Genomic DNA, 72089 nt, shown 5'->3' with positions numbered 1-72089 from the left:
ATAGTCATCTGTCTACAGCTGGATTCCACTGTTAGCTTACTTTTGTTTGCACTGTATATATGATGAAGAGTAGACGGTTTAATAATAAATGAATAGCTTTCCAGTGCCCATGTCACTCTTTGATTTCTACCAAAATGATGCAACATGAATTTATCATGGAGTCAACTTAATGTAGTCTCCACATACATCCGGTACAGCTAAGGGGATATATCCCTCCCTTTACAGTTTCAGTTGTTTTTACTCACTATAATCTCTGTAAGCAAGGTCCTATGACTGTGAGTGAGGGAGCAGATGGCGCTGCCTTTTTTTTTATGCCCTTGGTATCACCTGGCAGGTAACAAAGAGGTTGCCCTACCTTGTTCTGTGCTGAGGCCATTGCAGATCATAGGTACTGTACTCTATGTAGTTAATTTGTTTTGTTCCAAATTAAGTTATATACCTTAAATTTAAAATATTGTCTAATAGGAACCACTTCAACCAAAAGCACACATGACCAAGTAATATTTTCCTGTATGCTGTGTTTCCATGTGTGACCTTTCCTACCTTTCCATTTTTTTCTCAAATGTAGCCAGTCTACTACATGCACTTTTTTCCACAATCATTACAAGATGATCATAAGATACTAAATTTAGCGTATGTGAGTTTTAAAAAAGTAATTTTCAGTAAGATCATACGAAAACTAATTCCAACCTGTGTCCTTACAATAGTGGCGGAACCCTTCCCCTTCTATTTTCTTAAACAGATGCTACCTCAAATGAAAAGTAGGATCTGTGTTTCTGTCTGGGTGATGCAGCTATCTACTGATGAGCTGTCATATTATAGAGCTGGGTAACTTTTCATCCTAGTTTAAGGTTCCCTGTGGAGTTATTGACCCCTAGTAGCCCTATGGGTTTTCCGCGCTTTTTTGTCTTGTGCACATGTATAGGGACACACATACACGTTATACACATCCTGCCAATGTTTCCACACTATTCTACTAAATTTTCAGTCTGTGCTGCTTTATACAGAATCGGCAAGGTTTCTTGAATGTCGACCAGTTACAGAAACGTGGTTATAAGAGGAGAGCAGTCTGTTTAGTAAGACAGGTTAATTTGCCCGTGGTTATGAAATCTTTTTCTCAGAATAAAGCTTTTTTTTTTTTTGCTCAGAGTAGAGCTTCTGCCCACACACTGTGCATATTTTTTACCAATCTTCTGTGTTGTGTTAAGTCATTCTACTTATTTTAATAATTTTTTAAAACAAGTAGAACCTGAACCAGAGCCTGCAGCTTTTATGCTCACACTGTACAGATCACCTGAGTGGCTAAAATCTGGCTTAATACAAACAGTTGTCTCTCTGGCTTAACTGTTACTGTAGTGTGATGAGTCAGACTGTGAGATGTGAGACCTAAGAGTTTTAAATGTATTGTTATCTTTATACATTTTTTGTCAAGCACATTATGACCTTGACATTTTCTCTTTTGTGATCTTAACAAAAGTCAAACTGTGTTATTGCGACCATTAGATCCATCCATCCATCCATTTTCTGACACTTATCGAAATTGGGTCGCGGTGCCAGCAGGTTAAGCAAGGCAGCCTAGACGTCCCTCACCCCAGAGACATTTTCCGGCTCCTCCTGAGGGATCCTGAGGCGTTCCCAGGCCAGATGAGATATATAATCTCTCCACCATGTTTGGGGTCAACCCTGGGGTTCCCTACCAGTTGGACGTGCCCCGAAGACCTCCAGTGGAAGGCACCCAGGAGGCAACCTGATCAGATGCCCGAACCACCTAAACTGGCTCCTTTCGATGTGAAAGAGCAGCGGCTCTACTCTAAGCACCCTGCAGATGTCAGAACTCCTTATCCTTTCTCTAAGGCTGAGCCCAGCCACCCTGCGGAGGAAACTCATTTCAGCTGCTCATTCTTTCGGTCATTACCCAAAGTTCATGACCTTAGCTGAGGACTGACTGGTAAATTGAAAGCTTTGCCTTTCGCCTCAGCTCCCTCTTCACCAGAACGGCCCCGTAAAACACCTGCTTTACTGCTGGTGCTGCACCTATCCGCCTGTCAAATCTCCCATTCCATCCTACCCTCATTCCTGAACAAGACTACGAGATACTTAAACTCCCGTTAGATAAACATGCGAATCTAATGCGGATATGATTACACCAATGAGTCTGACTCTGCCAGATATTCATGTTTGATCTAATCTTGCATTATTGTAAACTAACCACCAGAACCATAGATAAACCCTAAACTACTGAAGATATTATTTGGATTTGTTGGATCAGTTTGAGCTACAGTAACCTTTCAAAAATGCATTTGCAGCCTTCTGAATGCGTGTTCTGAGTGAGGTTTATCACTGTAGAAGAAATGTTTCCCACAGCTTTGTGAAGTATTGGACAATGTGTGCCCAGTGTTTGTTAAAAGACAGACCTCAGAGGAAGATCTGAAAGTGTCAGTGTGGGCAACTACTTACTAGAGGGTTCGTTTGTGAAGCTGTATGTACCACTTGGCATTGTGGGCAGTGGAGTTGGTAATGCTTTGGAGTTTTGGTCACTCTGTATCTCATTAGTCATGGGGTTATTGGTGTAGCGGGTGTAGGTAGGTGGATGGTAGGGCCTGTAGCCTCCAGGAGACACTGCAGGTCTCTGTAGAGGAGGCTGCGGGATCACAGAGTGCTGTGGATGGTGAGGATGGCTCCTATCCTGAACCACACCGTGTGAGTACTCTTTCTGCTTACAGTGTTCCTCCAGCTGCACCAGGAGAGCACTCTGGCTGCTTGCGAGGGTCAGCAGATGCTGGTACTTATGTTCCAGGTCGCGATAACGTGCAGCTAGCCTCCCCATTTCGTTTGTGTGGTTTAGCACGCGGGTCTCCAGCTGTGACACCTCCAGAGCATTGTCTCGCTTGCGAATAATCTCATGCAGCAGCTGCATATAGAGTTGTGTAACTCGGGAGTTCATGTTGCGGCTCTCTTTGCGTAATAGCTTGACTTCATTGATCACACCTCCATCGACCTCTACCAACTGCTGCAGCACTTCAATCTGCCGTCTCTGTTTCTGTAGTTCACTGTTGAGGAGTTGCAACTCCTGCTTATTGACCCGATTCTCCAGCAAGGCCTCGGGCTCCTTAGAGTTCACACAGATGGCCCCGTTGTTTTTCTGCTGAGGCACAATAAAGGTGTAAGAGCATTTGTCTGCTTGGGTGATGCTGTAGTCAACCACGGCACGTTTTTGCCTTTTTGGTTCGTAGATAAACTCTCTCCTCAGGATCTTATCACTGTTCCTGCTTTTCTGAGTATCTCCCTGGATAGGGGACACTGGTCCAGAGAGCAAAAGGATCACCAACAAAAACAGTTCGGGAAGAATCATAGCAAAGTCCTGCTGCACCCGAACGAACATGATATCTGGAACAGAGAGGAAAGAAATGATCAGTAAATATTCATTCTCTCACATCATTCATGGTAGTTACACTGACTTTAAACATTTATAATGCCAGTATTACCATAGCATAGTGCATATTTTTTGCATATAATTGGTTGCCATCCCAAATATTGCATTTCAAATAAGGCATTACTAATGTGCATGCTCACAATCTTCAGGTGCTTAAAGCTGGAGCTACTCAACTATCTTTGACTGGGTTTTGACCTCGGTTTTATGAGGAGCCGTTCAGAAATTATAATGTAAGAATTTGCATTTGTTAATACATTTGAGGAGAAGGTATGCTGCTGCATTACAGTAATTATCAACATTCTGTAATGACAAAATATTTATATTGAATGTATCATTGAAAATTCACTGCCAGCATTTTGATTTCCATTTGACTTCCTACAACATCCACTACCAGCTAAAGCATGATTACCATTTTTAGAGTTATATTTAACCAAAGATTCTCACCCTTTGGCCACACATTAGTAGTATGCCACATTTGCTACCGGGTAAAAAACAAACAATCAAGCAAATCAGATATTAATATGATTAATAGGCTATCACAGGCTATTTTTGTGGCAGCTACCATGTACTTCGCGCAGTCTGCCTGTGCTGCATTTCCTCATCACTCCTTGTCAGGTCCCCAACAACGAAACACTGATTTTTAATTAAAGTAGGTCATCAGTGACAGTCCTTCATCACGCACTTATCAGCATTCAGCAGAACATGAATTTTGTGAGACCACTACATGACTGCTACTGAGAGGTCTGTCTATTTTTTTAGTATGTAACTACAACAAATTACAGACCAAATGAAGCTAAGTTTTTTTTTTATGTTATGTTTGATTTTTTCCCTCATCTACTCTCTCTCTCTTGAAAACTCCTGGTTTAGAAAAGTAGCTCCGAAACTTTTTAGACTACGGCAACCCTTCAAAGGGATTTGTTTTAACAGAACCCCAAGCCTCCCAACCCCCAATATAACACATATATGTGCACACAGATGCTTGTCTGTTTTAACATTGTTTAACATTTTACATTATTATGTTATATCATTATTAGTTAAATAAAATAGGCCTGTTCAGTCACTGGTATCCAGCTCAGCCTGGCTACTTCACCAAACAGAAAGATCCTCCAGAAAACAAAACAGACATGGGACTTGGAAAAAAGGTTCTCTACAATCTAAACATTTAAATTCAAAATAAATGCTGAAGTTACATCCATTCCTGACTTTCATTAACATAGTAAAAGATTGTCTTGACTTGTTTTTTCATATTTTAGTTTTCTGCTCAGTGCTTAAAGAGCTGCAGCTTCTGTCATAGTTACAGCATGACAATATGCAAAAGTGGCACACATTGTCGCCATCTGCTGGACTAACACCGGTAGTGGCGCTAATGGTGGTTAATGTTGTGGTAATGGATAGGTGTGTCCTACCAGGCCCCTAGTACTGATAAGACAAATATTAGACCTAATTACATATTTATTACACAAAAAGGGACTGCTCTTGATTGATTACTCAATCTATTAAACATGAATCCTACTGTTTTATTGGTTTTAACACCCATTTACTTGTATTAGGTGGGGGCAGGATCAGGAGGAGGCTGGTGCTGAATTATTGTGTACCGCATGGCTGGGCCGGTACCCGTTAGGAAAGAGAATACAAAATAAATTTTTCTTTTTTAATTTCATATTTATAATTTCATATGAAGTAATATTATAATGCTTAAAAGATAAAAATATTTTTTTTTGCTCATCTCAATTATTTAATAATGATTTATTAAGCTTGCTGACTCTTAATGAAGCTTTGTGCCTGGTGGGGTACTGCACATGCACGTTTTATTGAACTGCCACCACTGTTGCCAGGGGTTTATTAGTCATGTTTTAGCAGCCTTTTTTTGCTGGACTGCATTTCATCCTGATCCGCATCAGTGCTGATATTGACCTAATTAAAGTGATCTTTAAGTATCAGCTAAATCTGGCCAAGCCTAATTAAATACTGATTCTGAGTCACATACTTACTGAATCTTGAGATGCAACAAATGTAACAAAACCATTAAGATTGGTGGAGGGTTACTGTTATTTCCTGTTTGGCAGTTTTACCAAGAATCTTAAATTAATATTGTTTTTACTTTGGAGAAGTGAGTTCACCAGCTTATACAATGGAAAACACAAAGAAATAAGATACAAGTGGAACTAAATTTAACAACAGGAATGAATCAGTGGGCTGTGTAAGGCTTGCCGATTCAGTCATTAAATTACTGATATGTAACACATCTGAAAGACTGATCACCCCTACCTGCAATCTCTGGAATCATTCAACTGAATTTTAATTTGTGATTCCTGATTTTATGAGGTAGTGATTTCAAAATTTACAGCAAGCATAAACCATGGGCAAACCATAGACTTTTGAGCTTGACCAACATGTAGGTGATATTATTTGCTGATTTTTAGGGATGCACAATATATTGGTGGCTGATAAGTAAGAAAATGTAATTAATGTTATTGTTTGATAGAATTTTGGTCAATATTTATAGCAGATAATGTGGAGGACACTGCGGACTATGGACGGTGGGTGCCATGGTATATACCAGGTGTGGACCTCTAAATGTATCAAGTATTGGGTGTTGTGCACTTTCTACAACATAAGAGTGCAGGACAAACTAACATGATATACCAGTGTTGAGTTGAAGTAGAACAATATGCATCATTTCTCTCCCAAAATATGACCCTGCAGGCTACATACAGCTGATAACATAGCTGTGTGTGCTTTTACACTAAATAGTACTCTACCATCTTGTATATATATTTTATCATGACAATAGCTGAAATGAAAGATAACCTGTAGAAGAGATAAGAAGTATTTAAGTCAAAATGTAAAACAATTATTTCCACTAAAAGGCACTTAAAATTGTGTAACTTAAGGCAAATGTAGCAGCAGGTCTCTCCAAAGTCAGTAGGCAGCAGAAATCAGGAATCAGGAGTAATATCCACAGGCTAACAGGTTAACAAGCACTGAGTCTATTGTCTGATCTTGGTACATGAAGGCATTTGGTGAGCCCCGAAGCTCCCAAGCACACCTCTTCAGCATTCTTTTGCATATGGGCTGCAGTGTGACTTGTACGCGAAGTGTCAAGGACAGCTAATTTTTATGAGAGCTGGTATCAGCAGCTGAGTTGATAGTATATTGATTTGTATGGGTTTGTAGTACTAACAGTCATAGCAATGAGTGCACAAAGCTACAGTGAGCCCAGAGGGGAAAGCTTGATTCAGTTAGTCACTACCTGCACTGCTTAAAGCGAAACTATGTCACAAAGTACTCAAGTGAGTTTATAACACTATTTAAGGTTGCAATGCTTTCAGTTATACAGCTTATAGTTTAGTCACATATAAAAGCCGGGTGGGCAGGAGAAGGTGAAAGCTTTTGTCAGTCTTGGACTTAAAGTTCAAGCATATGGCTATTTTCTGGAAGCAATAGGTATCAGTCTAAACTTCTTTTTTATCAAACTTGCAAAAATGCTAATAGAAAGGATTTGAAATTTGCAGAAATGTGACATCTTTGACCATTCTGCCGGAGGCCAACTTGCTGTCCCCTTTTCATCAACTACACCGGTATGTTTTACCGAGACAAACAGAGTTCATTATGCTAGTAGCAAATGAACAAGATGTAAATAAACGCTAATTGTATATAACTGCTGAGCCCAACTCGCCCCTTATCTTTATATTAGATAAACTCTTGAAGACTTTGAGGCTGAGACCAACTGGCCTCCTCTCTAGCAGCAGTACCTGTAGAGCAGAGAGTCTCACATCAGCAACAGAGGACGGACAGAGGACAATGATGGCAAAAGATCATGTTCAAGTTAGATAATCATTAATTACTCCAGAAGTATGTACATTCATGTCAAAAAGGAGATAAGATATGGTATTAATTAATCTGCAAATCAAAACTAGAATTACCCCCTCACAGTTGTATGGCTCTGCCAAGCAGTCAAGTTGCAGTTTACATCCATGTCTGCCCAGACTCATATAATATACAGTATGTAGTGAAGACTGAAGGAATTTAATAATAGGTATTAAGTGTTTGTTTTTTTTTTTTTAAATCATGATTAGCAGTAATCCTAATAAGTAATGAAATTCCCTCACGGTGTTCCTGATGTATCGTGTTCACAACAATGGGACGGACGTGAGGTCACAGTGACTTTGACCTTTGACCTTGAACCACCAAAATCCGGTCGATTCATCCTTGAGTTCCAATGAACACCCTTAAGGTGCTCCTTAGATATCGCGTTCACGAGAATGGGACAGACATACAAACGTACATACTTATGGAAGGACGGACCAACGGACAACCTGAAAACATGCAGTGAAGACTTTGAAGGAATTTAATAAAAGGTATTAAGTGTATTTTGTCATAATTACTGTATGAGTTCTATAAGTCGAAGTGAACTTTTGTGCCAATTTAAAGATATTCTCTGAGGACATTCCTGAGATATTGTGTTCACAAGAATGGGACGGATGTGAAGTCACAGTGATCTTGACCTTTGACCTCCAAAATCTAATTAGTTCATATCAAATCAGACTTTTTTCATATAGCGCCATTCGTGCAAAGTTTCAATACAAGGCTATAAACAATGCAATGTAAATACGAAGATACATAAGGAAATGATACTATACGAAATAGGAGACAAGGTAAAATAGAGAGTCCAGTGAATCATAGTAGAAGAGCAAAGATTGAAATGGAATTAAACAAAATAATTTAATAAAGAGATTAAGAGAATGCTAAGCTAAAAGGGTATGTTTTAAGATTTCTTTGAAAGGTGTTGACAGATTGTGACGCTCTCAGTTCCTGTGGCAGGCTCTACAAGAGGTGAGGACCGCCATATTTCATTGTACTCACCCTGGGAAGAACTAAAAGGCCAGTCAGTACATGTGCTGCTGTATTCTGAATGATCTGTAGCTTGTTTATAGCTTTCTTAGGTAGACCAGAAAAGAGATCATTACAGTAATCAAGCCTACTCGTGCCTAAAAGCATGCATAAATCTCTCAGTATCTAACTGGTGTGCAACGGTTGCACTTTACAAATATTTCCAAGGTGAAAAAAAGGATCTAGAAGCATGTCCAGATTTTTTGCAACATGAATACAGTAATAACACAGGTCCCAGAATGGAGTCTAGAGGAACACGACATGTTATGCTAGTGTAAACCGTGGAGTTGCCAACAAGAGAGAGAGAAAATCTCTGCTGGATAGATAAGTCCTAAACCAATCTAAAGCTGAGCCAGAGAGGTCAGCACAATTCTGTAATCTGTTGATAAGGATGTCATGATTGACCATTTCAAATGCAGCACTTAAGTCTAAAAGTACTAATATTGAGTCATACATGTTCAATCTCAGATCATCTACAACTTTAACTAGCGCTGTCTCAGTGCTATGGTGAGGACGAAAGACGGATTGGAACTTCTGTTTCACAACAGCAGTTTTCAGTGCATACTGGAAAGTACCAGCTAGCAGGGAGTGATTTACAATCACTTACAATAGCACTTCATCCTCTAGACAATTAAACACAGTGTAAAAAACGGTGGTGGGGATGGGGTCAAGTGAACAGGTGGAGGGTTTTCGTTGCATTACTACATTCCTGATCATTTCTTTACCAACAGTGGCAAAATCATTCATAGCAGTCCCAGGCAGAGGGGAAGTGTATATATGAGTATATAAACTTATATACTTATATATAAAATATTAATATTTTCCCCTTCACATTTTGATATTTGTAAGAAGAATTTTATCGGTTATCATATGAGTATCGACCACGACAAACCAATAATTATCAGTTATTTTTATCAGCCCTGAAATTCCGTATCGGTGCATTACTGATTTTATCTTCACAGATATATTGGTATATGCATTTATGTTTGCCGATATGTTAAAAGCAGTTGCAGTACAGAACTGTCAAAAATATGTTTGTGGTCATTTAGAGACAGTTTCTCCGTTACATAATTTATCCAAGAGAAAGCGCTGACAAGTTGATTTTTACTCTATAAAATGTCCTGCTCACTGTGTATCTTATTCACCATTTTTTAATAACCAAACTTAAGGGATATTTAACAAAATGTTTAGTTATCCTAGTTAATAAAAAAAAACATCACCAGGTGGATCATCATCAGACTTTTTAACTTTAGAATATTCCCTTTAATAATATATATATATATATATATATATATATATATATATATAGATCTTATTTTTGGTATTAGTCAGTATTGCACTTCCATAATATTGGGGAACTGGCAAGAGACGTTGAAAAAAAAAAAGAATTATAAATCTCAAAGCAGCAGCAAAGCTGGGTATATTCTTAAATTTCCCAGAATGCAACTTGCTTGCATGTTTGATCACACACTCCCAGCCTGATAAAAGCCCACATCTTTCAAACTCCACACCTTCAGTTTGTAATGCAGGCTTTCTGTCACACATTTGTGGTCTCCAAGTCCAAGCTGAGATAACATTAATAACCTCATCAGGGTTATTTTTTCAGGTTTGATAAAGCTCCTTCGGAGCCACAGAAAACAGTTTTTTTCACAGTAGAACTCCCCATGATGAGTATTTGATCTTAATGTGTAAAATCAGTGAGCTGGTTTATTATGTTTTGAAAGACTTGTTTAAGCCTCAATTAACTGCTTGACATGTTTCAAGGTAGACTGATGATTTAGCCCTTTTATCTCTGCTGCTCTTAGTTTACAGATATTTTCAAAGATTATTTCATCGTTTGAATGACCCCAGTAAACATGTTCATGTATGTTTTTGCTTCATGTAATACCACCACAAAAATTTTTATCAGATGTTGTTTTTAAAAGAGACTGAGTGCAGTGGAAGAGAACTGCAGTATTTTATCTGCCACTGTGCTCTAATGAAGATGAATAGTTCATTTCCTACTCTCTGCTGAACATGACATAAAGTCGTCCAGCCTTGCCCCAGATGAACTGAACAGGAAGACATCACAGTCCAGCAGACACTTTTCAATATTTTAGCTTAATTATTATTATTTTTTTAGTCTGTTTTTTTTGTCCTTCATCTGTCTTACTGTATTCATAAATGCTAAAGGTTAACTTGTCAGTGAAGCCGAAGTCGTCAAACTGTGGTTAAACACACATTTACCATTATTCACTGGCAAATTGTGTGTGTGTGTGTGTGTGTGTGTGTGTGTGTGTGTGTGTGTGTGTGTGTGTGTGTGTGTGCGCGTGTTTGTGTTTGTGTTTGTGTTTGTGTTTGTGTGTCTGTGTCAGTGGTCATTACATGGGTTGAAGTTTAAGACGCCAACAAGCCTTGCAAACCAGTGATTGCACATCTTTGTGGGGATGATAGTGTCTTCTCCATAGCATACAGTGTGTTTGGGTGTCTGTCAGGTCTCTGGTCACTGGGAAATACAGCATGGACCCCATAAAATCAGTCCAAAGCAGTAGATACAGGTCACCATCTGTCAGGCATACTTATAAAAGGTGTCAGCAGACATGTATATGACCACACACAGGAAAAACACAGTTGTAGACATCAGAATCATTCAGCAGCAACAAAAGTAATAAATCAATTTGTCATGCATGCTTTATCCCTCCTTGTCTCCCGCCCTCTCTCTTTCTATCTTTGTCACTTTGTCTGTTTCTGGAATTCACTCATTCTCAGCCACACACGTGGACACACAGCAGGAACAGTAGCGAATGGCTGAGACTCATCTGTGCCACAATGTACGTCAGCGTCTGAACACAAAAGCATTACAAGTCTGTGGAGCTCTTTAAAGCATAGGGGGAGAGAGAGGAGAGAAACACCCATCTCTCCTCATTCAGCAGATTTTAGTTAAGTGCTGGCTGACTAATGAACTTAAAGAAGTGACTACTTAGATAATTGCGGATCATTTTGTTCTGTGTTTAACTGCAATTGAATGAATTGATGCAGGAGAGCTATTATTTTACTAGTCTCAGACTAATATCTTCCTGCTCAGCCTTCACAAGCTGCTCAATGGTAAAGTGGTTACTGAAAAGGTTTATTAAGTCTTTGGTTTGTGGTGTGTTGCACTTTAACCAGACGTTACAACATCGCCATGCTCTACTGACTGTAACACAGTTTAATGGCAAAGTTTAATTCTACACACAATTGCGCCATTACACTGTCAACTTCCTCACTGTGAGAAAAATCCATTTTTATTATTGGAAAAAGGAGCCACTTACCTCCTCATGTCAGCAAACGAGTGGACCAGAGTGGCCTTAGTTTTTGATTTAGGAAATAGACATGGCAGAGTGTGTTACTATTACACTACATATCCCAGAAGATTTGTATAAACAAATGAAGGATCCCTTGAATTTATTTACGTGTGGGTCCTGGTTTTGTTTGTCTAAACAATGATCTCACGAATGACGTAATACACAGTCCTGCCAATAGTTTCATACTGTTCCACTGATCTTCAGGTGGCAGTATCAAGAAACACAGTAATGCACCAACATAAACAGAGAAGAGGACGACTGGTAGCAAGTAAACATGGATGTAAACAATGCAGGATTTAAAATACTTAAAAAACTGGCTTTGTGAATGTTTTACGAGGAACGAAATGAATTCAGCAAATTTGTTAGTCTTCAATGATATACAGTTAGGTCCATAAGTATTTGGAAAGTGAGACAATTTTTGTAATTTTGTACAGGACCACAATGGATTTGAAATGAAGCCATCAAGATGTTATGTGAAACTCTTTGCAAACAAATTCACTGTAAGGATTTGCTAAAAATATGTCAGTTTTGTGTTTTCCGTTTATTCTTCTGCTGTATGTTTACATGTATGTTTACATTCAGTGATTCTCACCGAAACACACTGGATACAGTATACAGTGTGTTTTGGTTTCCCATTTTGGTTACACATTCAGCAGAGCAACTTTAGTATTAATTTAGAACCCTGTTTATGTCCATTTGATGAATGTAAGTCTAATATTTACTCTCTTTTAACTCTCCACCAACTCCTGAGGTAAATATCTGGCTCTTTAGCTTCTAAATGCTCCACTATGTTCACCAGCTTATTCTATTAAGCGTGTCTGCTGTTTGCTGCTGAGCAGGTGGTGTGCAGAGCAGTAGCTTTATCAGAGCTTTTTCAATGAATGACAAGGTTGATGAGAGCCCTATAACTGGACCAAAACAGTAAAGTTGCTGGTAATAAAAACAAAACAATAAGATGAAAGATGCTAAACACTCTGTAGAGCTGAGTGTAACAGTGGAGTTTGTGATTATTATCAGAGTTCATCGCTACATGCCACCCCTTTCCCTTTACACAAAGTAATTTCACCCATTGTTAATATGAAAATACTGACTAGCTTTATAGAACCAAGAGCAGTAGTGAGCAGGACATTTTGCAGTCATATAAGAAGAAGTCATCTTGTCATTGTTCTCTCGTGGACAAATTCCTGTAATGGAAAGACTGTCCAACTGATCTCAAACAGATCTTTGCCATTTATCTACTGTCATTTTTTGTTACTTAATGGCTGACATGTACGCTGGTTTTGATATATATCTGATAAGTAAATGACGTATTGGTGGGGTTCTAGTCGTCAGTTTTCTTCTCAAATAGAGAGTACCATATATATAAAATATATAATATACAGTGCATTCAGAAAGTATTAAGAACCCTTTACTTTCATTATATTTTGTTATGTTGCAGCCTTATGCAAAAATAAAAAAATTTCATCGATCATCAGTCTTCACTCAATACCCCATAATGACAAACAGCGAAAACGGAATTTTAGAAATTTTTGCAAATTTATTAAAAAGGAAAAACTAAAATATCACATTGACGTAAGTATTCAGACCCTTTGCTATGAAACTTGAAATTTAGTTCAGGTGCCTCCCGTCTCTCTTGATCATCTTTGAGATGTTTCTACACCTTGGCCGGAGTCCACCTGTGGTAAATTCAATTGATTGGGCATGATTTGGAAAGGCACACACACCCTGTCTATATAAGGTCTCACAGCTGACAATGCATATCAGAGCAAAAACCCAAGTCATGAACTCGAAGGAACTGCCTGCAGAGCTCAGAGAGAGGATTGTGTTGAGGCACAGATCTGGGGAAGGCTACAAAAAGGAATTCTGCTGCATTGAAGGTTCTCAAGAGCACAGTGGCCTCCACTTCACCAGTAAAGTAGTGTCAAGTCTACCAAATCATTATAGTTTTAGTTGCACTGCAAGTAGCATCAGTCAATACAGGATCCATTAATATAAAATCTTAAGCTGAAGTGTCTTACAAGAAAAGAGTCATGTATAAAAAGACCCAGAACAAGCTTCATCAAGTACTAAGATTTTAAAAAATGACCTTTTTAACCCAAATATATGCATGCTGGGAAGTATGCAGAAAAGCTGACAATGTTCCTGAACAATATAATTTAATGAGGGAAATGAATGATCAGTTGGATGTTTGGGAAAAACCAAAGTAGTAACTCAAGTTTATAAGTTGCCTGACTTGAATCTTGCTAATTAAACAGAGTTAATAATAAAAGATAACTTCATTTAACTGAATTGATCATGAGACTGTACACTGCAGTGTCAAACTGAATGTATTAGAAAAGAATGGCCGTGCCAGTTGAACTGTTCCACACAACAGTCAGAACAGTCACACTGTGCAGCAAAAATTTGTTCAAACCCACAGAAAAGTTCAAGTTTCCAGCGATATAAAATGTCATGCTGAAAAATGATGCATGTAGCTTAAATAAAGAGTTGGAATACAAAATACTTTATATACCATACTGTCCGATAGAGAGGATTAAGGTATTATAACAACCTTAAAGCTACTTAAAGGGGGACAAAAAGAAGTAAAACTGTTCTAAAGGTAAAATCTGGCAACACTTGTGATGGTGCAGTGGGCTCAGAGCACAATCAGTATTCTGTGTGTTGCATATGAAATGAAAATGTCAGGTCAGATAATTTTCTAACTCACCTCCTCGTGTCTGTTTCCTTATATCCCTTGCTTGTCTGACAAGTTTGACTCCAAGTCCTCACCAGTCAGAGTCATTCCACATTTCCTCTGTGTTTGTCAATTATTTTCTCAGTGGAAGTTTTTTATATTATTTCCTTTACCTACTGTCAGAATCAACTCTCCGTAAAGACCATGAGGAAAATTTTCCAGCCGTGTAGATGTCTCTGCAGAGGGAGATTTTTTTTTTTTTAAATTCCCTAAGTGTCTAATCAAGCAGCAGCAACAAACAGTTTGCCTGTTGTAACTTCATCCATCTGTAGCAGAGGACTTTTCCACCTTTGTCAAGTGATGAGTCCTAAGCTGAGAGCTCACGCCTTTTCCCCAGACAGAGTCTGTTTGTCTTCGTCCCAGAGACTCAACCTCCCTTGGTCTTCCTGCCATTACAAGTGAGGTACTTATTGTTGCTTGAAGTAATCAAGATGTGAGCTTAGGCAACTCCCCTTTCCCCTCCCCTTGACAACAGGAAGATCATGGAGGCATAAAACAGGGGCTCTCAGTCCCCCCACCTAAATCCTTGTCCCCTGCAGCCCCCGCCTGAATCCCTGTGAAGGAGACTGGGAAAGCTGACCAGCCGCACATGTCAGCAGCTGCATGTGTTGCAGTGAAGTCACAGGTTTGGAGCATGTGGCAGGGCTCAACATTAAGGCTTGTCTGCTTGTCTGGGAGAAATGAATTTTTTGTAGAGCAAGTGGAAGACAAATTTACTTGTCGCACTGGACAAGTTAAAAGTCATTAAAAAAAAAAACTGTCTTCACGTTATGTGCCACTCATTACTTGGCTTCCATTCAGAATACCACTTTGCGACGAATGCATTTTTCCCCAAGATACATCTAGCTCAGAATGCTTTGACTGACCAATCAGGAGTCGATCAAGTTTTCCGCAGAGTAGGAACCGCTTGCAGTTCAAATAGGCTCTGCAGCCCGGTCAAGTACCAGGGAAAGCACCAAGAAGAAGAGACGTTACAACTGCACTATACAAGTCAAACAGAGAAAAAATTTTTGAACAGTTGAAGATTAATTTGACTGGGTGCGTTATGAGGAAGCAGTAATGTTCTGCAGCGTCTGTTGGAGGCAACCCAACTTGGCTGACAATTAAGAAATGTTAGCTAGTTAGTTTAAACAACTGTTAAATTCCCTGTAACACTATATACTTCACCATACACTTCACTGTTTACTATAACAATAATGTTAGCGGAGCACCAACCCAGAGAATTGTTACTGTTCTCACTGAATCAGTCACATTTCCCCAAAAACACTTTTTGAGATTAGAAACTACAAACAGAGCTAGCTGGAGAGGGGGGAGAGCAAGCTTGCTATCACAGAAGTTCGCTGTCAATTTTGACGTTACCTAAATGCAATGCATTTGGCATTCTTGTGTTGAAAATATTCTTGATTTTTAAAGCTGCATGTAGGCCTGGTTCGCTATTTGCAACCTCAATTACTGTGGAAACAGGTGCACATGCACGACCTGACTGTTACGCATGAATGTGGCTATTTATAGTGCCTCTACCACCATCGCAGTAATATCTGTCATAATTATCCTTAAATGTCAGAAGGATGATCAGTAATTCATCTATAGAACTCATATTGAAACAGACTTCATAAAGTGCTTCACAATTCAGGATCAAATGAAAAGATCATTAACGAAATTAATGGCTCAAATGTAGATAAAAAGAATGAACTCGTAAAAACTTTAAAAATTAAGTTGTGCCTCTGAGTCACATTTTCCAGAATGCTGTGTAGACTGCAAAATAACAACACAATCAATAAAACTGGCAAACAACCTAAACAATGTTTTACTACAAGGTTAAATCTCTCACCTTATGTTCGATGACCACCTCATAATTTCACCCGCATCTATCTCTTCAAAACCTCGTGTATGCCTAGTTTGAAGAATGCTTGCGGTGTGCACATTCTCACGGCACATTCTTATTTTATAAATACAATCTATACATCTGGGCCCTGGTGTGCCACAGAATTTTCTCCATAAAAGTCCTATTCAACTTTTTCACATCTGAATTCTGCATTCGCAAACAAAGTGAAAAAAAATAATTTTTGTCACTTTTACCTGGAAAGGTGACTTTTGTGCCTGACTTTTTGCGCTTGTCCAAAGGACAAGTGCCTAAAAACGACTCCTGTAATCCTGGAATTTAATAGGAACAGAAAAATATAGTTCCCCAGCTTGAACTAGGTATTTTCAGTTCCTTTGTTTCCTGCCTCTAAGGCAACTCTTACATAGACTCTGTAAGCTGAAATCTGTGTTTATCTGTGAAACCAGGCAGAGACTGTCCATTCTGACAGTTTGCCAAAAGCAGAGGTGGAGGAGTTTGGATACAGTTTGTTACGTTGTCATAGTAATTACGGGTTACATAACACCTGACAAACACAATATTCAGTGACTCATTGTATTTGTTTTTAATTGCATGAGATGTGCTCAAACTGGTTATGTATGATAGGCTTTTATCCATGGATGAAAAAAAAAAAAACTGCACTTTGTCTCAGAGAGGTCAGATGGGTGAGGAAGATGGTTATCCTTTCAGACATTTGGTGAAACTACACTGTGGGAAGAGAAGTTTGTGTTGATTGGCTCTTTTATTTTAGTTTTAAAATCTTTTATAGGGAAATTTTCAGATGGTTTATTGTAACTCTTGTATCTTTAAATGAGCTGTATTCATATCGGAAAGTGGCAGATCTTTTTGAAATATTGTGGAGTAGGGGGAACTGGAGAAATTGTATATAAAAGCAAGAAGTCAGTGGAAGATCCAGCACTAGTCTTTATGTTGAAGAGTATCATTCACACATTTCTCATTACAACTCAAATGTCAACATATTTGAAAAAAAAAAAAAAAAAAACCATCAACAAAGGAACTTAGAGGCACTACAGTGCAATAGCAGCATTATTGCCTATTGAAATCCCTAAAGGAAATATAATGATACTCATTTAGGTGCGTTCATGCAAAGTTGAAACATGGCTCTAAGCACATCCAGATGCAGCAGAGCATAAAACCAGAACCATGATTTTTCTTTTCTTTGGTATGATCCTTCCTGTATAAGTGTTATAACAAATAGACATTCTTGAGACTTGTTGTAATGCCTTGTGTATGTAATGCGATCTCCTGCCTTTTGCCTTCCTGTGCTTTATAAAGGAGGATATGCCCCAGCCAGTAATTATTAATTCATACCGCATATAAGGTGTTCCACTGCAAATATTTTAATTGCCAAGTACTTTGTGACAAATAAATAACTGAACAATATACAGCTCTATCTCTGTGTTTGCTGTCCATCTCACCTGTTGCTTCTGCCCTAGCTGGGTCTCCCACAGCAGCATGTTGACTGCTGTCCTCCTCCTCCTCAGCTACATCTCTCTTTTCATTAGCTATAGCTACAGTATGCCCCTTTTACAAGCATTTGGTGTTTACTAGCAGCTATGCTAGCTGTTTTCTCTACGGGAAAAAAACAATGACAATCCTTCCTCCCGCGTATGATCATGGTTGGATTCAGAGTTTGCAGGGATTGGAGGGGCTATTCATAGACAAGTGCACTGCCAATGTGTTTGTGTGTGTGTGTGTGTGTGTGAGAGAGAGAGAGAGAGAGAGCGAGAGCGAGAGAGCGGGGCGAGGAGGGGCTGAGCAATAAATGTGCTGTTCACTGCTCTACAATGAAATAAGATTTTACCCATTTGAAAAAGTAAAAAAGAAAATAGAAAATCAATATGTCGCAGTCAATGTTGATATGGCGGGCCGCCACAAATACATCTCTGTGTGGAAACCACTGAATTTTATAATAATTCAGAAAACAACATATTATTAAACATATATTCATATATGAGCGAGACAGTATATGTTTTTTAGAGACGGGAGCAAAAATAGGGACAGACAAATATCAGTAAGTATGCAAGACAACAGAAGTGTGATTGTTGTGCAACAGCAATTAATTTAGATCTGTCACATTAAGAAAATAAGTAAACGTTTTTCAGACTCCAGTCTTTTATAGCTCATCATCTGTGACAGATATATTTTATTTCTGCAGTAAAGATGTCAGGAGATGCTAAGAACTAATTTTTACTCATCATGAATTTATTTTCTCTGTGGCAGCAGAACATGTTACACCAGCCTTCAGAAACTCCTGCAGGTTAAACTGAACCAACAAAACACTTTTAAGGCTGATTAACTCTGAAAGACTACCAATAGTCGGACTCAAAATCACTCACTAGCCTAGCAAAATATTAAGGCTACAGATAACCCATAATGCAACACTGTGTAAAAGGCCAGAGTTACATGGAACACGTGAATGTCTAGTCCTGGAATATAGGACAACCCCCACTTTTTTAAAACTAAGTTTCAGAAAGAAAATACTGTCTTATATTAAACCCAATATGTTATATTTTCTCTCCAGAGTTGAAAAGAACTCTCAGCATAGTTTTTTTCTATTCATTTGGTTTAGGCACTGCGCAAAAATGTAAGTATAAGTCTTATAATGGCAGGGAAAACCCTGGTAAACTCAACATCTTTGGGTTTTTCACTGTTGGTCAGACAACAAAAGCAAGTTGAATAAGTTAGGTCAGGGCCCCTTGGGCAGTTGCCCACTTGGCCCGGTTGGTAATCCAGACCTGACTGTGTTAGCAGAATGACTGTCTGAATGATATAATGAGTTTGTTAGACACCTTGTGACTGGGCTTTGCTTTGTGTGAGAAAAGCAGTGAGACAGGAAGCTAAGCTGTGCGGCACTGTAGACAGAGCACAGCTGAAACACATTACACCCCATACACGTGTCTGTCAGGATGACATAATCATTAAATGTTTGTTAAGCAGTTTGTGTTGTTTTATGCAGATGTAATATTTAGGTTGGAGCTGCCACCACAGCTGATATCATGGAAAGCAAGCATATCGCAAATGGATTTGAGTGTAGCCTGGAGAAAAATGTAACACACAGTGGAAATATTTTCAGCCTAGAGTTAGGAAAGGAGTTGTAGTTCCTGGAGTTTCAAGCATTACATTTTCTGCTTCTGTACATGGACTTCCATTTTTCTTCTTGCTGTCATTGATAGAAATACAGTTATTTTTGCCCTGTCAGCAACATATCTTAACAGCTAGATATAAAAGAAGCAACATTTTCAGTACAGTTCAGTTGTTTATTCCATCCAACACTTTGATTTTTTCAGGTGTAATGAACATTGCGGTCAGGCTAAGCACGCCAGTAGTGAGGCTTCAGACTTGGAGTCTTGTTTCTTTTATTATTACACGCTCAACTGAAATGCTGAGCTTTCAGACACTGCCAAACAATGACTGAAGTGCTACCCAGTATTTCCACAACTGCTTTCCAGCTTACCCAACCCTCATCAGTTGAGCCTTTACACTTTTACACTACTGGCAATAACGAAGTCTGCACAAATCTTGTAAACTTGGTGTGTAACCATTAATGATGAAGGCTCTTTCTGCTGTTTTTCCCCACTTCACCTCAACTTTTGTTCTTTAAATGTTCAAAGATGAAATCATAACTTTCCACGTTGTTGATGAGATGTAATTTTTCATACATTGTCTCATGACTTTGTTGTGCGTAAACAGTTGTCTAGCTAGCTGAATGAAAATTTCCTGAAATTGGGTAACAGCTTTGATAATTAGCTAAAGTAATGAAATTACAAACGGGTAGCAAGGGATGATGTTGAATTTGCAATATGAAAGTAACTTCACACTTACTTTTCTGGGCGAGGGATCCCTCAAAGCAGTCTGTTCTGAACCAGCCACAGGTAATACACTATGTAAAGGTGTGTACTATATGTTTGCTGTGTGTCATTTGCATACATCCGACAGCTGTCTTTTTTTGCATTCAGTGTGGGGTTTTTTTTAACCCCACAGAGCCAATGTACAACTGTACAGACACAGTGTTGCTTGGTGCTGAAAACCAATAAGCTGGACAAAGACTCTATATCAATATAGAATAACCATTTTCAGGAAAATCTATCGGTAAAGCCAGAACTGAGTTTGCATCCACGAGTTCACCAAATTCACTGCAACGGGCTCAGACAGACAATTCTGTATGCAGGCCACAGGACACACTATCGACCCGGTGTGCACACAGGTATAACATTAACTGTATGTTCTATAAACCAAACAAAACTTGAGGAAAACATTTAAAAAAAAACTTGACATTTAAATTGAACAAAACTTATGAAGTACTGTCATAAAGGTGTGACTGTTGACAGCAGACTGAGATGTGATAGGATCATTTTCAGTAGATCTAGGTCAGTTTTCCACACATCACTGACAAAAATTATTGTACATTTAGAACTATTGATTGTACATTGTACAATCAAATTATCATTCACCTGGCAACTCCGTACAGATGTAAACTGTAGCTAACTAGGTGTGGAGAGACTTACCCAAGAATACTCAAAGCACTGAATTAAGGTTCTGAATATTTTTGTAAATGAGAGATTTCTCTTTTTTATTTTTAATAAATTTGAAAATTTTCTAAAAACATTTTCACTTTGTCATAATGGGTTATTGAGTGTCGACTGAAGGGCAAAATAAATATCCATAAATATCCATTTAAAATTAAATCTACAACACAATAACGTGTGCAAAAAATGAAGGGGTCTGAATACTTTCTGAAGCCACTGTACGTAAAACATACACATACATATGTATGTACGTATACACATTTATGCCCACAGAGATGACATATACTTACACACACATACACTAATGTGACCGAGTTAAATCAGATTATGTGATAAGTGGACAAGGCTAAAAAATCATAAAGGCAAAAATATCATCAATGTGTCAAGGTCTGGGTCGCATCAAGACAGGACTGCTGGGCATAGAACCAGCACATGGGTGGCAGGAAGGCAAACAGCCACCACATTGGCCTATCCCTGGCCCATACTCCACCAAACCATTGACACCATAACAAAGCATATTAATTATGCTGTGAGTTTATACCTGCGCACACCCCTGTAACCTGTGTAGATATTTATGAAGATGTTTTATTACAAACAGGATTACAGTATTACTGATTTCTGATTTGCTATTACTTAATTCTACTAAAAGGATAGTTTCTACAATTGTTGTATAATTTATTATAATTCACTTTACACTTTTGAACTTGATCCCAAAGTAAGGCTATAACTGGATAGTACCACAGCAAATGCAAGACTGATTCCTCATAAGTGTTGCAAAATCTACATAAGCTGATTTGTTCGAAGGCACCAAATTTGCAGCGTCTTCTAGACGTTTAAGAATTTATACATTATTTGTATTTGTTTTATATGTATCGGCACATTTCAGGTTGAATAATGGATAAAATGATAAACAGGAGTTTGTTTTTTTTAAGTAAGCATTGACAAAAACAGATAAATGATGAATCACTACAACTACTAAACACGAATAAAGGCTGAACTAGAGGTGCTGAACTTTTCTAAATGGCTGTGACTCCGAGGCTGTGTTCTAGTCTCCACCATGATCAGAACTGAAGACAAAAAAAAAACAGCCCTGCAGCAGTAACTTTTGACTTGAAGATAAAACATGACAGCTTCACATGTCCAACTTCAGGAATAGACCGAACCAACACAAACACTAATGGCCACTGCTTCGGGCTAGCTGTCTGTGCTGCAGAGTTCTGAAAAGGCTAACCTTCAGCTCTCTATTGTAATACAGCTGTTTTGTGGACAAAAGACACAAAGAGATGTCGATGCAAATGAAGGAGGCTATTATTAGGATGAAAAAACAAAACAAACCTCTCAGACAGATAGAAGTAACTTTAGTGGTTGCCAAATCAACAATTTGGTACTTTCTTAAAAAGAAAGATTGTACTGGTGAGCTCAGCAACACCAAAAGGCCTGGAAGACCACAGAAGCTAACTAAAGTTGATGATCTCAGAATTCTTTCCTTGGTGAAGAAAAACCCCTTCACAAGGAGACAGGCATATCATTGTTAAAATGTACAATCAAGAGAGGCCTTCATGAATGTAAATACAGAGGGTTTACCACAAGGTGAAAACCACTGGTAACACTCAAGAACAGAAAGGCCAGATTACACTTTGAAGAAACAGAAACAGAAACATCTAAATAAAATCTGCCCAGTTCTGGATCCAGATTGTTTGGACAGATGAAACCAAGATTAACTTGTACCAGAATGATGGGAAGAGAACAGTATGGAGAAGGAAAGGAACGGCTCATGATCCAAAGCCACCACATCATCTGTCAAACATGGTGGAGGCAGTGCATGGCCATGTATGGCTGCCAATTAATGATGGATTATTAATGATGTTACTGCTGATAGAAGTAGCAGGATGAATTCTGAAGTGTGTAGGGGTATACTATCTGCTTAGATTAAGCCAAATGCTACACAACTGATAGGACGGTGCTTCACAGTACAGATGGACAATGACCCAAAACATACTGCAAGAGCAAGCCAAGAGCTTCTCAAGGCAAAGAAATGGAATAATCTTCAATGGTCAAGTCAGTCCCTGACCTCAGCCCAACTGAACCTGCTTTTCATTTCCTGAAGACAAAACTGTGGACAGAAAGACCCATAAACAAGCAGCAACTGCAGTAAAGGCCTGGCAGAGCATCTTAAGGGAGGAAACTCAGCATTTGGTGATGTCCATGGGTTCCAGACTTCAGGAAGTTATTTACCGCAAAGGATTTTCATCCAAATATTAAATATAATCTTTAAATGCATAACCATGTTGGTTTATTCAATTACTTTTTAGCCTGCTATGTATGAAAATGGTTGTAATACCTAAACTGTTAGTGCAATATTTTTGCGAAACCGTGCAAAAAGTCTGTACTTCAATCACATCTTGATGGTAAATGGACTGCACTTTTATAGCGCTTATCGTCCACTTAAAGCACTTTACACTAAATACAGCGCTTTTTTTATACATACAGCACTTTTTTTGTACATATAGACACACTCCACCACCAACCTTCTGATTTGTGAACGACCCGCTCTACCTCCTGAGCCACAGTCGACCCCTACCGTTTCAAATCCATTTTAGTGGTGTACCGAGGCAAAATTACGAAACTTGTCACTGTCCAAATACTTATGTCCCTAATTGTATATCAGCCACTTTCACCACTAAGTATTGATACATTTAGAAAATTTTCTGTTATTACTGCATAAAAATGTATCCGTCTACCTTCTTGTCTGTGAAGAACTGATCCTCCTCAAGGTCCGTACTGCAGAGACGTGACGTGGTACATAGGGTCCAGTTCTGAAAAATTGAATTGTTTGTTTATTTATTTAAGAAGCGACAATGCAAATGAATTAATACGAGCAATTTGGTCCATCATGTAAATGTGCCAGATTTAGCCATACAGGCTAATTTTTATTTCCAGTCACTGGCAGGTTCATGGCTTATAAAAAACATTATAAAAAAACATACAAAAGCACAAAGGCACAGAATTAGTAGGCAACAAGCATACCTTTAGCAAATAAGAGAACATTAAGGCAGAAATAAAGACCCTGGCACCCAGCAATACAACATTCATAGCATAGGGGAAATCATGTAGCAGAGCAACACAAAAAGCATAGCATTAACATGTAAGTGGTGTCACACACCTCAATATCAGATTACTTATAGCTATATATAAAGCGACTGACAAAATATTAAGAAAGAAGTTATATCAAATACTCAATATGACAACACAATAAAGTAACACACTATGATGAACGCTTGACATCACAATGACATAACCACTAGCTACCCCTGATTATGAGAGCATACTTGATTGTCCAGTAATCACAATATTTGGGTCATAAAAAAAGACACATCCAAAAAGACCTATAGCCTACTATCTGTCTGCCAGTGCCACTTGTTAACTGAGGATCTGTTCACAAATTTAGTAAACTTACCGCTTTATGTTATTCCTACCCAGCCAGTGTAATTTGAAGTCTACACTGCATAGCTACATGAACAACGGGCTGTACAACACCACGTTAACGACTTAAGTGGGCGAGTGTTACATACAACTTTTTGATGTGTTTCATTTAAGAGTTATAGTAGGTATTCAGAACTCCCCAATGACAGTGTAGAAAGTTAGTATTACTGTTTTAACAAAATTTAAGTTACCTTAAAGTTATGTTAACCCAAAGTAACAAGACATCCTGATGGACAGTTTTATTAACTTAAATTAATGCAGTGCATTACACTTAAAAAATACACTTAAACCTGGCCACAAGTTCCAACTGAATGCTGAACAAGAAATTTTGCGTTTCTTCATATGTGTCTGTTCATCTAAGTGTCTGTGTGCTTATGTGTGTTTACAGTCTAATCAGCTGATCTGTATCAGCTGTTTGTGCCCACCTGCAGTTAATGGTTTCCATAGTGATTGTAATTCCTTTGTTACAGACGGTTGAAACAGGGATTAGGCAGGCAGATACCTCTCAAACTCTGTTTTATCACTAAAGGCCACAATTCCTATCACCTAAAGTTTTATATAGCATGAGAGAGGAAAAATTATGTGTGAACAGAGAAATTTGTGGCTGAAATGTCGTGTTAAACATACATTTTTCAGAAGAGTTGAACACCTCCCACACTGTTTGTGATGTCACCCACTCTAGCCTGTGAACATTCAGCCCCATAGACACCAGTGTAAAAATCTGGAAAGGTCAGAGAAGTTCATGAAACTTTAACTGTGACTGTGTAAAAAGTGTGAAGGGCATAAAAAAGTTGAGTTGATAAGTACCATTGTTAAGGAACATTTTAAAGTTTGTATGAAATTTCTAAGTGAATGTATGAATGAGTAGGAAGAGGTTGAAGATGAGTGGGTTTGAAGGTTTCTCTCATTCATTCCCATTATAACTAAGGTTAAGACAAAGCTGAATATTTTCAAAAGTATGAATGAGATATTAAAGTTGAATACAACCAAAAATGTAAAAAGATTTCTGAACATTTTCATCTTAAGGAGTTGAAAAATGCATAGAAAATTGTGAAAAACAATTCTTAACATTCTGTCCATTTATTTCTATGGGAATAAAAGGGTGGAATTATAATAATAATAAGAAGAAGAATAAAGAATTTTGGAGCCTGATACAAACATATAATGGGATTGCTTGTGCAGCAATCCCACCAATTAACCTTCAGGAACTGAAAACACTCAATGAAAGGTCAAAGCTCTAAGATGAAAACACAACACCCAAAAATAAGTTCACAGCTGTTTAAATGGACATAATGCCATTGATACACATTGCTCTATCCTGATTGGCAGGTTGCCATGTGTGGTAGCAACTTGTCAATCACAAGGGAGACACGCCATTAAAAATATATTTATCGTGTATTTTACTCTAAATGGGACTATAATTTACATAATGCACATCATGCTGTATTGAGCACTTGAAACTAGCGATTGAGACCATAAACCCATTAAGAAAATGTTTCCTCAGGTAATAAATCAAGTGAGAAGTAGGGTCATTTTCTCATAGACTATACAATCAGACTTCTTTTTGCAACCTGTGGAGTCAACCCCTGCTAGCCACTAGAGAGAATGCAGGTTTAAAGCACTTCAGCATTTGTTTCACTTTGCAGACTCGGACTCTACGTCCATTTTTATATATAGTCAATGAGCTTCACTAAGTGATTTGAAATCTTGTGTTGTCTCATCTAGGGATCTACCTGTTGGACATGATCTACATCGACTCAGCCTATCCTGCATCAGACAGTATCATAGAGACAGAGCAGCGGACCAATCAGATGAACAACCTTCTGAGGGTCATCTCTGACCTGCAGATGTCATGTAACTATGGTAAGAAACAAACAATAACATCTACATTATCCAGTAGAAACAGTATACTACATGCTTGGTAGTAGTGTTGCTATATTAAATTCCATTATATTGAGAGGTATTTCTAATATTTTGTCTGACTCATGTATGGAAATGTATCAAACCTACCACTAATTACAGACACAGGCAGGTTGCCATGTGTGGTAGAAGGTGGTTCTTTAAAAATTCAAAATCAGTTTTTCTGGTAGAGGATGAAGTTGTTTATTAAGAACTGGCTACACACTGTAGATTTTGTAAAAGCAGCATCACTTTAATCCTAATTGTTTCCCCCAAAGTGGACTGTTTATTGGTGGCTCCAGATATTCTAATATGTTTATTTATTTATTTATTCAGAGTTAAAAATGCTCCTGTACTGGTTTGCCCCTTCACCGATATTTGTTTATACTAGATCTAAATATTAAACCCAAATGCTTTTGAATGCCTTATCGAAACTTACTGGGTTTATCTTTCAGCATTTGCAAAGGCTAAAATATCTCCAGCTCAAAGATGTCTAATCAGCTTCTGTTGACTGAGAAGGCAGAAACACTACAGTTATTAGTGACAGTCTAATTAATGTTCACAACCTGTAGCTACAACCTGAAAATGAGATGAGCAGCAGAAGATATTAAATGTTCATTAGATGTATTTGATACATTCTGTTAGTTAGCTGTAACCTCCTGTACTTCACCAGCTAGTGACTCCAACTATTGGAGCTCCTGATGCACAACTATGAAGTTAATCAGATTTAAATGATGATATGATTAGGGCTTAGATGTCAGATGTCAATAATTCGAATCATTAATTGAGCCACATCTTATTTTGTTAGTCCAATCTCTACAATTCTCTAGCTTCGTCATTGGACACAAAGTAATGCAGAATAACTGCATGGCAGGCTATAAACTTGACAAACCAAATCTTGTCTCAAAATGACATAGCTGCAGAAATAACCAGAAAATGCGCTCAGTAGAGCGCATTTTCCAAGGACGTCCAAGGCCAATGCCAAGCGACATACACCAGACTTCAGAAGAAAAATTAAAATTCATAGTAAATGATCCGGATCTGCCACAAAATGTAATAAGGCCATTTCCCTGGGCCATTTCCTATCCGTCGATCAGGTTCGGTGCAAATCCATTCAGTAGATTTTGCGTAATCCTGCTGACAAATAAACAAACAGACAATGCAACAAACCAACAAACAAACAGACATGGGTGATCACGTAACCTCTTTGGCGTAGGTAATAACTATAATAGAAATAGAGAATGGTGATGAAAACGCAGGGCAGCGTGACTTGTTCCTGTTTGCTGCTCTGACGCTCTTAACTCTGGTGCTGATTGCCAATGATGTCAGCTAAACTACATTTGAATCTGAAGCTGGTGCAACCTCCTCTACTGTTGTGAAGTCTGTTTGACTGGGCACACAGAGCTGTCAGCAGCCAATCAGGAGAAACACTCTATGGCACTCTAGGATTTTATAACTGAAATATGACAAGGATGCAAACTTTTTATTTATCTGACTTTAGAAAATGTGATGTTTTCACATCGCAGATGCTGAACAAAGGTATTGAAATGAGAGTCTTACAGGTAAAACATAAGACTCATGTAGCTGTTAAGGAGTGTAGTGTTAGTGTAGCTGCTCTGCAGGTGAGCTGGACTGTACTGTGACTGAGTGCAGGAGTGAATAATATATATTATATATATTTCTCACGATTGCAGGTAAGGTGTATTGAAAAAAGCATGAGTAATAATATTTCATTTAAATATAAGTTTTTAAGTATCAATAGATTAGAAAAACCAGGAACCACAAGCACATAACAAATTAAATTACAAATGTCACCACCTGCTTGCTGCCATCTGTTGGTTACTTGTATGTTTTCCATTACTCTTTGCTGATTAAAAGGAATGGAACCAGCTATCTGATCCTGTCCCTAGAAACAAAGTGAGGTATTTCTTCTCGAACAAATTAGAAAACTTTAAAAGATATATTATTATTGAAAAAGTTTCATTCACTTAGCTATGCAGGTGTTATCATGTGACGCAAGTACAGGACTTTGGTCACGTCCTAAGAGGTGGCCATATATTTAAAAAATAGTGTTTTCATTGTGAAAGAATAAGTTGCTGAACTTGTTTACTGGGAGAGCGAAGATTTTAATTTTTGGGCCCAAGATAAAAAAGTTTAAGACCCCCGCCTTAATGACACTAATGTAGGAGTACTGTCATCGAGTATTGTCCACAATATTTCCATAACAAGAAGACAAGATCAGTAGATTGATACTATTGATCTCCTATGTGTGCCCAGTTTCCAAAAATGTATAAAAATGTATATATTTTTATATTATTTGCATTTGTATTACACTTTTTTTTCTTTTTTTTTTTTTTGCACTGCACTTTCCTGGACTTTTCTGATATCGGTGGTATAGTCATTTATAGTCAATACGTCTGTTTGTTATACTCCACTGTGCTTAACATTGAGACATCATATTAAAAGAGCATCCTGATAGATCTGGGTGTGCACACTCTCCTGTTTTGTACTTGCTGAAATTTGAAGTACACTACCTTTCTTTCATGTAAGTGGACATTCTGAGCTATCATCAGTGAGTCAAGGTCTTAAAGCATAAATTCTTTTTTTTTTTTATTTCTGTGTTTCTTTTATCCAAAATCATTGAAAGCAAATATGAACATATAGTATAGTGTCAGGTGTTTTATCTTAAGTGACTTCCTGCAACCTTTCTCTTTCAGATCACCTTGTGACCCTACCACATGTCCAGAAGTATCTGTTGTCAGTTCGCTACATAGAGGAACTCCAGAAGTTTGTAGAAGATGACAACTTCAAGTAAGTTTTATCTCAGTGAATGGCAGGAGCAGTAGTAAAAATTCAGTCAAGAAATCTTCTGTGGTTATTCAAGCTCCCCGGAGGAAGAACCCTTTTTATCGTGGACAGCTTTTCTCAAGTACATGGAAACGTCGAAGTGGGCATGAAATTGACTGGGGTCAATGCAATGGAAGCGGGATGTAAAACGACAGGCAGCTGGTTCTATCTTTCTTTACAGGGAGTTCATTCATTCATCCACCAGGCACTGATGACTCTCTCAGGCAGCGTCTCAGATCCTCTCATCAGAATTAGGTTTGGCTGTATGGTTATTTCATAGGTTCACTTTTGTCAGACTGCAGTTTTTAGAAGGGAGTATGCTCAAATGATACATCAGGCTTATAAATGAGTCATAATTAAGAGATCTTCATTTATATAATAAATGTAATTATGAATTCATTGAAAGGTTAGGTCTGTATTGGCAGACTTGAAGGAAGATTATGTAACTTTTGCAAAAAGAAATGAGACACTCTTCTCTCAAAATGAAAGGTGAATTCATAAGTAACAAATCACACCCTTACTAAGTTTAGTACACTTAGTACACTTTTACTACTACAGCCTCACTCAGTGTTGAATGACTAGTTGTAGAATTATTTTTAGTTCATACTGATTCATTATTTATTTCATGTTTATTTGTATAAGGACAAGTATATAACATGAATCAGTGCCACATACCACAACATTTATGGCCCAAGCTAATTTGCAATGCCTGTCCCCAAATAAAACACATAAAGCTCAACAATAAAATACAAAAGGAAAGTACACACATTCAGTATATAGATACAAGACACATACAATTTACAATGATACACAATAGAAGTACTGTAAAATGACAATCACCAGATCATTCATGACTACATGACTGATCGCTCTTGACAGGAAAAGCTGTCTGTCTAAAAGACAGTTTACTTTGCTAGATGCTGCCAAATGCTCCACTATGTTTTTCCATCTAATTACTAACTTTTTCTGTCTAAAAACAACTGTCTGCTGTGGCTGTGGGTAAATGGGAGTAGAGTTTGTGGGCCATTAAACCAAAACAGTGAGCTAAAAGACGCTGGGCATTTTCAGGTGTATGACTTAACAAGTTATACACTTGAGGAACCATAGGAGCACAGCACCACAAGAGACAAGCTTTCAGTCTTAGGAATGTAAGAGCCCTAAAAAATATGCATTCTGCTCTTGGTGTCCTTTGCTTTATAGTTCTATACTGCAAAATCCCTTCCATTCACCTGATCCTGATGTTCTTTCCATGCCTTACATTACTCATTCCATTAAGCTTCAGTGGGGTACAGCAATTTACGTGCCCAAGTTTTGTGTTCATTTGACCGACCATTGCCAAGTCTTAACATCACTTCTTGTTACTCAGAGGAAGATATTCCTTCAAAACTTTTGCATTTTGTGGACTTTGAAAATTCTTTTAATAACTTTTAATCATGAGTGTCCTTAGATTTTATCTGCAACAATTTATACAGATTGGACTTCACTGTGGCACAGCAAACTACTGGCCCAAGTTTTGTGTTAATACACTTCCTGTTTTGACAGCAACCTATACGAAGTTGTTCCTTTATAACTTGCGCATTTTTTGGATTATCAAAATTCTGTTAATAACTTTTGATCATGAAAGTCCATAGATTCTATCTGCAAAGTTTTGGGCAGATCTAACACACAGCCTATGAGGAGTTCGAAAGAGTAGGCTGCTTTGCATACGTGGTCCCCGGCCCCCTCGGCTTTGGACCCTTAATTACCAGAGGGCTTGCTGGGATAAGTCTGTTCTCACAAGGATGACAACGGACACCAATTTACCAGCGGGTCTTCACATCTCCGAAAACATTACAGCAAATTTCCAAGCAGGCATTATATTTAATAGATCGATCACTGTTTCGAAATCTAATTGGTTGAAAAATATCAAAACTTAGTAAAGTGTCATAATAACAGTTGTAAGACAAAAATTGAATCAGCTGTGATCCTGGCTCTTTGCCATTCCCACTGGATGGTGCGAAATGCATGGTGGGATACTTGGCTAGTCCAATTCCACACACACGATTTGTCTAATTTGTGAAAAGGTGTGGTCTGAAAAATAACTTATTTTACCTTATGACCAGTAAAGTGATACACATACCAGCCACATCATGGAGCACCAAATGTGGCTGTGTGTTTTTCACTTTATGATGGCTTTACTGGACATTTCATGCAGACAGAAGAAGTAGTTTTGGTATAGAAGTATGTTAGGTTCTTTAGATTTATGATTTTTATTTCCTACATGGTTCCAAGATGTTAAAAGGCACGCACAAAACATCACAGGAAATGTGACCAATTTCTGCTATTCGGAGAACTGACACCCATTGACACTGGAAAACAGGATAGTGAGGTATCCTGCTGTAATGTTGTACATCAAGTTTAAATGATGCACAACAAGATGCCACTGGTGTGGAGGCTACAGAGAAAACGGTTTGTGCAGGTGTTTTGATGTGCATCATTAACATCACCAGTGTTTGTCTTTGAACATGTAATAGTGTATCTGAAGGTTCCACAAAGCTAATTGTGGAACACAACACCTTTTTACTGCAAATTCAATTACCCACAAAGACAAATTAAGGCAGAAACAGCCTTTGTCTAAGAAGTTTAGTAGAAGTTATATCTATATAATGTTCAATATTCAAGTTTAAATGATAACCATATACTGTATGTGTACAGCCATGTACACAGCCATATGTTTATGGTCAACCATCAGGGCCACCACAAATCCCAGTGTAGAAATGTGTAGATTTCTGATATCTAAATAATATTCCATGATCTAGAGCCAATAATTAGACAGGCATTCAGAGTGACCTGTGACACAATAACTTCTCTTATCACATATACCATGTCTACACAGACTGCAGCTTCAGTGCTCCGTCAGTGGTCTACACAGGATGTGTTCAGTCACAGTACTGAGAGTAGGTCAGCCACATTCCGGCAGCACTCAAGAGTCCAACACACAATAATTGTAGTTACATGAGTAAAATGGAAGAAAATGGACTTGAAGTGTAAATTTACGCTTCAGATAACAGTAAGTCATATATAGCGCGAGTGAAACACGAGCTATTACATGGCATGCCATCAGATGCCATTGAGATGGACAAGTTAATAGCACAGCTGAATCACTTCCTGTGTATACAGGACATTAGAAAAGCGATTTTTATGCAGATCCAGTCAAGGTTCATTGCAGCCTAAAAACTGGCAGCTGTACTGTCTTGACTGGCTTAAAGCAAGAACTAAACCAGTGAATCCTCTGTTTCAATTACAGCCTTGACGCAAACCTGCTTCATAGCTGTGTATCTTATAGATCAAAGTGAGAGAGTCCTGAGACAGTGTGAAACCTCATTGCTCAGTTGAGTAATGCTCAATTAGATTCACTATTGGCTGGTTCTGATTTTTCTTTAATTGCTTGGGGTAAATAAATTGAAGCTGCAGTAATTGGCTTTTTCAGCAGTTCAAAGACAAAGTTACGAAGTTGAACCCATACTTACTGCATAATTTTCTGGCTAGTTAACTCTGTAAATAAACTGATGGACTTCATATCGCAGTGAATGTGTTGTGTATTTCTGTCTGGACAGTAGTAACTATCAGAGTTCAGAGACGAGCATTGGGCTGGTGTGTCTGATGAAAACATTTGTGTTGCAGGCTGTCTCTGAAGATTGAACCTGGCAACAGTTCCCCTCGCATCATTTCTTCTAAAGAAGACCTGACAGGTAAGACACGTGGTAGAGTTCCACAGATTCAGTGGTTTGCCCTTCATCGGATACCAGATGTTTATTTAGTTTTGTATTAGGATCATTAGATTCAATTTAATTTTAATAACATCTTATTAGGTTTTATTTTCATTTTTCAGAACAACAAAATGAACTATTTCCATCATCATCACACCATTATCACAATCACTGAAAAATCAGGGACAGTAACTCTTTATGTAAATTCACATAATCATAAGTATAGTTATGTACCCATGAACTGTAGCATTCAATAGAAAATATGTTAGGTAGAGGAGGCAAACCAACTGTAGTTTTCATGTAGTTTCAATTTTTTAATGCCTATGTGATACATTCGGTTTATCTTTTCATTAGAGGCAGAGGGTCTTGGTGCTAATCTTACGAAAATCCTAACCTGATAATCAGATATAGGTGCTGATTTGTTTTCACGTCATTATTCAGTATGACATGGAGTCAGGTGTTTTCCCATGGACATAATTGTCAGTCAACATGGAAGCTTTAGGTCACTGCTACCAGGAGCACATCACATTTCTTGTGTCAAAATAGAATAGTTGAGAAATGAGAAATATGCTTATTTAATTTCTTGCAGAGGGTCAATAAGATTATACTACTTCTCTGTCTTTGTACTAAATATAAAGCCTGGACGTAGCAGGTGATTAGCTTAGCACAAAAACATACTAATGCATTGTGCATTTTTTGTTTAACTCATACAAAAACTGAAGTGAAAAAAGGAAAAGTTATTTTCTTACAGGTAGTTACATGCTGAAACTGTGCAGTGACCTCATGATGACAACATGAAGTTACTGTGCTTGACCAAAGTCCTTATAGGCAAGTCTCTCCACTTGGCAGCCATCTTGGCAACAACCCCGGACAGTTATTTCAGGCTAAAACTCTAAATGAATGGGGAGAATGCCAAAACTTCCCTTTCAATTATCACTGGGACATAAAAACTGCATGCATAGAATCACCAGTCAAATCTGATAAAAACTGCTTAAAAAGTTTGGTGACTTTGCCCCAAAATAAGGTTTAAAACGCTTTTATTCCACGGGTTATACTTTTACTACGCACGCACAAGGTTTCACTTGCATCAGTGCAAAAACACAATTGGCTTCTTATCGGCTGTGATAAAGCAGGCGATTGGCTATTTCAGGAGAGGGGTCAGACATGTGTCACACAACTGCCATCTTTGGTATTACAGAGGATTCTATTCAGGATTCTTTAAGTGATTTGTTTCCTCTCGTATAGCATCTCTGGCTTGACTCAGAAATAGACCAGAACGTATCCCCCCAAAAAAACTTTTACAGATACATAAAGTTGCATGTCATCTTTATAGCAGTAAAAGTTATGATTACGTACTAAACAGCATGTAGCATGAAGCATGTAGATAAAAAATAAAACGAATAGTCACCCACAGCTTTTTTCAGGTTTCTGCATTGACAGCTGATTGGTTATATTTTGATTGGGTTGGAGAAGAAAACAGCAAAGCGCTGGCTGGCTGTCTTGAATGGACTACACAAACGACCAAACTTGTCTCCTCTGTCAGTGTCATTTCCATCATTTCCTCCTTATCTTCCATTCTCCCTCATCTCTCTGTGTTCTCTGAAGACATCATGGAGGTGATGAGACTGCAGTGAATATGCTCTGAAAGCTGCAGACAAATGGCTTTCCTCCTGCATTTTTAACTGTGACAAAATGTAATCTCAGTGACTTTGAAGGCTGGCTAGAATGTTTCTGAAACTACTGATCTCATGGGATTTTCACACACAACAGTCTCTAGAGTTTTTACTCAGAATGCTGCAAAAAAAAAAACATCCAGTGAGCATCAGTTCTGTGGATGGAAACACCTTGTCTTGAGAGAGGTCAGAGGAGAATGGCCAGACTGGTTGGAGCTGACAGAAAGGCCACAGTAACTCAGATAACCACTCTTTAAAACTGTGGTGAGCAAAAAAGCATCTCAGAATGAACAACACCACCAACCATGAAGTGGATGAGCTACAACAGCAGAAGAACACGTCAGGTTCCAGTCTTGTCAGCCAAGAACAGAAATCTGAGGCTGCAGTGGGCGCAGGCTCACCAACATAAGAAAATTGTAGAATGGTCTGATGAATCTGGATTTCTGCTGAGGCACACTGATGGTAGGGTCAGAATTTGGCATCAACAGCATTAATCCATGGACCCGACCTGCCTTGTGTCAACACTCCAGGCTGGTGGTCAGGATTGCAAGCTTGTTTTCTGTCTTCAGAAATGTGATGATGTCTGCATTGCATAGGGGGAAAATATGTGCAAGGTTCAACATTGTTGTGGTTGTTTTGTTTTTGTTTGTTCGTAGCAGTCTAACAGCAGAATCATGTCAGCCATTCCACTGCAGCGTCCTCTGGGACTGAACACATTGATCTTTTTCCATCGATTCATGTCTCAAAGGCTGGCCAGCCACATGGTTTGATTTGTTTGTAATGGTTACCATATTTACTGATATTCTGTCTCCCTCTCTCTCTTACATTTAGGTAAATGACTATTTGGACAGTAACACAATTTTAGTAATTTTGCCTCTGTACACCACCACAGTGGATTTGAAATGAAGCCATTAAGATGCGATTGAAGTGTAGATTTTAAGATTTAATTTAAGGGGTTTAGGGATTACAGCCATTTTTATACATAGTCCCTCTTTTCCAGAGGCTTAAAAGTAATTGAACAATTGACTGACGATCAGTCTCATGCCCAGATGTGGCCTGTTCCCTCGTTATTTCATGACAAATTATGCAGAAAAAAGGTCTGGAGTTGATTCTAAGTGCGGTCCAAAGAAGTGTCAATGCAAATGAATGAGGCCATCATTAGGCTGAAAAAACAAAACTAACCTCTCAGACAGATAGCAGGAACTCTAGGTGTGGCCAAATCAATGATATGGTACATTCTAAAAAAGAAAGAATGCACTGGTGAGCTCAGCAACATCAAAAGGCCTGGAAGACCATGGAAGACAACTAAAGTTGATGATGGCAAAATTCTGTCCTTGATGAAGAAAAAACCCCTCACAACATCTAGCCAGGTCAAGAACACTCTTGAGAAGGTAGGTGTATAATCGTCAGAGTCTATAATCAAGAGACCCTTTCATTAATATAAATACAGAGGTTTTAACACAAGGTGCAAACCATTTGTAAAAATGAAGAACAGAAAGGCTTTGCCAGAAAACATTTTTAAAAAGGCTGCCCAGTTCTAGAACAAGATTATTTGGACAGATGAAACCAAAATTAATTTGTAACAGAATGATGGTAAGAGAAGAGTATGGAGAAGGAAAGGAACATGATCCAAAGCCACCACATCATCTGTCAAACATGGTGGAGGCAGTGTCATGGCATGGGCATGTATGGCTGCCAATGGAACTGGGTCACTGGTGTTTATTGATGATGTGACTGCTGATAGAAGTAGCAGGATGAATTTTGAAGTGTATAGGGCTATACTATCTGCTCAGATTCAGCCGAAGGCTGCAAAACTGATAGGACGGGGCTTCACAGTAGAGATGGTTAATGAAAATGGTCAAAACATACTGCGAAAGCAACCCAAGAGCTTCTCAAGGCAAAGAAATGGAATAATCTTCAATGGTCAAGTGAGTCACCTGACCTCGACGCCATTGAGCATGCTTTTCACTTCCTGAAGACAAAACTGAGGGCAGAAATAACCACAAACAAGCGGCAACTGAAGGCAGCTGCAGTAAAGGCCTGACAAATCATCTGAAGGGAGGAAACTCAGCATTTGGTAATGTCCATGGTTACCAGACTTCAGGCAGTCATTGACTGCAAAGGATTTTCATCCTAAATAATCCTCATATTTATAATTATGTTGGTATGTCCAATTACTTTTGAGCCTCTTGAAATGAAGGACTGTGTATAAAAATGGCTGTAATTCCTAAATGGTTAGTGTGATATTTTTGATAAAACCCCTTGAATTAAACCTGAAAGTCTACACTTCAATCACATCTTGATGGCTTTGGTTCAAATCCACTGTGGCAGTGTACAGAGGCAAAATTCTAAAAATTGTGTTTCCGTCCAAATACTTATGTACCTAACTGTATCTCACAATTTAGTATAATTATAATTCAGACAATTTGGTGATATTAATCTTTATAGAGTGACAGAGTCATTATGTGCTTCTCACTGGACTGACCGGAGGGGACTGTGCAGTAAAGGAACGTAAGGTTTCAATTTCAGTGCATGTTAATTACAAAAGCATCTTGTTGTGCCAAGAGTGTAAAGTGCTGCAGTTAGTGTAATACACAGGACATCAGTGAATCATTTAGGAAGGAAGCATGTGTCTGAGCTATTACATAGAAACGTTTGACTGGAAACAGCATGTTGCCTCAGAGTGAAGGTTTGGTTTCCGTCACCATGAAAAAAAAATCTGTTATTCGTTATCATTACAAGATACTTCTTCCTTATAAAGACATATGTTTCTCATCTTTATGACCATGAGCCATGTTATTTTTTAATAAACATTTTCCATTAGTTATTTTATGAAAGTTATCAGAATGTTTGATATTTTATAGAGAAGAGTTATGGACAGTTTTGAAATGGCCTTGGTGGGAGGCACACTTCTTCAGTTTTCAACATGCTTTTTTTCATCTGTTTCACACATCCCACAACTTTTTGGAAGCATAATACTAAATCACCGGAGTAACCCTTAAAAGTCTTAAATATAGTTTTAGCACTCACCAGTAGAGCACTGTTCTTTAATGCCTTGCCTTTAATGTATGTTCAGTTCTGTTGTCTATTTCAGTGTGATTACAAAGTGTGACCTGTTAAATTAATAATTTTTATGTAGAAACATTGAATGTATGTAAATACAATGGAGAGAAATACAGTATAGTGGCACTTTGTTTTTTTAACCACATTCAGTGTGGGCTGGATTTCTGCTGAGTTCGAGCAAATGCCACTAATCAGATGCTTCTATTTGGTGATTAATGTAAAGGCCAATCTACAGACGCATGACAAATTAAAAGAAAAACCAACATAAAGTGTCTTAGTAAGGTGTCGGACCACCACTTGCCAACAGAACAGCTTCAGTGTGCCTTGGCACTGATTCTACATGTCTCTGAAACTCTACTGGAGGGATGGAACAGCAGTGTTCAGTTGGGTTGAAATCTGGTGACTGTGAAGGCCATAGGATATGATTCACATCATTGTCATGCTCATCAAACCACCAGTGACCCCTCATGCCCTATGGAAGGGGGCATTGATATCCTGGAAGATACCACTCCCATCATGATAGAAATGTTTCACCACAGGATAAAGGGGATGGCTCAGAACAACTTTGTATTGATTTGCAGTGACCCTTCCCTCTAAGGGGACAAGTGGACCCAAACCATTCCATCCAAATGCCCCCAACAGCATAACAGAGCCACTGGATCCCCTCACTGTAGGGGTCAAGCAGTCGGGCCTGTACCTTTCTCTTGGTGTATGCTACACATGCACTCACCCACTTGTTGAGAATATGGTGAAGGATGACTCATCTGATAATATCATTTTTTTCCATGTATCTGTAGACCTGTAGTGCCTATGGTTTTTGCACCACTGAACTCTCAAATGTGCATTCTTGTTTGTAATGAGGGCTTTATGCACTGCAACCCTACTATAATATCCTTTTCTATGTAATTTTTGACGGACAGTTCTTCTGTAGACACAGTCTGATTAATTCCTGCATTGACATTCTCAGTCACCTGAGGAAGAGCTGCTCCTCTGATTTTCCTTACATATCGCACTAATGCCCACGCATCACGGTCATCAAATGTGTGCTGACCCTATTTACTATTGTCTTTCCCATTGATCTAAATGCAGATCTCACTTTAGTCACTGTCCCTATTGAAACACTAGCCAGTTGAGCAGTCTTTGTGATTGAAGCTCCCGCCATCTGTGCCCCAACAATGAAACCTCTTCGAAAGTCATTTAGATCCTTTCCTCTTGCCATCTCGATACAAAATCCAAATGAAATGGACCTGCTCAGCATTTTTATACATGGTACAGAGCATGATTGGAAGTTAATTGCTTAATTGCACCATGCAGTGCACCTGTGTCGAAGCATCTGCAATTTGTTTCTCCACTCATTTATTCACGTTTTTCCTTTAATCTGTTGCCTGTCTGTTTAGAAAGCGTTTATAGAAGCATTTTTGACATCAGATATGCTTCTATTTTATTAAATGTATCAATCAACACAGACTCTGAGACGTGTGTGTGAGACGCACAACACCACAGGACCTTCTGTGTGTTTTTTTGCTCACAGTCTTTTCTTTTTTTCTCTGGGGCGCTTAGTGAAGCGTAATATCCACAGACAGTTGTCAGATCACCCACATTACACACTGTTTACACCAGTTACTGGTTTTAATGTTGTGGCTGATCGATGTATATGTTATAAACTTATTCACTGTATCTGCAATGATTGATAAGGCCTCCCATTGTCGCTTTGATCATTGCCAATTTCACTATCTATCATAGCAGGCAAGGGAATGAAATTAATGAATCAATAAATAAAAAATGCTGATTGCTGACTTTGCTGATTTCGTCTTGCGGACCCTACATGAAAACTATTTTTATGTGAATTTCTACTGTCAATCTGCCTGGTGAAGACAGTTTTTTCTGCTGCTGTGTACTCAGCTCTACGTAGGTGGCTGTTGACAGACAGATGGCTCTGAGGACAGAGACGGATGAATGTTGGAGGTTGGAATCGGTGTGAATTGAACAGATAGAATGCTACAATGTTTTAGTATGTCTGCCTATGCCAGATAAAATGGTGGGATTTGTATGTGGACTGAGAGACAGAACTCAAGGAATTAGGTGACAGTCAAAGTTGAGTGTAACCTTTTTAGTAAGAAAATAGTAATTCATACAAACTTCTACTTTAAAAATTGAGTAAGCACTGATGGAGCAAGCACTCAAAAAATTTGCTAAACAAAATAAGCATTGCTACAATTTAAAAATACTTAGGTAAAGGTACAGGTACAGTAGTAGCAAAAGGTACTGAAGTATAAAAAGTTAAAGTAGTTATTATAGGAGAGAGAGAGAGCCAGGACTGCCTTAATACTAAGCAGCTGCTAGGGCAGAAGCGCAGTGGCCGTCTTGCCTGCTCCAAGGAGGAGATGAACCACTTCCTGCAAAACACTTTGAGCTCCAAGCCACCATCAAGGAGCTTGCTCACCACGGTAAACAAGTCTGGCTTACCCAGTAGTTTATAGGATTGGATCTACCAACATGGTATCCTACACTGTCAACAGTTGAGACCCTGAAGAGGAAGATCAGCAGCTACCCCAACAGATGGCTGGGTCTGCCACATAGCTTGAGTAGTGCAGCACTGTACGGGAGGACCAATAAGCTCCAGCTCCCAAACAGTAGCCTCGACGAGGAGTTCAGGGTTTCCCGCACGAGAGAGGCACTGCTTTATTGGGAATCCAGGGACTCAAGAGTGTCTTCAGCAGGCATTTTTGTGTGAACAGGCAGGAAGTGGAGAGCTGAGGAAGTCCTGAAGATTGCTGAGTCTCAGCTGAGACACAGGGCTTTGGTGGGCACAGTGGCAACAGGACAGGCAGGGATGGGAGCCATCCCACAACCTAGCTATGACAAGGACCATGGCAAGGACAGACACCATCCGGTCCAGGAGGAGGTGCGGCAATGAGTGAAGGAGGAACGGACCAGCAGCATGGTGGGCATACAGCAGCAGGAGCAGTGGCAAGGTTGAGGGTGTGCTGGAGCGGAAGATAACCTGATCTGACGTCAGGCAGGTGGAACCCCAGTGAATCAAGTTCATGGTCCAAGCCGTGTATGATGTCCTACCCACCCCAGCAAATCTCCACATCTGGGGCAAGTGTGATACTCCAGCATGACCTCGGTGCACTGGAAAAGGTTCCCTTGAGCACATCCACAGCCCCCCCCCCCCCCAACAGCCCAGCAGTATGCTTGAAACATGACCGGGTGCTGAAGCCAGTTGTAGATCCATCTCAAAAGCTGTGGCTAACATCAAGCACGTGCGCAGCCAGAGGAACATCGCCTTTGTGGGGACTGGGGAGCAGCCCGGGGCACAGCCCAGTTCAGCAGCCGTCTGCTCACCTCTGCATTGGACTGGGAGCTGCGAGTGGACTTAGGGAGGCAGCTCAAGTTCCCAGGCCACATTATAACAACTTCGTTGAGGCCAGACGTTGTGCTAACATCAGTCTCTACAAAGCATTTGCTCTTAATAGAGCTGACAGTTCCCTGGGAGGACCGATTAGAGGAGGCAAATGAGCGGAAGCGGTCCAAGTACCAGGAGCCGGCGGAGCAGTGCCGGTTGAGAGGTAGGAAGGCTCGCTGTGAGCCGGCGAAGTGGGATGTAGTGGCTTTGTTGGTCATTCACTCAGTAAAGTCTTCACCCTACTTGGCATCACTGGAACTGCAAAGAGGAAGGCCAAAGTCCACCATGGAAGCTGCAGAGAGGGCCCCCCAGATGGCTTTGGATTAGGAGGAGCGATCTGTTGGCTAATGCTGCACAGATACAAGCCAGGGTCTGATCAGCCCTGGCTGGGTCGCCTGAGCGAGGTTGTATGATGTTGAAAGACCCGAAACACCCGATGACCTCAGGAAACATCACTTATGTTGTATTCCAGCGTATCCTAGGATGTATCTTTCAACCGCAGAAAAATAAAAACTGAGATTGTTTACATTACCGATACCTTAATGTGTCAGTAGCATTTTACTGTGATAAACTTTTGGGAAGTTGGATCACTAAGAATTCATCAGCATGTGGGCTATTATTTGCCTCTGAAATTGGAGAAAAAGTATACGGTGGTAAACAAAGGAAACACATTGTACAAGTGCCCATGAATTGTACGTAAGTACAGCACTTGAGTAAATGTACTGAGTTACTTTCCACCACTAGGGGCCAGAAAAAAGTAGAAATGTAGCAAACACATTGCCTTGTACACAATAACCACAAAGAAACACTAGTTTTTACCCGGTGGACTGAAAATGTAGTTTACCTTCTGCAGATGTGAACATGACTGATGAAAATGTGCATTATTAGTTGTCTCCCTTATGCCTTTTATTTACTAATCAGTGTCTAGATACCAAATGAAAGTTGCTTTTCTGAATGAACTTGTACAGATAGGTGTCCTGACTTGAGAGAAAGATGACTGTCAGTGATCAGGAGTGTCTCATCAGTGTGTAATGACTACTGATCGTGTTCTCCTCATGGTCAGATGATCATTTGAATTTATATAACATGGCAGAAGAAGGCTGCTCTGGCTGCGTCCAATGCCTTGTTGGCTCATTCAGCATAAACATGTCTCATGCACCTCAAACACTGCCAAAAAGAAACATCTGGTGTACTCAATCTCTCCATGTACAAAAAGATGCCTTGGTGAACTGAGCAGAACATGTGCAACAACAAAAAATGGAAATCTGACATGACATGATGCTTTCATCCACTTCACACATCACTCCAGCCATCTGTATATAAACAGGGAGAAACCCCTCAGATGGTGGTGCTGTATGTGACTTGAAGGGGCCATATGTAAGTATTTTATTTTAAAACCATAAATTAACAGATTTGACGTTTTGTCAAAGAGACGTCTATGTATTTTGTTGCAGAAATATCTACTAAAGTTAGCATGCTAACCAGCTAGCCCCAGCCCATCCCGTCTCATAATATCACTTTGTACCTCAAGAGGTGATAGTGAGTCACTGTAGCATCCAGTCTATAAGTCCACATTAGTCCCATTAGTCCCATTAGTCCACATGAGAGGATGAAGAAGTAGTAACTGTGAGTAGGCTATAAACCTGTGTTGCAGCCTTCCTCTCTCAGCGACTTCCCTCCATTCTTTCCTAAAGCTCAGCTATTGATGCTGCTGCTCTGAATGCTCTCCCTCTCCCTCACGTTCCTGAACCTCTCATGGCTTGTCCTCTACTCCTGCCAGCATTATTTTTTTTCCCACCTGAGGGGGGCGAAGACCAACCTCTACCCTCCACCTGATTGGCTCTGACCCTGAAATTTTCTTCTAACCCTAATCACCTCACCACTCCTCAAGCCTAAACCTAACCAAACAAGCCAATCAGAGGCATAGTAGGGTGGGTCGTTGTCCACCATCGGGCGGGGAAGTTATTGCGCCTCCTGCCACCACTACATCTTCCCTGTCTCTCTGACTCGGCAGACTGCGTGTGAAATGTAAGTTGTAATGTTGTTGTAAGTCTAACAATAACCAAATAAAACAACGTACCAGTTACATAATCAGATTGCAAGGTAAACCTTTGTGGAAAACATTAATCCCCAATCCATGCATGTATGGCAACATGTCAACATCTGCCCTATGCTGAGGTTAGATTTATTCAAACGGGAGTTTTCAGCAGTTGGACAATACTTACACATTGCCCCTTTAAGCTGTGACCATCAATCTTAAATCATCTGTTTTGGGAAGCTTGTGATTGAGCTCGTCATGACTGAAATTTCAGACCACAATCTGGCTATTCATCCAAGCTGTTTTGTAATGTGTTAGCAGCAGTTCAAGTAAGTGAGTAAGCACACACGTCCTTACTAATGAGGTAAGAACTAACATCAATCTCCTGGAATATAACTTTTTTTTGGACATGTCCAGTTCCTGTTGTGAGATCACGCCTCTACTGTTTTTCCCTGCTGTTTTGAACCTGCCAGTTCTTCTATGTGTGCATTTCAGCCTTAAGCAAAAACTAACAAATTAATAGTCACCTAAAATAAAATAAAGTGAAAACCATCTGTAAGTAAGGTGTTGCGGATCCTCTACAACAGTTTCAGTGCTTCTTGTCATAGATTTTCCATGTGTGCGGAACTCTACAAGAGGGATGAAAACATTTTTTCAAAGAATATTCCAATATGTGGTGTTTTGATGATGATTCTGGTGGAGAACCCTGGCAAAGACTTCACTTCAAATTCTTCCATAATTGTTGAGTTGGGTTAAGATGTAGTGACTGAGAAGGTCATAGCATATGATTCAAACTATTCCCTGATCCCTTACTGTATATGAAGCATCTGCAGTTGTTACTCTCGTCTACACTCTTAGAATTTCACATGTCTGTATGGTTGGAGTTTGATGGTATCATATCAAATCCACTTATTGAATCTGAATCCTTTCACATCTCTTATTGCATCTAATTACTATTAGCTTTAACATTTGCAATAGAAGGTTATCAATAACTAAAACTGAAAGATTCAATACAGCCCTGTAATCACTTTAGTTGGCTTGAAGGTAGAAAAACTGGCAGCCTAATTAATGTTCTCAACTTGTGGCTAATAAGAAATGTACACTAAAAATTGAAATACTGATTTTAAGTATCTGAAACATTAGCATAACAGCTGTAGCCTACTTACTTTGCATATCTTAGTTTTCACAGCCTACTTGATCAATATACTGGAGGTCCTTGATTCAGAACTTCATTAAATAATAATAATGATATGCATAAAAGGTTCTGACATCTGAAATTAACATGACACAATTAGCTAGACTGTTTTACCAGAGATGAGTCATCACTCCGGTTGTCCCGCAAAAATGCACAGTCTACTTGTGACTGTACAGCATTGTTGGAAAGATGCTTCTTTCAAAATTCAGTATTCATAGGTTTTATTTGTCACATATCGTAACAATATAGTAAAATGCAATGCAAACAAACTGGAATCTAATAAACAACATTAGAACAAGAGTAAAAATAAGTTATAAAATAAGGCTAAGAGTCTACAGCCATGCTAGAAGCTCTGTGAGGCTGTGCTCAGGCACAGTGGTGCTTTGAGCTAAATGCTTGCTATTTTAGCATGTTCACATTTGCTAAATAACATTTGCTTAAATAGCTGTAATTTTTCAGTTATTTAGTTGTCAATCGAAGCATTGGACAAATTGAAATTTTGATCCTATACTGACGCTAGATGAAAAGTCAGAGGATCACCAAAGTTATTACAGTTCATCTTGAGGGGAACATGGATGTGAATACCAAACTTCATGGCAATCCACCCAACAGTTACTGAGACATTTCACTCAAAACCACAAATGTCCTGTCCTTAGGGTGGCGCTACAGGAGAAGTCAGGGGTTCACCAAAGTCATTGGGATTCATCCTCTGGGTACCATGGACATCTGTATCAAATTCCATCTTAATCAATCCAATAGTTATTAATAGTTATAGTAATTCAGTTTGGACCAAAGTGGTGGTCAAACTGACAAACATTGCCATCCATACAGCCATGCCACTAGTACTGTATAGGTAAAAAATATTCAATAACAGATGCATTAGCCTTGGAATTTAGCAAATCCAGGTAATCTGCTAACTGTTAACTGGATTCAAAATGGAATTTCTGTAACCCCTTTCTACTCTGTAAATTAAACTGGACTGGGAAAGTTATATAATTTTCCACATGGTGTCTTATTCGTTACACAGCTTTTAGCTCAACTTTTTTTAAAGTTTGAAGAATTCTGCACTGTTACCACCGAATGAGGTTTTTACCTCTTGACCTAATGGTCTCATTGGTAAAAAAATCCCAAGAAGTGTTACTCTCACTCCCCAAAAAAATCAGTGTTAAATGTTTTGATTCATTAATATTTGTCCAGAGATTAAAATATTAACTAAAATTGTTAGCTAAATGGTCTTGGTGAATTAATTACTATGTGTAAAGGAAGAATAACTTTTCTATAGTTTTAGTGAGTTTTCCTGCAGTTTTCTCCATACAGCAAGCTGCAGTTCCCCAGACCAGCATATGATTTTACGAGCTAATAGTAAAGTAATTAAGGCACATTAAAGCAGTCTCTGTCCCATAGGGAGCACATTATCCTTACGCATTACATAAATTACTTCAATTCTTACTTTACGAATGTTATTATTCATGATTATAGAATTGCAAATATCTTGTTGGTAATAATATTTCTAATTTGAACAAATTCCGAAGTACATCATCTGTGGAAACAGTATATCAGTGTTTCAGAACAGGTACAATCACGCTGGTGCTGAACTGGTCACATACAGCTGAATGAATGGCCCCATTGGGTCTCCGGTGGGAGGGAACAGAGTGACTCAGAGATTCCACAGGCACATAATGCAGCATATAATGGTAAAACTTCATCAATTCAGCATTCTAACACAGTCCTGCCAGAGGGCAGAGCTGTAGTCAGACTAATGATAGGATTATATGGGCAGACCTATTACACAAATGGCTGAAAAAAGCACATGTAAATAGAGTCACTACATCAGATGAAGGCATTGGTTCCTGATCTAATAATGGTTTTCATGCAGAGACTCAGTCTTTGCTTCACTGGCTTCATCTAGTGGATTTGATTGAAAGCATTTTAAAAGAAGAGCTGAGTTCAAACTTACTGTATTTTCCCCATCACAAGGAATCTCAAACACTAACAAAAGGCTATAATTACCAACAAAGCAAAGCAGGGAATTTTCACAGAGGACCCAGATCCCTAGGGGTCACAAAAATCCCCAGGTTTCCCTCCCCAGGTGGCAATTACTTCCAAATTTGTTTGGGAATTTGCAGCACGAAAGGACAGTGTCAACAATGTGGATCCTGTATTATTCCATAGTATTGTAGCCCTGTCTTGTAGAGGGACCATGTGTTAAAGCTGAGTTTTCTGACCAAAATTGTTTTAGTTAATTTTGCTCTCACATAGCATATTTTCCAAAGTAAAGTTATGTTTAATTATAATTTACCATATTTATTTAGTTATTTCCTTTACTTATACGTTTAATTCATAATTAATTTATTTCATTCATTTAACTTAGCCAATAACAAATCTATCCATAATACAAGTTTTATAACAAACTTAGACAGGCTACACCAATCAGCCACAACAGCCACAACATTAAAACCAGTAACTGGTTTTAATGTTGTGGCCCAAAAACCTTCAGCAGTTTGGTAGGTGTTGTGACTTTATTTTCATGAAACTGATGTTTATTTTATAAGGGTTGTTAATAGGTTAACAATCCACGTATAACAGTTAATGCATGAAATACTGAGTTAAAAGAGGACTCTACATTTCATTTGAATATTTCGTTTGTGAGGTAAGATCATTTAGAGGCCTAATGCCTCAACTTTTATATTTAAATGGACTTTATTATCCATTAAAAAAGCTATGTTTAAGACACTAGTTAGTTCTTGTAGTTGGAACAGTAGGACTGCCCATTTGTCGCCTGAGATAGAAAATACAGGGCAAAAAAAACTCTGTTAAGAACTCGCTGCTCCACTCTTGGTGTTTATTGTGCATGGTAATAATTGAAAGCAGTCAAATGATATTAGCAGCATATTTATCAATTCCGCTCTTCTCTCATCTGGACTCTGGTGTTTGGACAGTAAGAACACACTGTTCAGAGAAAAGGGACATAAATAGGATTTTGGAAAGTGGAATGCCCTCTGCCCCCCCATCCACAGTGGAAATTACAACCTAATTGTCTGATATACTCTCTTAGCACATATATTAAAGGACCATTGTGTAGGATTTAGGGGGATCTTTTGTCAGAAATGGAATATAATATTCAGAATGATGTTTTCGTTAGTGTATAATCACCTGAAACTAAGAATCGTTGTGTTTTCATTAGCCTCCTCTTCCGCGGAGCCTGCCATGTTGCACCACCTTGTTTCTACAGTAGCCCAAAATGGACAAAACCAAACACTGGCTCTAGAGAGGGCCTTCTGCATTTTTACTTTACCTGATGGCCACCATATGTTCTCCTACACGCTTGGAAAGCGAAGGGTGAGAGGAATGGTATTTAGTTGGTTGCAGTCTGCAACCTCATCAGTAGATGCCACAAAATCTTGCACACAGGTTCTTTAAAACATTTAAATGCTGTTCCTGAGGGTGAGGGCCTGGTGAAAAAAGTGTCCTAAGATTTAGGTCAGCAGTATTAGAACACCAACACAAATGTTAACACTGATTCTATCTCTCCCTCTAACAATTACAGACTTGACACCAAAGAGAAACCTTTACTTGCCACCTTGTCCATATCTAGAGATTCTTCTATATTTTTTTTAATCCACTTCATGATCAATAATAGGAAATCTCTGTTGTAATTACAAATAGAAGCTAAAAGGGAATAGCAGCATTGTAGCAGGTAGCAGTAATGATGTATTTACTATTTACTTTCAGGTCTGTCTGAGGTATCTGCCTCTCTGAGGTATAACCGACGGCCTACCTGCCCTGATGCCTCTGTGGGGGTTCATATCCCCACCCCTCCTCCCTCCCACCACAGGAAGAGCCATAGTCTGGGAAACAAGTGAGTACAACAAGGCCTTTCCCAAAGGTAGATTCATGCTTTGATTCATACAACAAATAAAATCTATCTAAAACTACGTAAAAGCCCAACCTGCAAACTCTAATTTTAAAAGTGTTCAGTAAGATATTGCTCTTGTAGTGGCAGTCATGGAAACTACAACAAAACTAGTAAACTTTTGGGTTCCTAATCAACTCCCAATGTTTGTAGTTGTTAAAAAAAATATCGTTTATGTGTTGACATTCCATATTTAAATTTCAGGCTTAGTATCAATTAATTAGTGATACAGAACAAAGAAAAGCAGAGAAAATACCTGAAGCTGCGTGTGTATGTGTTTGTTTGCTATACCTACTCAACATTTCTAAATTTTACAAGTATGCACACCTTCACCACCAAGAGCTCACTGACTCAGGTGAAGTAAAGTAACTAGAACCACACTGTAGCAGTGTGGTTCTAGTTATTTTACTGTTTCATGGTTTCATCACGAATAATGCATACTATTCTATAAAACGAGCATACATTGTGTAAAATCTTTCATTTCAAAGAGAACGCTTATGAAACAACATTTCTGTAAATGTGCCAGTGTTAGCAAGCTGCAGTCCTTTGGTGAGGTGTTCTGACACCAATGAAGTGATGAAGTTTGAAATTATGGACAGAAGACAACAAGATGTCATAAAGACAGCAATGGCAACAAAATAAGCATTATCAAGACACTGATAATTCGGCACATGTAGCTATGCAAGCAATATTAAGCAATAAAACATAGCTAAGCAATACTGATTATACAAATTTTTTGAGACATGCAGACATGTAAGCAACAAGACAAAAAATAAGATAAGATAATCATAATGTTGATCTTGATAAAATGTTTAAAGATGCAATTACAAGTTAGTATTATGGTAATATCATACACCAAACATGTAAGCAAGGCACGAAGAGTTGTTAAACACAACGACAGAAGTTCATACGACAGTGTTAATGACATACTAGTAAATACACCATATATATCCAAGCCATGCAAACGACACGGGACAAGTTAGCAGCAAGTTAGCCCATTATAAGAATAACAAGAAAAATAACAATAAGAATAATGTCGAAGTCCATGCACACCCGTAGTTCACACAGATACAGTAGTAGTTTTCACACATGTTGCCTGATTAGACTACATTTCAGGACTGTGAGGATGTGTACAAACTCTGCTTGAGTGACAGATAAGTAAAGTGATCATACTTCAAAATTTTACTATAGTGTAGTACTTGTGTAAATGTACTAAGTTAAATTCCAAATTTTCAGAGATTGAAGTTCCATTCACCTTACTCCTACATTTCCTGTAGCTATCACTCCTAATGTGCTGAATAGTTGTGAGCATAAAGAGTTCATCAAAGGTTAAAAACCTGTCTGAGCACTTTTTTTGCTTGCCATAATGGGCACCACTGTGTCTTTGTAAAATTTTTGCAGTATGTTCTCAGCTATCAGGCATGAAATTATCATTACATTTATCTGAGCTTTATTGAAAAAGTGTGAAATGCATCATATCTATAACCAGCATCTGTATGTTTTCGTTTTGGTTGATCTTTGTCCACAGTATGATGTGTCAGTATGGCATGTCAGAGAGCAGGAGTGCCACCTTTCCCATTGAGAAGGCAAGACACCTGCTGGATGACAGCTTCTTAGAGTCTCAGAGTCCTGTCAGAAATGATCCCCACAGTACATCTGTGTCCAATGGCCTGTCATTAGGTATATATATACTTCATGGTACAATCATTTATCTGTTGAAGACCATAACATGTAGTAACATTCTGTTCATGACAAATACGATTAAACTGCTGATCCATTAACCAGTTTTTTTCTGATACCCGAGTAGCCTAATTAGCTTTTCTCATATACTTGAGACCAAAGAATAAACCCTCCTTTGTTATTTTTGGCTGGACCGCAACAGCGAGGCCAGCCCTAGAAACGAGAATATCCGTGACTGACTGACTTACTCAGTGATAAAGTTACACCATTGGTCAGTTGAATGCCATGTGACTTAGTACTGAAGTTACACCACTGGTTGTTTCTATTGAGTCATCAGGGGGGCATTAACAGGCAGTGTTGCCAACTTAGCACCTTTGTCACTAGATTTACCAACTTTTCACACCCTTTTAGCTACTTTTCTTCACAAAAGCACCTAGCAACAAATCTAGCGACTTTTTGGACAACCCTTTCTAGCCACTTTCCGTAAAAGAGAGTCGCAAGTACTGCCCCACGAGCACAAGGTCAGGTTTTTCCCTCCACAGGCACACATCTCTATTTGTCTGATTCAGTTGACCACACGGCAGCTGACAAGGACATGAGAGAACTTCTAAGTAAATATAGCTGAAATCCCAGCACAGCTGTTGTCTATAACTTATATGTATGGTGATTCATTCAGACGGCATCGTGGTTATAAAGTCAGGATCTTAGCAGTGCAGAGCAGCAGCTTGGAAATGACTTGGAAGTGACTGCTGGTTAACATGTCGTCTTAATGGGCCGTGTTTCAGTCACCATTTCGTACTTGTTCCAATGTCTGATAACAGAAACAGAAAAACATTTAAATGAGAACAGCTTTATTTGGAATTCAGCTGTAAATTACCGTATATGTGAACACAGAGAGTAGGAGAAGCAAACAGATAAAGGGGGGTCCAGCCATATACTAGGTTTTGACCTAGTCTTGTTATTTTTTTCTAATAGGCAGCAGTGAAAGCTCTTTTGGGGAGGAACTGTCACCTGGAATGGAGAGGTGAGAGCCACCCATCACATATAACCCTTAATTAATCTTTAAGGGTTTTAAAAACTTTGAATGAAAAATTTAGTATGCCGACAGCATTAAAGTAATTAATTTAAGGAAATTTAACGAAAGACAAGTTGAGGACAGGAAAAACTGCTCCCTCATACTTTTGTTCCAGTAAATTCAATAAATTTCAAATAAATAAATAAAGTGATTATGAACCAATACAATAAGGTTCTGTTTATTAAAGAGGCTGGTGCTATACTATATTTTTCTATTTGTTATCAAATCCCATGAAAAGACCAACACCAACAATTTGTTAGTTCATCTCTCAAGACGTTTGGACTTTCCTACTGAGGATGTAATCTTTAAAAACTGGTCAAAAATATATAATTTCGCTTTTAAAAAAAGGCTATAATTTCCTGAAAAGGCTGGCTACTGTAGTTATAATCAAATTTTACTCAAACAGGATGAAGTGATGCAGTAGTTGCAGACTATTTGTAATCTGCTTCTGGTGCTCTACTGAGTAATTTTGGCAGAAGGGCCCAATGTGTGATTGAGAGAAATAATTGTAAACAATAGTAGTGTGTTCATGGTAATGAAGGAACATGTCACCCAGTGCAACAGTGTTGCTCATTGATATTTTTAATAGTTGTTGGCAAACAATAGAGGTCTGTGGCACAGAGGAATAAGATATATCAGGCTTTGTATACACACACAATACTTATTAGTGGGATACATTCATTGTTGGTTTGGGTCTGCACACTGATTTTTTGACAGTAACAAAGTATAGAAAATCATCAGATTTGTCTCTTAAACATTATTTGAATTTGCCTTAGAACCTCTGTGTCATCAATTTGTATCTGAGTCTGCAGCATACTGTATTCATTATGCATATGATGGCAATATATTTGAATGTTGCTAACATCCTACATCAGATAAATCATACTTTATATTTACATGTTTGTCACAGCAAGAAGATTTTTTAAAAATCTCATTCATATCTATGAGTGGCAGATTAAAATCAGGCAATGATTGTAAATGTAAATAGTTTGAATTGGCCTTGGTTTACACCAGTGACGTGTGGTGACTTTTACAAATGGGCAAGCAGAGCCAGAGAACCAGCTGCACAGTCTGAACAAGTATTGGGATTATTCCTTTGAATTTACAGTACATTTATCAAATGTGCAGAAATATCTAAAAGATCACTTTTATGGTAATCTTCCTAAAATATTCACCATTAACTGACAATGGCACACTCAATGCAGAATCCTGTATTTTCTTGCCTCAATATGCTATCTCAAACTTCTCAAATGTACCACAGATTTTGCATAGAGAACCTTAGAGCTTGATTAACAGAGAGGAAAAGATATTAATATGATAACTACAGAGCAGAACAGAATTAAAAGGCTTGGGTATAATGTTACATGGTTAACTGTCAATATGTAAATTGGGTAAATATGTGAAAGCTTTTCTTGTAAAAGTACTTATTAAAAGCTACTCCACGATACACCCTAAATCTTGTCATCACATGTTGACCAAGTTGATTAGTAGACAGACGACTTGCATTTATCAGCACCAACATTAAAACCAGGAAACCAGTCACCAATTTTTATACACACACAGTTAAGTATTTGAATAATGACACAATTTTTGTAATTTTGCCTCTGAAAACCACCACAAAGGATCCGAGACGAAGCCATCAAGATGTGAGTGAAGTGTAGACTTCAAAATTGTAGCTTTAATTCAACTGGGTTTAGCAAAAATATTGCATTTACAGTTTAGGAATTACATTCATTTATATATCTATATGCATATACACCATTCAGCCACATTAAAGCCAGTAACTAGTTTAAATGTTGTAGCTGATCAGTGTACCGATTTGAGATCACAGTTTAAATCACAGTGGTTTACTTGCTACTGCAGCGCTTAGGAAGAATAGACTGTTTAAGTAATTTTCGAATGCTCACATACAGTTTCCACACACATCTATGCATGTGTACAATAATGTGTGCATGTCATAATTGATATCAGAATGGTGCAAGCTGAGTCAAGGGCAGCTTGACAAGCACACTTGTCTGTAGCTACCTATAGCCAGTCACCCGTCAAAGATCCCAGGATTATCCACAATGTGCATGTGCAAGCGTCCAAATAATGCTGCTTCCACCTCTGCTTGACAAGCCCCAGCCTTTGTCAACAGGACACGGTCACACCCACGAAAATGACAGCAACGATATTCTGTAAGTGCTATGCAAAGTCACCTGGACTTGCCTAAAGTTTTTGAAGACGTTTCGCCTCTCAACCAAAAGGCAAAACGTCTTCAAGAACTTCAAGCAAGTCCAGTTGACTTTGCATAGCACTTACAGAATACCATGACCTGGATGACTGAGAATTTTCACTGACTACAGAAATGATAGATGCATCAGCTGGTAGTCAACCTAGCTTCCAGAGACAATTGCTTACTGCAGCCACAAGAGGACAGTAAATTACAAGATGAATGCAAACAGGCAATATGAGGTCATTCATGGGACAGAATACTGTTCTGAGACATAAGGAGAGATATCACTTCCACTTAGGTATCGTTTTAATTGATGTCTATTTTTACATTTAACTGGTCAGGCACTGCTTGCCTTGCTTGTCCTGACAGCACGCCACTGATTTACAAACTTCCCCTAACCACAAGACCAATGCTATGAGCCTCTCAGACTGACTGTGACATTGTGTGACAAACAGGGGCCGCATGTACGCAACACTGGGCCCCAACTGGAGGGTCCCACTTCGCAACTCCCCCCGGAGCCGCAGCTATGTTTACAGGTACAGTGAATTGGGACTTTAAATAGGAATGAATTCATCATTACTGGGGAATAGAAGTTAGATCCACTCTAATTATCTCACCTCATCCCCTCACTGCATGCTGCTGGAGGTCAGGTATCATTTTTAGCTTTGCTTTCATAAATTAAATTGGGTTTTGGGCTTTACATTCCACTTACTTAAAAATTAAACTTTTATGGCAACAGGTAAATTGGCTGCATTATGTAATATACCTGTAGTAGTCTTTTAAGTCTCTAAAGAGAGAGTTCACCAAATTACCAAAAAACTCAAATAAAATCCAAAGCAGATGTTTGCAGCAGATAATTTGACCAAAACTGTTGACAGAACACACTGTTAAAAGGCTTTAATTGGAGCTATTCCTTCAGGAGAAAGTACTTCAGGATGCTGGACGATGAATGGACGCTGTTAGCAGTGTGTTCTATAGATTGTTTAGATTAACAGGGTCACTGATGATGGAATGCGATGTTGATGTTGATTTTTTTAAAGAACTGTAAAAAAAAATTGCTGTGAGCAGTGAACCATTGTTTTTGAGGCAGAAGTCTGATACACCTACAGGGCTGTGTTCTGTTTGAAATATTTAGATCCTTGTGCCAATAGGATACCAGAGTTCCAGTGCTGATGCCTAAATTGATCTGACTTTTGATGCCAGTTGTCAGCATTAAAAATATTTTGATACATAATGCTACAGTACTGTGTAGTCTATACCAAAAAAGTTGTGTTGTATTGTCAACACTCAACCCTAGGCACAGATTTATCAAAAATTGGACAAATAAAACATAAATTGTCTACATGGCTGAGAAAATAGGAGAGAAATTAGAATACATGTTATTTTTTTGCAATACGGGTGAACCCTTTAATTACAGTTACAGTCTGAAGCTTGCCAGGGTACATTTAAGAAAAAAAACAGGACTGCTTGATTTTTAAGGGAACAATCTGACATTTTGGCTTTTCTTATACATCGGCTTTCCCAGAACTTTATAATATATACTTTATAATAAGATATTCAATTTCAGTTTCAACCCTTTGCATGCAATACAGAGTCACTGTAGCTACACAATGTGTTTAGCCAAGCTTAGCACAGAGACTGGAAGCAAACTGTAACTTCAACCGATTTTGCAAGTTTTTTAGCCTATCATTACCCCATCAACTGTTCTGATCACTATATTCACTACAGAGACTCAAATAAGGTTAAACCTGGCATTTGAATCTGAAGGCTGATATTTCACCCAGCAAATGTCTTAATGTGATGATGATTTGTATTTGCATAGATCCATTATTAATTTATCTTCCATCTTTGGTCATAGCCTTGGCCAATGTCTGTGCTAACAAAGATAAGCAGGTTCAGGGTCAGTTTGAACTTTCTGTGCAATGTGGGTCCACACAGCATACCACATACATCATCACACATTGATCACCAGGAAAAAACACAAACACACACACACACATCACAGAGAAAACAGTGAAGATGGTAAGGGCTGTTTTTCTGCTATAATATGAACATGGCTTAAGGTCAAAGATTAGCAAAATGTCTTTTTTTTAAATGACAGTTAATCCCAGTTAGTGGGGGTACTGACAACAGGTGACTTTGATCAGGTCAGATCATGTCTTCCCTGCTAAAGTCTCTGACAGTCACTGAAGTGGCAGTGTGCTTTATGATTATCTTGTGTCTGTCTTATTCATCCAACTATAATATAAAAGCTAACTTTGGGAAGCATAATGTCAGTGTTGGTCTCTCCCATGCTGTCTCTATAACATGATTCACTATTACTGTCACACACTGTGGTGTGAACATACTATAATGTATCCATTTCAAAATCTTTATGGACTGACATGAAGTCAAATATCACATCATCACAGAGACAGTAGTAGCAGAGTGTACAGTCTTGTGACTGTATTGAATTCTAGTGGATTGAGGCTACAGACAACAGACATTTAGTCTCTCTTTCTGTTGTTCAGTATATTTCTACACATATTGTTGAACATAGTAAATACATTTTCTACATCCAAACTCTATAGTACCTCACGCAGATAAGAAAAATATACATCACCCAAGTTGCCCAGAAAAACACTGTGTCAGTAACTTCTTTTTAATAGTATTTAATCATTATAGGGTGTGATTTTAATAAACACGCACTTAAAAGACCAGTTCCTCTTCTATACTAATCAGTGAAATTAGTTTGGTTGAAATGAGAACCTGTATACTGTAGAACCACTCACTGTCCTCAAAGTGCACCATATTGTGTCAAACAGTGAATTATACACACTGATCTCTGAATACTGAGCATAAATCTGTTTCAGTTGCTCATAATGTTTTATGTGTAAATCTGATATTTGCAACACCCTTAGCTCGTCTGCTGCCAACTCCTGCTATGGATGCAGTGAGGTCGGTAGTGTGACCATTGAAGGACCCCTGCGAAGGAAAACACTGCTGAAGGAGGGACGGAAACCCAAGGTACGATCATCTTTGATTTCAATGTGGTTTAAGCTTTTCTTTGTTCCTCAAATTGGAAAGGCATTATCTGATGAGATTGAGTGAGATGTTTTTGGCATATCCATTATTTGCTGTCTTGCAGTTGTCATCATGGACCAGATTTTGGATCACTCTGACTGGATCAACACTGACATTCTATGGGGCAAAATCACTGAGGGCTTCTGAGAGGAAACATGTTAGTTTGAAGCTTAAAGAACTCTAGACTATTTAGGCTTTGTAATTTGAACAGAAGATTTTAACTGTGTATCGTATAAGATGACAGCTTGATTGATTTCCATTGTTCTAAAATCCTGGTTTAGTGTTCTTAACCTCTGTGCAGTGGTTTGGCATCTGATAAACCTACAAACTCATGGATCCGTTACTCAAACCATATTTCCTGTTTGATATGGGGTTGGGGGGTGGGGGGGTCTAACAGACTGCAAGCCCAAAACAATGGGAAAAAATAAAAAGCATTAAAACCACCTACTGCCCACATGATCTTGCTCAACACCCGCTGCTTAAATTATGAAAAATTATCATTTCTATTATTATATTTATTAGTTTTATTATTAGTCTCATTATTATTATACATCTTTATGTTGTACCTGTACTGTGCTATGTTCTCTTTCCTCCCTCCGCCCTCTCTCTCTCTCTCTCTCTCTCTCTCTCTCTCTCTCTCTCTTTCAACCCAGCCGGTCGAGGCAGACAGCCACCCACCATGAGCCGGGTTGTGTCCAAGGTTTCTACCTGTTAAAAGGGAGTTTTTCCTTGCCACTGCCACCAAGTGCTTTCTCATGGGGGAATGTTGGGTCTCTGTAAATATAACTATAAAGAGTACAGTCTAGACCTGCTCTGTATGAAAAGTGCCCTGATATAACCTCTGTTATGTTTTGGCAATATATAAATAAAACTGACTTGAAACTGACCTGAATGAAGAAGAAGAAGAATTGTCTGTGAAGATTCTCAGTCATCCAGGTCATGGTATTCTGTAAGTGCTATGCAAAGGCAACTGGACTTGCTTGAAGTTCTTGAAGATGTTTGCCTCTCATCTGAAAGGCTTCTTCAGTTCTAATTGACCAGTGGCGAGTTCCAGGTAAATATCCACTGGTGAGATCAGCAACAAAAGTGGGTCGTTGAGGTCACATGAGTCGTTAAACTTTCTGGTCATGATGTGAGTTGTAAGGCTCACATGGGGCAAGGTGTGGATGGGTGCTAACACCTTGAGGCGGTTGTTTAGTTAAACAACCGCTACATAAGCACATGGCACAACACAGGAGAGCCAGTTCCTCAGGTCAGGACTCAGCAATCCACCTGCAACTTAAGGAAAAAGGACACTCTTTTCAGGACACTGATGTACACATTTTGGCCAGAGAAGACCGATGGGTTGAAAGAAGAGTGAAATTAGCCATTTTTGTCAATCTGGAACAACCGTCACTAAACAGAGGAGGCTGTCTGAGACACCACCTGTCTCCCACTACTCAGTTAGAACTGAAAAAGCCTTTCGGATGAAAGGTGAAACGTCTTCAAGAACTTCAAGCAAGTCCATTTGCCTTCGCATAGCACTTACAGAAGAAGAAGAAGAATTACCCACAACCTAATCATAGACATTTGGCAATATTCAGTACTTACAAAAAACACTATATAAATGATGCTCATAAATAATGCACTGCAGACAGGATTTTTTCCAGTCATTCATAACAAAGTACTTGACCGTCAGGTAGCAGATCCGCTCTGGTTTCCGGTCTGGCGTAATCCCTAGTTAAAGGTATCTGTAGAATTTTTGTGTCGGCAAATCAGATTTTTCTCTCAGATTTTTTAAACTCTCCAGCTCTCCTTATTTTTCCAAAACTCCCCAAGCTGTAATTCCTTTTGCCGCCGATTGCTTAAATTCTAATAATAATGATGAGCGTAGCTGGTTTGAAATTACTAGCGTAAACTGCTCATGTCATTACTCTCCATCAGAAACTTGATGAAAAAAGCACAAGCAGCCCAAGAATCACAGTTCTTGTTGACTACATGTGATATCTCCATATTGGCTAGCTCCGATATCTAGTAACATTTTTAAAAAGGTTAAAGCCTAACTACTGCATCTATGTCCATAGGCTCCATTGCTATGCCATAACCCCATACAGAAGTATATAATGAATTAAGGTTCCTGTCCTGGTAAATAAAGTCCAAAATGCAATGAAAACAAGAGGAGAAAAAAAAATTACACCTCTGTTTTATTGTGATTATGACAGCTTCACTGTGTTTAGTTTTCACATCTTTGCTTTGAATGTAAACCCTCTGTAATCCTGTGTATGCCACAGTATAAATCCAACCCCTGTAAGAAGGTGTGTGTGACTGGATGGATGGCGGTGCTGCCAGATGACCCAGCCAGACCCAACATCTTCCAGCTCAATGACCCAGACAAAGGTCAGCTTCACACCAGCAACAGAGCTCCTGTTGTTTTCTTTTTCCTTAATTTCAATTCAGATAATCACACAGAGTAATTTCTGTCATTTCAAAGGTAATGTTTACAAGTTCCAGACAGGATCCAGGTTTTCAGCCATCATCTGGCACAAAAACCTGGAGGAGGCTTGTAGGAGCAGTAGACCTCAGGTATGTTCAGCACACACATTCATCTGTTTGGATCATGGGTCAGTTTTGGTCTGATGAAAAAAAACACCTTTTTTCCTAAAGAGACAGATGAATAGAAATAGTTATATACAGTATACTGTATAATATATGGCCAGCAAAGTTGTAACCATAATTAGTTGAATCATCAGAAGAAATAGGGAGACATGAACAGAGTTTCTGTGCTTCACCACTGTGTACCATTATAAATGGATTAATTAGACTTTTATTTAAATTCATTACTAAGCTCTAAGAACAAAGATCAGTAAATTTGGCCATTCTATTTCCCTTTTGCTGCCGCCAAATAATGAATTAGTACCTGAATTTTACTGGCAGCCATACCTCCCAGTGCCATAACACTGCCTCCACCATGTTTGACAGATGATGTGGTGGCTTTGGATCATGAGCCGTTCCTTTTCTTTTCCATACTCTTCTCTCCCCATCATTCTGGTACAAGTTAATCTTGATTTCATCTGTCCAAAGAATCTTGTTCCAGAACTGGGCAGGCTTTTTAGATGTTTTCTGCAAAGTCTAATCTGATCTTTCTGTTCTTGACGTATCAGTGGTTTGCACCTTGTGGTAAACTCTGTATTCACATTCATGGAGGCGTCTCTTGATTGTAGACTTCGACAATAATACAACTACCTTCTCGCGAGTGTTCTTGACCTGGCTAGATGTTGTAAAGGGTTTTTCTTTACAAAGGAAATAATTCTGCAATCACCCACTTTAGTTGTCTTCCGTGCATCCCAGGCCTTACGGTGTTGAGCTCACTAGTGCATTCATTCTTTTTAAGAATGTACCGAATTGTTGATTTGGCCCATCCTAAAGTTTAGCCTACTGATGGCTTCCTTAACTCGCATCGACACCTCTTTGGACAGGTCACACCTGGCCATGAAACTGATGAAAACTGATTGTCACTCAGTTGTCCAATTACTTTTGAGCCTCTCCAAATGAGGGACTATGTATAAATATGGCTGTAATTCCTAAACGGTTAATGTGATATTTTGCCAGCCACAACATTAAAACCAGTAACTGGTTTCACTGTTGAGACTGATTGTTGTAAATGCAATACACACAGCAGCCACATTGCACAATTTCTTGTCATTGAACGCACATCAATTGACATTCATAGCACATACTGGGTGTATCATACAGACAAATAGACAGAACATAATATTGCCATCATGCCTCGAAGGTGTATTGGTACAAAAAAAAGAACAGAATAATGAGCTCAACAAGAAGTGTGTCACACAGGTCAAGATTTTATTTGTTTTGGTGTAAAGCCCAAAATCTAAAAGCAGACACATTAGTTCTTAAATACTGTATATCTCGTTGCACTTTGTAATTTTGGTGAGATGCTTAACTGCATTTCAGTGTGCTGGTACATATGTGCAATGAAATCAAAGTTAAATTTTAATTTAATGCAAAACAGAATTTCATTCCCAACCTTAACTTTGATCAGGCAAATTTTTTTCTGTTCTTTCATTTTCAATCACTCTGCACATCACACTTCTGAATGGAACAAATAAAGACAAAAGTGCATTGATATTATTGTTTAGACAGCATATGGGTGGACATACATATAAATATATTAGTATTGAATACAAGAGTGTATTGTAAAAAAAAAAAAATTACCATTCTAAAATCTGGCCCTAGGAACCATACTTCTCCTAAATTACAATTTATATTTTTTACATTTCTTTTTGGGTATGTTTTAAAGCTAGACTTATCAATATTTTTATATTAACAAAGGGTCTGATGAATATATATAATGTGTCAGGACTTAGTAATTGTGACAAAGCCACAGAAAATTATCAAACCAATCTGCATTTCCTTTCAGCTCTGCACCATGTTTTAGTGTTTTTAAGCTCATTGTTTTGTTTTTACGGTTTGTACCTTTGCTGTTTTGTTTCAGTCTCAGCACTCTCATCAGCCTGGTTTGGCAGCAGCAGAAGGCAGCTTTTTACAGTGAAAAAAGTCTGATAACGCCACTGTTCACTGCCTGCTCTGCAGCAAAGACCAGCTGGTGAACGTAGTAGAGCATTTAGCAGCTTAAGAGCCAGATATTTCCCTCAGGAGTTGCTGGAGACCAAAAACAGAGCTAAAAGAGAGGGAATATTAACCATGTCACCAGATACATGACTCCAAGTTGGATGCTAATAAAACTGCTGTACGCAGACGCAGAGCAGCCTCTAAATTAGACCTGCGAGTGGCTTGGTGTATTTTTTTTTTTTCACTCACAGATCTAGCATCTTTACCTGTTTCTAATATTTGTGCTGTTATAGATATCTCTTCTATTCTCTCAACAGATACCAGCAAACCTCATGTCATTTGAATGAGAGCAGACCTTACCTGGGGGGGACATTATTGTGCCAAACCCATTTGTTTGGGAAGTACAGACTACAGTTGATTGGTATCTAATGTAATGGGAGAGTCAAGAAGCATCTGAAGAAGCTCTTTGATACTGGATGTGTGACTCCATATGCCAATACACCTCCTTACTTCTTCACCATGACTAAGTGTAAAGTAAATTTTGGAAAAAACCCAGTCAGTGGAAGACTGGTGAGGCTGTCCCCTTGTTTCTTTCTCTAAGCTTCCTTGTTCACTGTCATTTGTTACGCTGCTATAAACGTGAGCAAGCACATAGTTTTTTTGGCCCATGTTGGGTTTCTGCTTGGGTGAAAAGATGCATCATTGCACAAATGTGGGCGACAGTGTTAGCTGAATGATGTTGATCTTCGGTTTGCAGACTAGTATTATATGACCTTCAATTGGGGCTCAGGTTTTCCATAAGAAAAGTGGAAAAAGACACCCCTCTTGTTCAAGTGGTTAAATCCATGAAAATACTATTGCAAGGCAACTAAGAAAAACATCGATGCGTACTTGTTTTGTTGTCAAATAGGGTAAAAGATTTCATTTTTTCTGCATTTCAATATCATATGAGGGAGAGGAGTAATAACAAGACACATCCCAAATTGTGATCTTGGATCAATCAGAAAAGCTGTGCATTTGTGAGCATGAAAAACATGAACCAGTTTGAAGGCCTCATTACTACCATGTAAGATCAGCATTGCAGCGAAAAGAACAGACGATGACTCTTATCACCTTCAGCACTGCGACAGCTGGACTGAATTTGTTCCAAAAGAAGATCATTTGTAGTCATACAAAAACAATATAGAGCAATGATTTTCTTTTAGAGCTGGTTTTCAATTGGTAAAATAAGGACGCAGCCCTCAATCAGTTCACCTGTTCACCCCTTGCTACCTCAGTTGGTAGTCCTCCTGTATAAGGTGTTTGCTGATGTACATAGCAAGGTTATTTAAAATTAATGTTTTCTACTGAACAAATCAAAATTTGTCAAACACCAGGAAAATGGTACTGAAAAAGGTGGTAACTATAATAAATTATGCAGAGAACAGCCAGCCGTTGTCCATACTAGTATGCCAAGGCAGCTGGCCGAGTGAATTTAAAGCAATTTACAATGAAGTACCAAGCTTTCAACAATCATATGTGTGATGTGTGTGTAAATACTGTATTTATTTGTAAAAGAGTTTATTTTTGACAATTGGAAAAACAATAGGAAATGGTACGATGGATTATCTTGGATTCACCACCTGCTGAGGGAAGCTGCTCCTCAGATACTGTTGGTGGGAAGCTAGGCTAGTACTTTGTTAGGCTCCTGATCTCACACTGAAGGACACTGGGCTAAGGGAAGACTCCATCAGCATTGGTACTGTTAAATAACCTGCTTCAAAAGTACAATGTTATGCTGAATTAAAACAATTCTGCTTTATTACAACTTGTATTGTATTTTCATAGGTTTGGCAATCCACTTATCAGTAATAATATTGTTCTACAAGGCAATTTCTGGGATTTTTAAACACAACAAGTGAAAGGAGGTTAAATATCTTGGAGTCTTGTTCACTAGTGAAGGAAAGATGAAGTGCAAGATCAACAGGTGGTTTAGCACCACATCTGTGGTAATGTGGGTATTATGACAGTGGTGAAGCGACAGTGGTGAGCCTGAAGTCAAGGCTCTCGATAATTGTTTAATTATCTGTCATTTTCAGACAGTTTCTCTGAGAAGACATTTATAGCGTTGACCTCGGTTGTTCAAATGAAAAGTGACAGAAGTAGTTGTTTAACAAATACAAAAGAAAAGACCTAGAGAGGGAAGTTCAAACCCTGATGATGTTCTTACCGCCACACAGCTGGTCAATCGCAGTGTCAAGTGGCTGTGAATGTTAGATTGTTGGTTTTGGAAAGTTACAGAAATCGTTGGACAAAGCCTCCCATTTCCAACACTGGAAAGGTGTGGGAGAGGAGGTTTTCAGAGCTGTTTGGCCATCCAACAAGCACTAACGATGGAGTATACTCGAACCTTTATCATTGTCACATAGTTGAACAAAGTCTGACACACCTCCCTCCACACCTTTCCGAAGTTGAAATTGAGAGGCTTTCCGAAACCAACAATCCAATATTTTTTAAGCACTTTAAGCAGTAATTAACCAGGTGTGTGGAGGTTAGAAAGTAGATAATATAAAGAGCTTCTCTCTCTAGCTCTAGTTACACAATCACTTATGTCTCCTTTTTCTTGGATGTACAAATGGGTGCAAAAGAAGATTGTTGAAAAGTGTTTAATGTTATACCCATTTGTACAATTTATCTTGGACAACCAGCCCCCCCCCCAGCGTGGCCATTTAGAACACTTATAAACACTTGTTCCCTCAGACAGGGCGCGATAACATTTTGTATGGACTAGCTTATTTAAAGCATTCCCAGGCCTTGAGAGGGTTAGACATCAGGAAGGAGATTGAAATAGAGCTACATGCTCTTTCACATTGAAAGCAGTCAGCTGAGGTGGTTCGGTATTATAATGCCTCCTTAATGCCTTTCTGTCAAGATTTTTATCCAACCAGGGGAAGGTCTGACCCAGAATATGCTGGAGCGATTGTCCTGAAATTGCCTATCCAGACCTGAAGGGTGTGGTTGGGAGAAAGATCTATGGGCTACTTTGTTAAGCCTGCTGCCACCACAACTCAGGACAACATCACAAAAATGTCTGACAGATCAGAAACACAAGCAGTCGGACATGTTGGACGAAAATCTCCAGATTATTAAAATTTATTAGAAAGATAAAACAAAGGCAAAATTATTACCAAACAGTGCATTGTAAACATCCATCGCAGTTAACAGATCCATATCTTGCTTCACCTTAGACCTACTATACTTCTTGTAGTTATGTACAGACATATTTCAAGTGCACTCACTTTCAGTTTGACCTCTAAATAAAGGGGTTTAAATAATCTGAATAAACTTCTGGTTTCTTGCCCCATTAGATTTTGCAATAGAGATCTATTGATGCCATGTTTGCAGATCTTTGTTACTTTAGGGACGGTGTTATAACTGATGGAAACAATGGTAAAAGCTATAAAAATAAGATCCAAGTTATAATAAACCAGAATTAGTAAAACTCTAAATTGTAAACGAAATGTTAAAAATTTAGTAATATATGTCATAATTCTAATTTTTCCCTGTTGTAAATCATGGTAACTGTTAGTCATTTATGATTTCAACCACAACGGTGATAAAAAATACTGAAAAACAATAACAAAATCATCACTTAGGTAACCATGTTGTTAAAAATCTAACATGTTTAATATTCTTTGTTCTCATTCATGTATTGTCCTTGACCAAAATTTGTGTGGACGAATAGTCAGGATTTCCTCAACTAATCGATTGATTCTCCACTACTCCACTTGTCCATTTGTAGATGAATGCAGTCATGAGGGCTCTCTTAAATAATAGGGGACCATAGTGGTGTTAATGCCGTTTTAAGCTTATCTACTATGGGATGATAACTTAGAAACACTCTTATGGTCCATTAATAAAAGGCAAAAACACATTTCTTCATATTGTAATGCTAGAGATATAGCTGTAATTTTCCTCTAACCACTGGTAAATAAAACGTCATTCCTCATAAATAAACCATAAAATGTCCACTCTTACCACACTTCACCTGTAAATGACTGAGCCTTTGTTCGTCTTTAGTATTTAGTATTCTTTTATTATTGCAGTACAGGTGAACAAGGTTTTCTGCAGTGATTAAATATTAATCGATGCATCACATTTTTGATTCGGAGTGGATCCAAATATTTTGCTTTCATGTCACTCTGCTTTTGATGTACAGTGTATTCAACTTTATTTTACATTATTTATTTGAAGGATAAAAGTTCAGTAAAGGAACAGAATTAAAGAAAGATGTTGAAAATGTTCAGGTAATAGCATATCTTTGTTTAATATCTTGACCAGGGTCAGATATACTGTAAAATTCAGTATTCATTTCATCTATACTGGACATTAGCAGTCAGAAGGTATTAACACAGTGATATTTTTTTGTCGTACTGGTTTTGCTTTCTACCACAACTAAATTTAACCATGACCATGAGGTTAAACTCGGGACTTCCGATTTTAATTCTAATGTGTATGCATCATCAGTTGAACTGTGTATGATAAATATATGTAGCGCTTTTTGAACATAATCGCCAATTTTAGGTGACAGAAAGTAAATAGACAACCTAGGGGGATTTTTGCTTGAAGTCTGGTCTTCAGCAAATGAAACACATGATCAGTTGGATGATTGTTATGCCATAAAAAAGTGGTTACTTAGTTACTTAGGATCAATGTACTCAATTGTATTAAAATTGGGACAGTCTGTATAAAAATCCTATACTGTTCCCCTATTACAGATATGATATACACCCTCACACATCTTAAAAGCAGATAGTTAGTGCTTTGATCTCATAGTCAGTGCTCATTATTCCATTATACTCGAGTTCAACCAATACAATAAAAAGCAATGTCACTATCCAAAATCCTTTCGGATTGCCCTGTAGGTCCAGGATGTGTTAGTCTAGCTACAGCACAAAGACTGTAAGCAGGGGGAGAGAGCTTGCCTACCTTTGTCAGTGGGGCCTTCTAGCAGCTTCAGAGCTTTTTCATTTACATGTGATCTTCAAGCTAGTCACCATTTCATCGAAGAGTCACTTTGATTATGCTCAGAGTTACTATTGTTCAAACCTGGCAACCCCACTATGAGGACAGGAACTCTAAATGCTGTGAGGAGGGCTGGGTATCAAAGCTCAATTCTCTCAGTATCGACTAAAATGTTTCTGTATCACTTAGAATCAAAAACTGATAATTACCAGAAGCTGGCATTGAATGTCTGTTTAGATTTATAATCTTGCTGATTTATTCTTTGATCATTGGAAAGTTTAGGACTCTTGAAAAAATAAAAAATAAAGTGTTGAAAAATTAAAAGTATGATTATATTTATGAAAGTGAGCTATCAGAAAAAATATCCTTTTGCTATTGGTACCGAAACGTGGGTATCATAGTGGAACAATTGAAAAATTTCAAATGGTAGCTGCATGACATTACACTGCCCAGGGCTTTATTCACTTCTGATGTAGCTAGACTAGCAGTTTCTTCCTGCTTCCGGGCGTTGTGCTCCAGCTTGGATAAACACCCAACCAAGGTGACCTGGATGTACAAACATGAAACTGATGTTGATCTTCTCATTTGAATTTCAAAAAAGCTTTTAATAGGCATGTGTTTTTATCAACTTTTGCTGTGCGTTTACAAGGAATAGGGGTGGATAATTTGTAAAATAACAAGATAAAATGATCTGTTGTCATACCCAAAAAAAAAATGTTCTGTTAAAACAGAATAATTTGATATATAACAAGAATTTGGGAATAACTAAGAAAATGTGTCATTATATCTTGTTATGACTCAAAAGGAATCTCAAAACAAGAAACCTTTATAGTATCTATAATAAAAAAAATATCTAATATTTTTTGTCATGGTGGCAGCAATACACCGCAGTTTTTGGTTACCTGACAAATCAACTATTCATACAAAAATCCAATACTGTCATATAGCAATCCTGCTTAGTGATGTGCAACATTTGCAATACTGTGGCCACAATAACCATTACTACCAGAGATTTTAAAGGGAGAGCTACCAATGGTTGGGCAAAATTTTAGGCAGCTGACAAATTTATATCACATAATTTGTTTTATAATTTTTTATTGTCATATCACCCAAACCTAACCTGAAGTATTAAAAAGTATATCTGCTAGGGGGCAACTGATGAAAGCTTTCTGCCATTTTGTTGTTTGTTCAGTGTACTGCTGACCTGACTTCATTTCATAGTATCTGACATACTGTTCAAGTGCCTAATGGCATCTTGCTTGTTGGATAACATTATACAGGTATGTAGGAATATAGGTAGTAGCCATCATGCACACACAAATGGTTAATTAAAAGCAAGTATATCACGAGCCAAAGCGGAACATTCTCCAAAATGTCAAACAAATACTTTGCCATGATTTTGCTTGGATTGTTAAATAATTGTTTTCCATCATAGTGTTTATGACCTTATCTCTATAAAGTTGTTATACTTAATGTAATTTTTTATAACCAATGCTGATGGATCTTTGAGTGACTAATCAAAACATCAGGACTAAAGTTTAGCCTGTTACTCAAGTGAACCGCAGTTAATCAGTTTAAAAATGTTTGTTTTTATATTTGTTCTCCAAATACTTATTAACATCCCACTATCATGTCAGTATTTGCCAGTGAGTTTTTCAAAATGCAGCCATTGTTAGTTTAGATGCAGACTGACCCAAGATTTATCTCACAAATTTTGACTCAAGCAGCTGTCTGGCAGTGCTTTTTTTTTTTTTTATAACTGATTATCCAAATACATTTATCCAAATGTAGTGTATTTTAGCATCAGTTTTTATATGATTACATCATACCACTACAGTTTGTTTTTATTAAGTATTTCAACCATTATTACTTTACTCCTTTCTTTCAATTGTTTTGATACCTGTATATGTCAGATCTGAACATATTTCTGTTTTTAACCAGTTCCACAGAGGAATAACTGATTGTGTTTTATGCGACATTGCATGTTTTGTGTACACAATTTCTAGTGTTGTGACTGTGAAAAAGGTAACTACTGGGTTGTGATAATCAGTCTGTGATTATTTTTGCTAAGTTATTTCTTACCATGGCATTGCAATATGTTGCTGTGTTTTTCAGCTTCAGACCCTGAATTGAGAATAAAATTTATGTACAGAAACTCGTTGACTGTATGTTGCTTATGTGGTGCATCTGTACTCCTTTCTTTGTGAACATTAAGATTGTGCAACAGCCCGTCAAAATCTCGCCACCCCTGGGCAAACTGCAGGTGCTGTTAATTTTCTAAGCAAAAAGAAGTTCTTGTGCATGAAACAACCTAAAAACTGATATACTATATTTGATGACAAACAGAGAAAAACATCTAATTGCAAAATCCAGCCTGGGTGAGCTGAGAGCGTAGCTGAATTAACCTACTAAATGAGAGGTGTGGGTCCCCTGTTGGCTCCCATTCTTGCCACTCTGTGCAGTGTGTACAGTTTTCCTATGCTACAATGCTACCTGGCCCCAGAAATACTGTATAGTAATTTCATCCAAGACATTAATTTAGGGATATGCAACATATACAGTAAACAGAGAATTTAAAAAAAATAATAATTTTGACACAGGAACCTACTTCAAGACAAGCCATGGAGACTAGGTGATTAAGCAACACCAACATTAAGGCCCATATCGTGTCAGTTTATATGGTGATCTGTGCTGTATATTGCCAAACATATTTTCAATCAAATTTGCACAGATCAGTTGAAACACTCTAAGCCTGGAGCTTTCAGGCCCCTGGAGTTCTGGGTCTTCAGGTCCGTTGCCCGCTTTGCCTTGTAAGTGAATCATCTAATTTTAATTTTAGTATCCATACCATAGATGGATCCGAAAAATATTTTTACAAAGAATTAAAAACAAATTTCCTACAACATTGTTTTGTAGGAACATCACCCTGCCAGTAAAATAGTTTTCTCAGCAGTCAGCCACACATCCAGATTGTGTTAATGTCCTGTTTCCCAGGTTTTTTTTTTTTGGTGACCCTGGATCAGGGCATGGTACAATGGAACTGGATTTTTCGGAACCAGTTCAACTAGTCTACATTTATATCTGGTCCTTAGGTGTACAATATATGTCAATATTAAAAGGGGAAACAGCCGTTCCCAAAATTACTTTACCATTGTGTATATGCAAGAACAGTCCTCTCTGTCACTCTAATCTGTTTCCGCTGATTGCTTTCTCTACTGCTCACAGCCTGAGAATAAATATGATACTTTCTGTACATACATGAAGATGCATGTCCCTGCCCCTGGGACTTTGTCGCATGTCATTCCCCATCTCTGTCTCCGCTTGTTTCCTGTCATCTCTCTTCTTTTTATTATACAATAAAGGTTAGGGGAGATATGTTAAATTTCCATGTTGTCCAGCAGAGGGCGGCATAGACCTGCCAAAACTGAATGCAAAGCACTATCATTAACTTTCATGGGGATGTGAGAGGGAGCTTTTTCTTTTTAAGAGGAAGCTGCATCATTGATGCCAAACATCAACTGTCCAATCACAGCTTTAGGGGCAGGAACATAGGCAGAGCTGATGGCAGCCATGACAGCCATGACTGTTTGACCACACTGCGCGTGTGTGTGTGTGTGTGTGTGTGTGTGTGTGTGTGTGTGTGTGTGTGTGTGTGTGTGTGTGTGTGTGTGTATCACCATTACAGAATTGTTAGACACAAATAAAAAGTACAAATATAACTAAGTGTTAATATATGGGACATTTAACGTGGCACTGAAAATTCACAATGAAAAACATCTCATTCATTTAGGGCATTTAAAATCTTGCATACAGCTGTCCAACAAGCACATCTGTCGGAGTGTAACTTATATTAAGGCTGGCGAAATTCTGTATTTTCTCGGGTCTTCAACAAATAGTGAATTATTGGACAGCGAACAGTAGGGAGATGACAGGAAACACTGGAAGACAGAGATGGGGAATGTCATGTAACAAACGTCCCACGTCACAATGAAAAACAATTCATCAGTTATTAAAGACAAAAGGTCATATAACATAAGTTTTGTAAAATTGAATTATGACAGTAAATTCATCCTTAAACGCAAATACAAATAACAATGTGTGTTGTATTTGACTTAATTTTTGTGTTTAATTTGTTTTCATTCAGTGTTCCATAGGGCTGCATCTAACCATTTCTGAAACTGACATCAAACATTCACACACACTTGGATGTCTTTCAGGACAGACTGTCTGAAAACATGCACTGTTATCCCCATTTTTAAAAGATTATCACATCTCCCCCCTCTCTATGATAGCTTGGTCTTCACTCCAGCTTCCAATGTGGCCATTCAGCCCCATGAGCACTTTTGTCTGGCCCTTATCCCTAAAGAACTGTTATGTAGTGAATTTGCATGGTGGGCTGCTTCCAGCTGTGTGCGTGTTACTGTGTAAATGTGCAGCAGAGGAAATGCAGACCTACTCTGATAAACAGAACGAATAAAAGATTAAAAAAACCAACAGGCTAACATGACCAACAGGCTAACATGTGCGACTGGGGTGAAAGGCGATGAGACTTAAACAAAGTCATGTCACAGAGCTGCTCCAGACCAAGAAACCAATCTGTAGTGAATGACAACAGGTCTGAAACAAAACATTGACCAATAATGGTGCCGTTCTTCTTTGCAGAGTTTGTTTTAGCTGTGTACAGTGAGCAGAAAGGGATTTCTTATTAACTCTAATAGAGTTAGCTATCAGATTGTGAACTTTATATTGTAAACAGCGTCTGTAAACATTTGCTGCCTTGTTGAAACCGCTTCCTTTCCAAGAATGAATCGCAGCTCGATCTCTCCTCCTCCTTCCTTCTCACAAACAAAGTCAGTCCCACTCTGACCATATGTTTCCTGTTCCTGCCCCTTTCACAGATCTTCCAGTTTATACCTATCTGCAAGTAATGTCTTGTGAAATGCCTTATGCACTGCACATCAACAAAGTTAGTCGTGACCAAGAGAAACTGGGTTTTGGTTTGCGTCGGAGCACAGCTTTCAACTCTTGAAAGTGAACAAAGCTCAGATATTCGCTGTTATCGAGAAGTAGAATGGCACAGCAAGATATTCAGCTGGACCAGGACAATTTTCAGCTTTTCAATCTGTCTGGATCTGCTTAAGTATCCAGTAACTATTCCCTGTGGGCACACCTACTGAATGAGCTGCATTAAAAGCTACTGGGATGAAGTGGATCAGAAGAAAACACCTTGGTGCAAACAGTGCTTCACACAGAGGCCTGTCCAAGTGAAAAAAACACCATGTTAGTAAATTTAGTGGAGGAGCTGAAGAAGACCAGAGTCTGATAAAACAGTTGATAAAACAGTGACAGACAGGTAGAAAATCTTGACTGAGATGGTCCGTCTTATTGAGAAAAAGAGCACAGCAGAAGCAGAAGATCAGATCCCAGCAGAAAGACTGAAGAGAGAAGAGGTAACAAGCTTTGGAAGAAACTGGACCAAGAGATTGCTGAGTTGTGGAGAAAAGCAGCGACATTGGAGCAGGTCTCACAAAAAGAAGTGCTTTTGTGAACATAAACAACAAAAACTCAGTGCTCAAAGTTCCCAAGATGTGTGTGACACTGAAGTTACAAAGTACAAATTCTGACCCTGTGTTTACAAACAGGGTCAAAACCTGAATCTGATTGGACAATGACAATCCAATCAGAAAGCAGAGTCCAAACAGAGGGCACATGGTTCTGTTACCTTCATCTCCACTGCAGGTCCTGAAAGGTTTAGTACATTTTCAAGATGGAGGATGGCACGGGCTTCCCGCAACCCAGGTAGGTTTGCATACATACACAGCACATTAAATGTTTACCATTATTTTCTACAGCATCATCAAATATACAACTGGGTCACAGAAGAACACCATCACCACTCATACCATTTGTGCACAGATTTCATTTGCACGGTCTTCAATCTTTTCTACTAATACAAATCTTTTCTACATATGTAAAAACTTTAATTTCTCATGCAGATTTATATTACAGGTTTACAAAGGTTGATTTACATCTACAAACTTTGGAATTATTTGTGAACATTACTTTACAAGCTAAGAATCTTAGTGACTCTAATTTGAGCCCATGGGATCACACCCAGTTCCCACTCAGTTACTCTTCAATGTCAAAACTCAGTCAACACTGTCACCTGGCACCAAAATCTGTCTTCTTGAGTACTTTGAAAATGTGATGGCAACTCTGTCAGAGGCCAGGGATAAATTACAGGACATCCTAGTGATAAATGCCAAAAAACCAGAGCCAACTTCTTACAATATTCATGTCTCACTGGATCCAAACATGTTACATACAAACCTATTATTATCTAAGCATTAACAGAAAAGTAGCCTTGACAATGGAACACCAGTGTTATTCTTATCCCCCAGGTAGACTTGATGGCGTGTA

At 38.5% G+C, this 72089-nt stretch overlaps 2 protein-coding genes across 4 annotated transcripts in view; one reads left to right on the top strand and one right to left on the bottom strand.

The window, feature by feature from the left end:
• LOC120806129 (angiopoietin-related protein 2-like) overlaps nt 1-16623 on the bottom strand; it is a 27701-nt gene extending 11078 nt beyond the window's left edge. Inside the window, exons 1-2 of one of the 3 annotated variants that reach the window (XM_040156898.1) lie at nt 16463-16623; nt 2458-3387 (exon numbers count right to left, since the gene is read on the bottom strand). In XM_040156898.1, the coding sequence (XP_040012832.1) occupies nt 2458-3382 (925 nt within the window). In that variant the 5' untranslated portion in view covers nt 3383-3387; nt 16463-16623. Of the gene's footprint in view, nt 1-2457; nt 3388-10690; nt 10790-14356; nt 14759-16462 lie in introns of those variants that run through there. The other 2 variants (XM_040156897.1, XM_040156896.1) reach the window with 2 other exon arrangements.
• Nucleotides 16624-26008: 9385 nt separating this feature from the next.
• Nucleotides 26009-67805, top strand: LOC120806130 (ras-specific guanine nucleotide-releasing factor RalGPS1). The gene is made up of 12 exons (XM_040156899.1): nt 26009-26140; nt 28894-28987; nt 32687-32754; nt 47883-48009; nt 49592-49743; nt 50719-50767; nt 53489-53569; nt 55934-56039; nt 56161-56253; nt 58367-58472; nt 58567-58658; nt 60983-67805. The coding sequence occupies exons 1-12, from the start codon at nt 26020-26022 to the stop codon at nt 61010-61012; spliced, it is 1119 nt and encodes a 372-aa protein (XP_040012833.1). The 5' UTR covers nt 26009-26019; the 3' UTR covers nt 61013-67805.
• Nucleotides 67806-72089: the final 4284 nt, after the last annotated feature.

This window comes from Xiphias gladius, chromosome 20 (assembly GCF_016859285.1).
Source record: "Xiphias gladius isolate SHS-SW01 ecotype Sanya breed wild chromosome 20, ASM1685928v1, whole genome shotgun sequence".
NCBI classification, from domain to species: Eukaryota; Metazoa; Chordata; class Actinopteri; order Istiophoriformes; family Xiphiidae; genus Xiphias; species Xiphias gladius.
This window is presented reverse-complemented; position numbering and strand designations above follow the sequence as displayed.

Excerpts from the sequence above, each read along its gene's own strand:
- LOC120806130 (XM_040156899.1), top strand. The coding sequence starts at position 26,020 with ATGATCTACATCGACTCAGCCTATCCTGCATCAGACAGTATCATAGAG. Across the intron at positions 32,755-47,882 it reads TTCTAAAGAAGACCTGACAG|GTCTGTCTGAGGTATCTGCC; the intron begins GTAAGACACGTG and ends ATTTACTTTCAG. Across the intron at positions 48,010-49,591 it reads AGCCATAGTCTGGGAAACAA|TATGATGTGTCAGTATGGCA; the intron begins GTGAGTACAACA and ends CTTTGTCCACAG.